Raw genomic sequence first — 70646 nt, 5'->3', positions numbered from 1 at the left:
GCAGAATCCTTCCAAAGATATGCTCAGGTTTTCACTTTGAAGTGTGTGACATCAATCTGAAGAACATTTCCACCCACAGAAAACATCACCAGTCACAAAGATGTGGTGAAGTTGGGGTTTCTAGCTTATGACTTTGCAGTGGCTCACTGTATAGCATGCTAATGGTACATGGTCAGGCACAGAGCTACTGCTGCTGCTGCCAATAATGGGACTCACTGTTACCAGTGATCCCTGCTGCCGTTGCTGCTTGTGGTGCTGTCTGACAAAGACAAGCTTGTGAAGCACTGCTCCCCAGCTCAGAGGAAACAGCCTGTTTAAGGCTTGCTGTTCTAAATGGTTTGATGTTGCAGTGACTTACAGTATTTAAGAACATCACTTGCTTTATGGCTTCTTTCTTTTCTAGATGGCTTTTCAGTCAAGACAGTGAATGGGATGTTCTATAATCCCCTCTGGGGGTCGTGGAGCTGGACAGAAAGCACAAGTATTAACTATGCAATGCATGCTGTGAAGTCTGGGGCTCAGGGACAGTCAAGCTCAACAAATGCGCCATCAGAGATGGAAAGCAAACAGCACTCAGCCACAGCTGGCACTGCGGTATGATGGTCTGAGATGTGTGGTGATGGGCTGTCACCAGGCACAGAAAAGAAGGTTTTACCCAGATGAACATAATAAAACCTTTTGTAACAACAAGCTTGCTGTTTGTGTTAATAATGCTATTTTTGGCCAGATATTTTTGGGCAGTCTCAGAAAAAAAAAAGTGCCTATTCTCAGGAATCTCTTAAGATCAAAATGAGCAAAGCTTTTAAAGAGTATTTTTATAAGAAAGTAGTTTCAAATTGTTGGACAGGAAAATGCAAGTTACTCTTTCTGTAGCTGGGGGGAAGCTCTTACTTGTGATGGCGTTTTCAGATGGCATGTAGACTGAGCTAAAACCCACAGTGATGTACAATAAATAAAATGCCTTAGGTATTTAAGTTACCTAACTCAGTTAAAATACAGGGAACAAGTATTTAAAAAACATAAACACTTATTTCCATATTATGTCCTCTTCCTGAGAGGATAAAAAAAAAGAGCAGCAAACCTTTTCTGTCAGGTCATGCTGTTTTCTACAGTTGACATGAGCTGATTGTGCGGTGGAAGAAGAGTCTCCTAGACCAGACTGCCTCAGCTGTCAGAAGCCTCTTCACCATAAAGGTACTTGCGGCTATTATTTCAACTCTCTTCCTCTGCCCAAATAAAGGAAAGTAAAAGTTGTGGGTAAAATTTTTCTAAGCAACCACAGCTTTATGCTAGAAAAATGATGTTGGCGCTCTGTCCTAGAATTGAAGTGCCATACCTGCTCAACCTTACAGCCCTGGTGTTAGGGGAAGAAAACGTGTTGGTTTACAAGGAAACATAATGTGTGTGTATCCATTGCTCTCTTTCCTTCTCTGTCTTCTTTCAGCTTACATACAGACAGAGAGGTGGCCTTTCTGCGTTTGAAGGGAGGAAACAGAAACTTTAAAAAATGTTTTAATTTTTTCTTTGTTTTCTGTCTGATTACTTGTGCATTTCTCCTGCTGTAGCGGTTTGGTGGCCTAAATTATTGTTCTGCATGTGCATTCTTACTGTTTTGCTGAATCTGCACGCTGCCTTAGGATCCAAGTTTCATGATTGATCTGATGATGCGTGAAAGAATATTTATAATAGAAATACTACTAATTTATAGGTATTAAGACTAAAAAGGATTATCTAGTGTGATCATTTCCATGACAGTAAGTTCTGTTTTATAATATTTGGCTATAGCCTGGCTTTGAAAAGAAGATTCATCTTCATACAGAGAGTTGAGTGATGGAGAAACCACTATGTTGATAAGTCAGTTGTTCCAAAAGCTCATCAGTTAAAGTGGTCTAACCTCAGATCCTAGCCAGTGATGTCTTCTCATCTTCGTTTTTCAGGGTAAGGACCTATCAGCTGTAATTTCAATTGAAGTCAGCCCTTAATTTTCTCTTGGATAAATGGGCTGAGATTATCTCTATAGCTATTACTGCTACAGTGCTGAGACTGTATGAAATTTTGTGGTAAACGTCCTTTCTGAAGCATGACAGCGGAAATGGATGCAGCATTTCAGAAATGGTTTCACTAATGCTGTCTGCAAGAGGAATATATCTTTCTTTCTGCTTGACAACCTTCTTCTGCAGGGGAGTCTCTGCTCCACTAGTCATGCATGCAGCGTGCCACATAATGTTCAGGAGAGGAGTGGCACTGGGACAAAGGTGAAGCCACAGCAGATAACCAGTGGTCTTTGTTTCTAACATTCCCCTAACCAAGTTAACAGCTTCAGCGTAAGTTACTACAACTGTATGGTTGGTTGTTTCAAATATTGCCAGCAGTGAATTGAAAGAAAACAGCTCCTGAGAAGTGCTGAGACCTGCACAGTTTCCTGGGTTAGCCCACTAGAAGTGTCCCCCAAGGGGCACAGTTTCCCACTTCATCTATTTATTTTGAGACTGATCAGGTGAAATAAAACTAACGCAGATAAAACTGGAATAGAACAGCTAATTTTTGTTTGCTTTAAAAGCCTTAGATCCACAAGTTTGTGTGATCAGCTGTTATCCTGGCTTTCTCATCCTTTCCTTTCTTCCCACTTGCTTGTTGCTTGCTTGCAGTTTTTCATTAAACTGTGAGCTGCCTGGGGAAGGAACTGTATGGTTTTTGTTTTGGACTGCTTTTCCTATATCACTTAATACAAAAAGCTTGTTTCTCTGTATCTGGTAAGAGGGATCACGTACCTAATTAACAATGGTGGGCATTGAAGCAACAAGCACATGGAACTAATTGTCTGTGGATACACCTGGTTTTGACAAAAACCTCACCACGGGCACCTGACGTTCTGCTTCTAAGCATGCATAGAAGCCCTGCCAATGTGGGAGAGTTCAGTGAGTGGTGTGGGCAGAGGGGTGGGACTGCTTAAGAAGGTCCTTGTGTACTTAACGGCCTGCCTCCAGATATCTCCATGTGCTCTCTCCTCACTCTCTAGCCCTCAGGTTTATACTCCAGGTGGAGTATCCTATCTGTTACGGCTGTAGTTCATTCCTCTGGTTAAAACAATCTGTTTTAAAGCTAGAATGTAAATGATTGCACTAGAGATAATTTTAGCAAGATAAACAGTGCAAGAATACCCTGCACCTTGGTTTTTAGCTGTTTTGGGATTTTTATTAAAAAATTCTTGTATTATTCATGACTGTGCAACTCTGGCACAGTGTAACTGAGTACTGTGCACTGAGTACACGCTACATGTTAATGCTGCAGAAGGTTTTTTCTTAATCTGTGCATAGGAAACCAATCAAGATTTCACACTTCTCTTAGCCCAGTTCTGTGGAAATTTAATAGGTGCTATTGAAGGGGACAGCATTTAAGTCAAATTTGCAAATCTTTTTGCCTTCGTGTTGAAACTTGTTCGTATGAAGCCACAGCTTTGACGCTTACAGAAATAGTGGTGGTAGGAGATAAAGTCATGTTACAGCATCAGACACACACTTGGGACTAGGGGTGAGGCAAGGAGTGATTCTCACCTTGAAATTGAGAAAGTCATATTTGGGGCTGGTTCTTTTTCAGTCTCTGTGTTTATTTCTGGTTGTAGGCCCCTGGTTCTCCTGTTCCCAGCTATTTGTTTCTGCAACACTGCAATCAGAGCAAGGAGCTGATATGCCCCAAAAAAGTCAAGCAGAGACAATCATGGTGGTCTGGGTGGTCTCAGCTATTCAGCTCTGTTGTGGTTCATCATGTTGTCTCATCTCTCCCCTGTTGCTCCAGACAGTCCCAGTCCTTCACGGAGACTGATGCTTGTCTGAATTGTAAATGTATGTTTTTTTCCTTTGAGGCACCGCTGGTGGTTTTGCTGTTCAAGGAGCTGAATTTTCCCCTTATTGAGGACTAGTGCCAGCCAGGAAGTGAGCAGTGCCAGGAGGGAGCATACAGCCAGGGAGGTGGGGCAGAACAGCCCCTTGGAGAAGGGCAGTAAGCTTTAAGGTTGGCTTAACCTGTGTTTTGAAACAACAGTTTCAGACAATAATTGAAACATTAATTGCACCAAAACCCAATTGGAGTTGTATGAGAGCCTCAGAGGAGATTTGTGTTTAACTTCCTTGTAAAATAAAACCAGAACTTGAATTCCATCATGTCCTGTTACACTGTCTCGTTGCCCATTGTTCCTTGGTGATCCAGTGACATTAAATGGTCATTTTTGAAGGACTTCACAATTTCTTTACATATTTTCCACAAACACCCTATGTCAAGTTCCTAGGAAAAGGAGGGAGAAAGTATTGGGAAAAGAAATATACAGTGGCTATGAGCAGAGATAAGAATAAAGACCATCTCATAGAAAGTTTTTCTGAAAGTATCTTCTCAAGTTCTTTCGTTATGTTGAAATCTTAGCTGTAATTAAAGAAAAAAAAAAACACAGTTTATTTGTTTTCCACACGCTTCCAAGAAACACTTGAACAGTCACATGTAGCCTGGAGGTTCAGAAGTCAGAAGGCTCAGCTTCTGTAATTAGCCAGCCTGCTGAAGCAGACAGGAAGAGAAAAAGTGAGATGGAACATGAATCATCACATATTGCAGTTGCAGAGATTTGAGATACACCCGGGAATATGTGGAAGGGGGACAGTCATTCTCACTGAAAAGCCAGAAACTGTAGAAGGAAGAAGTGTGGTGCCTGGAAGATAGAGTTCTGATCAGATAGATGCAAAATGTGAAGTAAAGTTACAGAGGGCAGTCAGGTTCAAGTGTGCCTTCAAAGAAGAACTGCTGAGGGTTGGGAGAGTGGTTCTGGGTCAGTCTGGAGCCTAGCAGTTCAGGTATTCCCAGCCTCCCACTTGGTTTTGTACATTAGCCTCCTGTGTCTTGTAAATGCCCACACCCTTGCTGAGCTCCTGGGAAGGAAAAGAGCACTCCTCTCATTTCAGACTGAAGGTTGGTCACTTGGTAATCGTGAGTTGCTGCCAGCTCCCTTATTAATTGTGCTCACTAATTGTGTGTTAGTGTGAAGGATCTTTTGCCCTGCCACATACAGATGTATTCCCACTTACTTCTTTCCATTAAATTCCCTTTTATCAGGAGCAATAACCTAGAGCAAAACTTCACTATCTACTCCAAGATGCCCACAGGTATGAACAACTTTTGTCCTGAAACTGTATCTCTGTTGACTTCAGTCAGCATTTATTTAGTAGAATTACTAACATTATCTTGTTAAAGGGAAAATGCAGAAGCCCAAATGCACAATTTCTCTGCCCCATCACTTCATCCTTGAAGTTTGTGAGCTACTGAGGGGTACTGCTTCTCCCTTACTGCCTCTGCTGGGCTTTGCTGAGCCTGCGAGGGAGTAGTACCACGTGGTGTACAATCATCAGGTGTGGTGTACAATCATCCTTCAGTACCTCTAGCGCAGAGTTCGTGGTTTATTTGTTTCTGTGCTGTATCACAATAACTTTTCTGGTTTTCTAGCTTGGGGTGAATTTTGTTGCATTGTTTCCTGCTTCATGGTGGGTAACCAAAAAATTCTTTTTTTTTATGTAGCACACTGTCTTGCCATCTAACCACAGATTTTCCCCTGCCCCTTCTCCAATAGAAAGTAGAAACCTGCTTTTATAATCCTTTCAAAATAATTTGATTCTGCTTAGGCTGAACAGTATTATCCATTTGAATAAAGATGAAGTTATTTTCAGATCATGTTTTTGTGATAAAAAATCAGGCTGTATTTCCCATTTCTTTCAGGTTATAGGAAAAAGATCCTAATCATTTAAAGCTTGTGCTACCAGTAGACTTCATTTGTATTGACACATGTCCCATTTTCTTGAAGCAATATAAAATGTCATGTTTTATTCTAACCAGAAGGGCTGTGATTTCACCTGGGCTGTAAAATCATGTGACCTGTCTTGAGTTACACATGCATTAATTGCACAGCCACCTCTTAATGCATTAGGAATGAAATATATATATTTTGGTCTGCATTTTATTGTGCTTTAATTCACCCATGGAGTTACTCCAGCAATATAATCAATATTCACTTTTTCTAAAATAATCTTTATTTTTTCTTCTTAAAAGGATTGTGAAGACCATTAGTGTTCCATTAATAAATCCAAAACGTCTGTTGCATCCTCTTGAGATGTGTTAACTGGAAAAAAAAACCAACCCTGAAATAACTTGGAGCTTGTACTTCAAATACTGCCTTATACAGTAGCTATAGTATAAAAACTTGCAATAATAGAAGACATAGAAAAATATATGTTTATTTTCCTGAATTAGATAAGCACATACAACCTGAAGTCATACAAAAGTAGAAGTAAACAAAGCATAAAATAAAAGGAGACCTCAGAAGAATATCCACCTCATGAAAGTAACTGCCAAAGTTAGCACATTTTCCCCGAATGCCCTCTCATGAAGCCTAGCTCCAGCACTGAAATTTGGGGTTTAATTCACAGCTTTGCCTTACAGCTGTTAGAGATGTGGCAGCTCAGAGGTGCCAACCAAGTCCTGACAGTATATACTGCAAATATTACTTCTTCTGAGGATGCTGTCAATGGGAGAGCACTTACAAATGGGCAGAGTGGGAACCGCCACAACGGGCTGTGGCAAGCAGCTTGTAGCTGGTTCCCAGCACTCTTCTGCTACCAAGAAAGTTCTACATGAAAGATCTGACTATAAAAGTGTGTAGTATTTGTTATGGCTTTGTTTACCAGAAAGTACAAGGTAAACCTTGGGGAACTGCTGGAATTGTACTTGATGTGGACTTAGATACAGGTAATTTTGTATAGCATGGAGGCAGTTTAGATTCTGGATGGTTTGCATTTCCTACATATTTGTACCTTTGTATGTCATTGAAGTTATCATTAACCCCTTTTCTAAATCCAAACTGAAACACAGAACGACTGTTTTGCTGTTATACCTTAGCTATTTTTATCTGAATAATTAAAAAAGATGTGCACATGAAACTCAAGCTGCCCAGAGAGATCATTAATATTACAACAAAACCAATCCTGCCAGCAGTCAGTGATTGTCTCTCTCAGAAGGATCTTTGAGAGCCTCCTGGTGATGAAAAAGCCTTTTTTCACCCTCTCATAAACTCAGCCCTCCAACAAAACCCTATTAAATTATTCTGCAGACAAGGGCTCAGTATGTTTGGGCTATTTGTGGTGACCTCATAGCAGCCTTCCAATATCTGAAGGAGGCCTATGAGTATGCTGGAGAGGGATTCTTCATCAGGGACTGTAGCAGTAGGACAAGGGGTAACAGGTTTAACTTAACTTAACTTAAATAGGAGAAGTTCAGGTTAGGTATAAATAAGTTCTTTACTGTAAGGGTGATGAGGCACTGGAACAGGTTGCCCAAAGAAGTTGTGAATGCTCCATCCCTGGCAGTTCATGGCCAGGTTGGACAGAGACTTAGCAGACATGGTCTAGTGTGAGGCATCTATGCCTATGGCAGGAGGGGGCTGGAACTAGATGATCTTAAGGTGCTTTCCAACCCTAACTATTCTATAATTCTATTTAAAAGAGAAGGAAAGCATTTCTGTACCACTGTAGGATGCCCTGCAAGCACACAAAGTGAGAGTCCAACCTGAGCAGGGGTATCACTTTGGCTGGGGACAGCTTGTCACTGTGCTGGGCACAGCGAGATGCTTTCACTTCAGGCACAGCAACCTGAAAATGCAACCCATACCGAGTAATGGAGCTCTTAACAGCTCCCTGCTGCCTGAACTCCGCCTGCTTGGAAGAGAGAATGGCAGCAAGTAGGAGCCATAGGTGATACCAGTGTGGGAGACAAGTGGAAGATGGGTGACCCTATTTCTCAAAGCCTCAGGGGAGATTTGGCAAGTGATGCTCTGCTGCTCAAACCCAGTCAGCAACAGTACAGGAAAGCAAAACTTGGTGTGAGGCATTCAGTGTGAGACCTAATTTCAAAAAAGCTTTGTTAGTTCTCAGCCAAAATACAGATGGGACAGCTTCTGCAGTGGGACTCTGCAGAGACCCATTGCAAACAGGGATTCTGACATGTGCCGCCCTCTACACAGGCAGCCCGCCACGCTAACTGCAGGCTTTTTTTAGAGGTGCAGCGAACCCAAAGGCATTACAGGAAAAAAAAACACATTGATGTAATGAAAATCAAGAGTCTTTATACCAACATCTGGTAACACTGATGAGTTTCTTAGTGCCTCCCTGCCCCAGATTAAACTGTAGACCTCAGAAGAAAAATTTGGCTTGCTATGCAAGAAAGTAAGCTTAGCTTTATCTTAAAGAAATCCACTTATTTTGTTCTGTTGTCCTCTCTTCCTTTAGGTAGCCACACTAGAACATATTACAGGTAAAAGTGTGCTTTAACATATTAGGTCTTGTTTTGCTCTCTGTGATAATATATCTGAGGGATGACTGTGCCAGACTGTGCCACACTCAGTGTCTGAAGCCAAACAGGCATGAGGGTGCATCAGTGTTAGCTCTTATTTTCCCCACCCGAAAAAGAAAATTGATAATTTAGCAAAGATGCAGAGCTGGATTCCCACACTCCCTGAGCAAGACAGCAAGGTGGCTGATGTCCAGCGGGCATCACCTGTGAGCTTCAAGGCAACAGTGGGAATACCAGACCATATCTCAAGAACCTGTGATGCACAGGAGCAGAAAGTGATACCCCCTGCCAAAGTACTGCAGCTTGGCTTCCTCAGCACTACTTCTGGCTAATAAGCCTCTCTAATACAAGTCACTGGCTACAGGCAACAGTGCTGCCTTGTGAGGCTGTGCACCTTCCCTGGAGGAATGGGTATTGCCACAGCCAGGGAAAAGGCAGGCTGAGGACACGCTCTTTGCTGTCTTGCCTGTAGAGCATCTCAGCTACCCGACTACCAGGCCAAATGGACTGAATACCTGCTGGCAGGAGTCTTAGAAAGGCTGTCAGAGCACCACTAACAAGTCAAGTGTGTAGGACAGGTATGAGGGTACAGAACCTGTGTTTTGTACCATGTTCTTTATTTGCTGTTGTTCCACTGTGGCTACAAAGATGTGGTATTGGGACCTACACCTTTTAAATGGCTAAGTCTGGTCAATGCTATGCAGATCATAACCAACCTCTTAACATCTAGTTTATGAGCAGCACAGCAAAGCTGCGGGGTGTCTGTGGGGATCTGTATCTGACATACCATGAGGCACATGGGTTCTAAGCTGAGGCTTCCTGTGCTGTGTCCTACAAGACATTGCTGTGCATTGGACAGCTGCAGCCTCCAGGAAACACTGCACCCAGAACAGGAGTAACATATCACAAGGTTCTTCTGGACCCACTGGACTCCTACTGGAGTACTGCTGTAATAATCCCGGGGCAACCGGTTTGCCTTACTGTCTCCTTGCACCTGTAAAGCATCTCAATGCCAGCAAAAGCACAAGTACGACTACCAAAACACAGCATAAGCTTTCAGAGCATAAATTGCACTAATGCTTCCTCCAAAGTACCAGGCTTGCCTGCCTTGCCAAGGGCAGCACCAGAGGAGAATGATTTACTCCCTCTTTACCTCTCTCCTCTCCCTCACAGGTTTTCCCCACTTGTGCTGGCCACTGACCCAAAACAGGTTTTAGGAGAGCTCATTTGCCTCTGAAAGAAAAGCAGTGGCAGCAGCTGGGATGTGGATACCCAGGACCTTTCCCTGCCCTCACAGAAGCTTTGATCCCATCTGTCACTGGATCCCTCTTATCAGTAACACAGCAAGCAATTCCCTTGCAGCAGCAAAAGCTGAGACCAGTCAGCAGACTGTGACTGGCCAGATTTATTAGGCTGTCTGCCACTTGAAACAAATCTTCAGCCTGAGATTTACAGGTGCTGTAGCAGAGAAAACCCACTTTTCTTCCTTGTGTCTTCATTGCCCTTTTGTAAGAATTTAACAAAACCTCATGCTGCAAATCATCAGCTGTGGCATAAAAAAGCTGCTGCTCCCACATTCCACTCTTACTTCACTACCTGTGCATCATCTATAGTGTGAAATGCCCAAAAGTTGTGAATAAGGTGCTCAGCCAGCATCTCACTAAGGAGGGCAAAGGAGCGCAACAGATGTGGAGGGGGCAACCTGCATCTGCAAGGAGATGTGCTGAGTCCCTGAAACTGCTCTGATCCCATTGATTCCCAAGAGCGGGGCGTCAGCGCAGGGTCAAACACATGCTATATATCAAACATGAGGCTCTTGTGCTGTAGCCTGTGATTGCTGAACACCCGTAAAGAACAAGTTAAAAGTGAGGAATATAATCGGAATTTTGCAAGGAGCTATTGCAGGACAATGCCAGAGCACAGCAGTGTTCCTGATGGGTGCAGGCAGGAGGCAGAGACACTTGCTCTCAACGATGTTGCACAGCAAAACTAAGTGCAAAACTGGCCACTGCTGGCACTTGGAGAAGCTGGCATATGGCTTTGAACTCAGCTCATCTTCCTCCTTTGTCTAATCTTTCCTATACCCTGAGGTAAAGCCCTACAAATCTGATCTACAAAGCCCTGGTCATAGACCGCATCTATCTCCTACTGGAGACTGAAGGTTGCTCCATTTGTACGAAAAATCAGGTCACTTCTATTGACTCTGGTGGCTTAATAAAACATGTAAATTGCAGGAACTCTCTGGAAGAGCTGTGTACACACCACAGCATCTGATGAAGGACTAAACATTTGGGCAGCCATATTAATCATAAAACAAATGGCACCATCTGCATTTTAGGGTCACTGTGATGTGCAGAGCTGTGGATATTGGGCAGAATATAATGTGAGTCCTGGTCATGCCATCACGGAGCACACAAGGCTTCTCCTGCAGCGGGGAGGTGGCAGCCCAGGATGCGCTGGGACCTTCAGTGCCAGTAAGATCCCGCTACCCTGTGGGCTGAGGGATGTGAAGTCACTTTGCTTCCCTTTGTGCGTGTAAAGGCGTTCTCCCCTGTCACCGAGCACCAGAGGAACAAAAAACTACTGCGGGGTGTCTCTTAAGAGACCCGTGCGGTAGCAGCCAGACACCGCGGTGTGATGGGTAGGTGGGTGGCTGATGGCCGCCCCAGATACGGGGTAACATACGAGGCCCCTGCTCAGATCACGGCTATTTCAGCAGGACGGGCTTTCACACAACACCCCACTCGCGGAGAGCGGTCAGCAGTCCCGCACGCATTTTAGCCCTGCCTTTCGGGGCAGCGGCTGCCTACCCCTACTATCACACTCCAGCCCTGGGCCGGCGGGGGAACCTCCGCAAGGGCAGGACAAACCCAACCCTCCCCTCCTGCCGCCTTGCGCAGCCGCGCAGGGAAGGCTGAGGGAGCCGCCGGAGCCGCCCACCGCGGCGGGGCCGGGCGGGGCCGGGCCGGGCCGGGCTGGGCTGGGCCGGGCCGAACCGAGCAGGGCAGGGCAGGGCAGGGCAGGGCAGGTGCGGGGCTGAGTGCTCGGCGGGGGATGCAGTGCTCGGGCGCAGCATGCTGTGGGGGGTGGGCTTGGCGGCGCCCCGCTCCTGCGTGGCGGACCTGAGCCGCAACCGCAGCCTGTCGCTGGGGTGGTGTGCGGGGCCCGAGGAGCCGCCGCCCGCCTTCTATGGGGGCGAGATCGTCGCCTTCCCGCTGGCGGGCGGGGGCGCGGGCGGCACCATGGCGGCGTTGGGCCCCGACTCCTGGTGGAAGAAGACGTTGTACCTGACGGGCGGCGCGCTGCTGGCCGCCGCCGCGTACGTGATCCACGAGCTGCTGGCCATACGGTGAGGATGCGGCGGGGGCCGCGGCGGCAGGGCCTGCACTGGGCACTGGCGCTGCCCGCGGCGGAGTGGGGCTGAGGCGGCTCTTACCTGAGGGAGAGAGGGCCTCGGGGCCTGGCCGGCTGGTACCTCCGCTCCTCCGGGGTTTTGCCATTTACCCCTTTTTGTAACCCGGTTTTCCCCCATTTGCCGTCCGCAGTAGCGCAGAAGGCAGAAGGGGCCGCGGTCGCCTCCACAGGTGGCCCAGGGCGGCCGAGGGGCTGGCAGCCCCTGTGCTGGTGCTGTGCCGGGCACTGCTTGCGCTCACTGGTGCTGGATGAGCAGAGCCCCAGAGCGGACTGGGCTCCAGATCGGAGCATCACCTCACTGCTGCAGGCCGTGGTGTGTGAGCTGCCTCTATCAGGGCTTTTCCTGTGTGTGTTCAGTGAGCTGATGGATCACACACCGGTTTGGGTTTGGTTATTTATTTATTTGTTTTTAATTCTGCTTTGTTTCTGACAGGAAGGAGGAAGAGCTGGATTCGAAAGATGCTATCATACTGCACCAGTTTTCAAGGCCTACCAATGGTGTTCCAAGTTTATCTCCATTCTGTCTGAAAATGGAAACTTACTTGAGGATGGCTGATCTGCCCTACCAGGTACATTGGCCTGTTTTCCTTTTTAATTTCCTATATTGCAGCTATAATTGTGTGAAATGGCAAATAGGCATCCTGTCTCCCTCCTTCTCCCCCCACCCCCGAGTCTGTCTCACCCAGGAAGATGTAAACATGCACCTACAACTAGGTGGGTACACTCCATGTCTTCAATTCAATTTGGTATGTAACCTTTGAAGATGTGGCTTGAAATGAGATTGATCTGGAACAGCTCTAGATTTAACTGGCAAGGCTACATGAATGTTGGAAGTTAACTTGACTGGAAATGCTGAAGTGGGAATGTAGTCTGGAGTTTATAGGATACTAAATAACACCCCAAACCTAAAGCATAATGGTCTTTGAATTTGACCATGCTGTAGAGATCAAGATTTGATAGCTGCAGCTTCTTCCTTTTCTGAAGGGTTTCTCTTTAGAGCTCTTCTGGGAAGACGTGCATGCCTTTTGCTTCACCTCCCATCACTGGTGCTTCCTCCCAGTGAAGGGAGACAGGATGGCTTTTAGAGGTTGTGAACACTGCTCCTTAACTGTGGTTGGGTGCATACCGTGCCATTTTCCCACAGGGCAGGGGATGAAGCTTGAACTAGTCTGATGAATGAAAGCCATGAGAACAGGAATAGTATCAGGGTTGAGCTGCAATGCCATGAGTCTGGCGTGTGCCTTGATGTGGTGTCGGCAAGCTATATAGCATACAGGCTCTTTGAAACATGGGGCCAGTTTCTTGCCTGCTTGTGTAAAGCATTGAGTGCATTCCAGGTAATGGAACAATGGTGATAAATATAATGAGGATCTTGAGCAGAAGAAAGCTCCTCACTTATGTAAATTTGTCATCCTTCTTTGTCTCAAAGAGGCTGAGCTGTGGGTAAGTTGCATGCTCACCCCAGTTGGGTTCAAGTCACTTATTACTGCAGCATGCCAAGGTGCTAAGAGGAATGTTTTGTTTATGTCCAGTATTTTATAGAGGAAAACCAACCATATTACAACTTTTTTTTTTTCCTACACATTTGTGGTTGATATTTATTTGGCTTCATATGCAATTCAACTCGTTTGTATTGGAAGTGAATGAAAATCCCTAATTAGTACATTTTAAAAGCCTGAGTTTAATGTTCATTATCTTAGGATTTAATGGTACTTGAATCAGATTCTTCAGAGCAATAAAGAGGAAGATTTCCATCTGTGGGATGCATTTTTTACATTCAGGTGTACAGAACCTGCAAGGTACTGAAGTTTAAACATGTCATTGGAGCAGGAGGACTTAGTACCCATTGTTTCTCCACCCAGTGTAATTTGGGTAGAAAATGCGCATTTGAAAGAAAAACTGTTTTGGCCAGATCTGTTTTCTTTCTAATGGCAGTTGATGTGGTTGGGATGTTTGTGTTCATTAAAGTTGCTTTGGTGGAAAGTGGTTAAAGAAAGCTGCAGTATAAGAGATGGTTGTGGCAGGGTATGGTCACTTGTAAAAGACAGCACAGCACATTTGTGCGGTTCAGGATGGAGCCATTCAGACAGCTCACCCTGGATAGAAGTGAGTCGTTCAGCATTTTGGATGGAGACCGATTTCCAGAGGGTTATCCTCCCCTCTTTATTTTTTCTATACTGAAGGTCAGCATTGTTTTTTGGGGTTGCATCTGTTTCTATCCCTGCTTGCTAGCTGTGACCACATTAAGCTGATGTAGGTCAGCAGGACCACCAAAAGCAACAGTCTTACGTCTAGCAGCTCCCAGTTGTCCTTCCCTGCATGTGCTTCTTTGTGCCTGATCAGACTGGGCCATAGCTGGCCTAGCTGGAGCCATGAAGGTTTAGTTTATTTGGTTTTAATCCACCTTGGTTGCCCACATTCTCTGTGTGCCACGCTGGAGGAGCAGGAATGGGTCCTGTGCGTGCTGGTAACACCAGGTTGCTGATTTTATCTGTGCTGTTTTATAGAGGCTTGAGGTGTTTGTGGGATTGCCAACCCTATGCATGGTTTTAGAGTTAAGTTTGGAGCTAAGCTTACAAGCTGAGGATGCAGCTTTTTTCTCCCCAGAAGAGGCAAGGTTCTATTTCTCCCCTTGTGTTAGGAGTACAGTGCTGTGTTTTGCTCTGGGTAGAGGAAGGTGTGGATGCTGCTGTGGGATTAAGTGGTAGGGGAGCAAGCAGGTACATCCATTCTCAGCTGGAGTTATGAGTTTTCCTGTACTTGGACTACATGGAGACTTGATTCATGTGCTTGTGGCTGCATTACCTGTAGAACACTGGAGGTAACAGAGGCACTTGATGGCTTCTCCAGCAGGGAGTATGGCTGGATGCAGGAGGAAATACCTCACTTCTCTGTGTGCCGATGGGGGCTGTGGTAGAGAAGCGATGGCACTCCAGGTGGTGGTGGGTGCCGGGGCTCACCTCTGGAGATTTGCTATGGTCATCACCTTCCCAGGAAGAGGCTGCTTTGAAATGAAAAGGCAGCAGTGTGGTCAGACTGCTTTTACTCTTTCAATTCGTTATGTTTATTATAGTGCATCAGACTGTCGAATAATATGCTGTGTTACACAGCAAGGCTTTAATGGCATGTGAGAAATGCAACTGGGTGGCACATTCCTACCTTGCTCTCACCTGAATTTCTCCCAGCAGATGTGCTCTTGTAATGTGTTTGTATTCTTGAAGCTGCCTTTCTGGGTACGAGTTCCCCACCAAAAATAATTAGGGCAGCCCCACCCTGGCTGGGCTGTCATAGTACCTGGCTGTTCTTTCAAAACCTTTGATGCTTTACTTGATAAAGCTTGCTTTGAAAGAGCCCATTCTCCATTATTGTGGAGATCCTTTGGTGTTTCTTGATTCCCTCCTGAATGTGAAACGGTGAGGGTTTAATGTAATCTGATAAATAATTAGCACAGGCTGCAAAGATGGTAGGCTACTTGGGAAGAGACATCAGTAAAAGTAAAAGCATAAGCAGCAGTAACTGAAAATGTGGAGCCTAATTTCTTCTGGATAGTACTATAAAATTACCCCAGAAGTTCCCTGTGCCATTCTGTTTATAAATTTCTCTATAAATGAGGTTCTGGGGGACTCTTCTTATTATTGCTCTGTAGGCTGCAGTTCAATTAAATGTACTATGAGGTGTGAGGGGATATTTTGTTGGGTTGTTTTTAAAATAAAAGAAATGATAATAACATAGCTTTTTCCCGATTTGCAGCTGGAACAATTTGTAAGTGGAACATTTGGTGGCAATTAGTAGCAGCCGTAAGGATACTGAGGTTTCAAGCTTAAAAATACCCATCTGAGAACAGTGGATACAAGAACAGTATAACAGATTTATCAAGAGACTAAGGTTTTCTCAGGTTGTGTTTCCTAAGAAACATCTCTAAGATGTTTCCTATTTTGTTTGATAAACTGTATGTAATGAAACATGCAAATCCTGAAAAGACTTTTAAAGTTTAGGCAAACCAATTTTGCTATGAAAACCTTAGCTCTCATTTGTGTTTTTGAGAGTGTAATATTAATGCAGTACTAGCAAGTTTTTATGCAATGTGTTTTTATTTATTATATATACATGTGTTTGAAGAAATATGCAGCTGAATAAGAAGAACTTGCTTTTTTTCTGGATTGCAAATGATATGGACTACAGTAATTGCAGTACGTAATAAACACATCTTCAAGTCTAGCATCTTCTACGAAACACCAGTGTTTGTGCACAAGAAGAGAGATCTCATACCGGAAGGGCTTAACCAAAGGTTAAGCCAGAAATGGTCAGTGCCATATAGACACACTGTGTAGTTCCAGAAAAGGTTTGTGGTTATATAGGAAATTCATAATGAAAAATTATGGAAACCTGGGTGTTGAAAGAGCCTTCTTGATGAAGTAAAGGTCTGGAAGGTGGAAGGATGTGGCAGTGCTTTCCTTTTGGTTTCAGATGTTCAGCAGTTTTAGAGTTTCTCCCATGGACCAGAGTAATAACGCCCATTCACCCACACATGCAAGCAAAGGGACTTGGCTGCTTTATTCATCCATGCAAGGATGCAGTAGGTGAGACATTATGTAATCAGGTGTCCCTAACATGCTATTTGTTTGTGCTGGAATCTCGGAAGAGGCCACAACCAGAAGACATTGCTTTCCCAGCAGCATTACCTGTTTTGTGTTTTTATCCACAAGGGAAGGGCCTCCAGGAATGACTGCGTGTTCGTAGTGCATTGCACATCTGTGTTTGAACAACAGCCAGAATGTGGTGCTCTTAGACTGAGCTGGAGGAGCATTCTGGTGTATGCTCCTTGCTGCAAGAGGACCTTAATCCGTCTTTAGTGGATTCAGGAAGGGTAGATACTTGGGACCTAAACAAGTTAGTCCAGAACTGCTAACCCAAAACCTCTGGCAATCTGGAAATGCTTAAGGTGAGTGCCAGAGATAGTGCAGGGTCTTTATTGTGAGCCCTTATGGCTCAGCTTTCTGAGGTAGGTTTTTTTCATTCACTAAATAATAGGACTCAAGGACAGGAATCACAGGAAGAGAAAAAAGCTCTGCCTTGTGTCTTTGCTTTCAGGAGTAGGACACAATTGAAGTTAAATGTCTGCTCACGTTTTGACAGCCAGCAATTCCACTCCTGTTCATTGCATGAGGCATAAAGTTTCTGTTTCACCTTCTTCAACTGTAAACTGGGGGAAGATAGATGACTACTTCTGTGTGAGTGCTATCCTGAGCAGACACACCAGTGTTTAGCTATGTACTAGTGCTGTACTGGTGTTGGGCTGTTAGAGACCCAATTGTAACAATTGTGTCTGTAAGCGTATGGGATTTCTAAGTTACAAAGTGGCAGAAGGGAGAGGGGAAGTTAAAGGCAGATTTCCTTCCTGCTCAGTGGGAGAATGATATGCCTTTCATTATACACTGGTGATTGTGTTCATTTCATCCTCGGGAGTAGTGCAGCTGTCCAAGATAGGCAATGAGTTAATCTTTATAAAGTCCATTTAACATTAAAAGTGCTGCTCTCTGCAAAAGCCAAATGTAGTTGAGTCCTGTGATTAAAAACTTGTTGAGAATAATGGATCCAGCCTTCTGAGAGATCTGAGCACCTCCAACTCTTAAATAACCTGGGTACTGAAATAATACTTTGTCACTTGGCATCTAATATAATAGTGTATAACACCTCACTGGGCCTGGAGACAGTTTTATCTCAGTTATCCTATAGACAGTCAGAGCAAGAGCTCTGATTTAAACAGCTTCTATTAGTGTAGAGTATTAATTTAAAATGAAACAAAACAAAAGAAAAGTTTGTTGGATAATGTTGCCTTTAAAAACACAGAAAAATATTTAAAAGCTTTACTCACATTGAAACATAACCCGATGGTCCTTTTTTGTCTGTGCGTCTGTTTGTTTACTTGCTTTTCTTTTTCCTTAGAACTATTTTGATGGAAAACTTTCCCCTCAAGGGAAAATGCCTTGGATTGAATACAATCACACTCAAGTATCTGGCACTGAGTTCATTATTGATTTTTTGGAAGAGAAACTTGGAGTGAATTTGAATAAACACCTCGGTCCACATGAAAGAGCTGTTTCCAGAGCCGTGACAAAAATGGTGGAGGAGCACTTGTACTGGTGAGTTTGCATGGCAAAGCTGGCTGCATTCTTGTGCTGTCAAATCTGCCCCTATGCTTGTGCCTGGGTGTGAATGCTTATTTTCTCTTGCAGAAAGCTTGGCAATAATTGAGTACCCAATTATTAATTTTACAACTCTCTTCACCCTGGAAAGCTGCAGCTTCTTTCTATGTACACTAATATGAGCCAGGGGTAATTCCTCTGAAAAGCTGTCATGCTGTGTAAGCAAGGTAAGGAGTTGGGCCCTTCATCTGCAGCTTTGCAGAAGGGAGCAGCAGTGGGCTGTTCATCTGTCTTGATTCATGTGACTTCCATACAGAAACAGCTTTGTTAATAAGGAGCAAAAACTCATTACATTTGTGGTTTGGGGGTGCAGGGGAACAAATTGGTGTTCATAGTGAATCTGGAATACTGTGTTTTTACAGTTACTGATTTCAGTTATCTGTGCGTGTGATTAGAATATGGATTATTGTCCTTCCTTTAACACGGGATACTCCTGTTAATGTGTTGTTGACAATGCTGTCAGTTGATAGGACACAGTCACAGTATTCTGGGAAGCTAAAGTACATGTGTGAATGGAAAACATGAATATAACCTTGCTGGTACTTTATGCATTTTACTGGCACTTTTGAAAAGAATACCTGTGATTTCCTCCCCACCTTAAATTTAACTCCTTTTTAAAAGCCTTTTCCAGTCTGGATTCATAGAAGTAGCAAGTAGACATGGCATCTTGGATGCTGCATTGGCTGCCTCAACAAGCATGAGGCTTTTTCTTTTTCTATTCCCCCCCTCCCCCCCCATGTGTTTTAGCCTGCATTTAAGTCCTGGCTATGCTAAGTCTTGCATTTATGTTGCACTTTTTTTTTTTTCTTCAAAACAACACATAATTTAAATTGAATGCATTTACCTGCTTTTTCTTTCACCTTGTGATGGAAGATTAGCAGCAACATGTGTACATACAGTTCTTAAAAATAATTTTTAGTGTTTCCTGGGAAAAATTTTAGCATTCAGTTGGCAGATTAAAATTATATGGTTTAGAAATATAATCTCTGCCTTTCAAGAAGTGTGAACTTTACCAGTTATACCCATCTGTTAGTGCCATAGCCTCAAAAATGTCTCAGGTAGCATGCAAATGTAACATTTTTTTGTTCATTTTCCCCCCCTTAATTGTTCCAGCTGCCAAAGGGAAGAGGCCTTTTAATCCCCTAATGCTCCATCTCCTTGCCTTAGCATTGTTGTTTGTTGTTTTGGTTTTTTTTTTTTTGTCCGTAGACTTAACTGTTTAAAACGTATCATGACTGATGACAAATTTATACTGCTGCTGTCAGTTACAAACCACACTTTGCTCTGTGAAGCTGTTATCTGTCCATCCAGGCTCCCTCCGAGTTGATTTGGACACTGCTGGGCATGATGTAGGGGAACATGGGAGGCAGGTATTCCAAATTCAGGCACTGACCCAGGGTGGTGGCTAGGCCAAGTAAGACTAGAGATATGCATACCTGGCTTATATGCCTGTTGTCTTTCCTGCAGCTGAGTTTCCTTAAGGCATGCATTTTTGCTGCAGCATAGTGAAACATCCAACTGTAAGTCTTATTGTATGTCCCTGCTGTGTGGCTGTGCCAGAAGCTTGCTATGTTGGTGAGGTTATACCATGCTGGTTCTCTGTACAAGGCAAAATCTGAGCTATGAGGCATCACAGCTGTAGCACTGTAATTCCTGGGTAACAACTTTGACTATCTTGTAGATACACCAAAATAAGATCAGACTTTAGCTGTGAAGGACCCCTTTAGCATTGTATCTGTGGTTGCAGAATCCCTTCACACTGGTTCTTGAACCTGCCCAATTTATCACCAGAAGCTTAGGCTTTGCTCATGGTGTCCTCAAGTCCCATTGTGAGGAATTTAAAACAGTGATCACCTTTCTGCAGATGAGGTTTATAAAATCAAGCCTCCAAAGCAGTGATATAAAACTTGATTCATAGTGTCTCACTGCCAGCAGCATGCAAAGTAGCCTCATCATGAATAAGTAATACTATAGGACATTTATCGAACAGAGCAGCAAAGTACATCTTGTGGTGTGCTGTCTTCGGATGGAGGTAATTCTGGTAGGTGCTTAGCATTTCCTCCTGAAACATTTTGCTTTTGCTGAGATAATTGCTCATCTTTACCAATTAGTGCCTCTTACAGGTGGAAATTGCTGCTCTGGCTGGAGCTGAGAGCAGTGCAGAGCTGTTGTGAACCTCAGCCTCTAGACACCCTGTCTCTGCCCTAGGCTACCTAGCAGGGGTCAGACAGAAAGACAGCATTTGAGTGAGTGTATCTATTTTCATTCTTGGATTAGAGTCTATCTCCAAGAGGCTCAAGACTAATTTGGAGCTGGTGCCGGAGCTCCTGTTTCTGGGGAATGCTATAACTATTAGGCTTTTGCTACATTTATATTGGCAAAAGACTATAAGACTGATAACCTAAATGGGTGTTGGGCTAAGTCAGCAGGGAAGAGATGGGAGCAGACCAATTCTGTTGTGCTGACTGCAGGTCCAGGCTCTGATGCAGACCTCTGTCAACTGCTCACTTACCCTGGGTTGCCTCCATTGTCTGCAGCAGCTGTGTGCCCTCAGAAACCAATGTGACATCCACGGCCACCTTTAAGATGTGTTAAGTTTTTGGTGTATCTGCAGCACATTTGTGGGATTGGACCTCAGCGGTAAGATAGGTTGAGGACATCTGTTTCTCATGTCCTTCTGGTGCTGGCACACTGGGCTCGGTGGCACTGCCAGCTTTCAAGCCCAGCAGCTGCTGGTGCCTGGAGGGCTGCCAGTCACTGTGAAATGCTTTCTCGTGCTTTAATCTCAGGTGATGGATCTCAGGTTAGTGACACTGATGTGCTTAGTAAGAACCTAAAGCCTTGAATATGCAGCTTAACCACACTAATCCCTTAGACTGTATTTGACAATACAGTTAAACCAGCCATAGTGATTTATAAGTGCGTGTATGTATACATGTGCACACATATGTATTTAACTCATTTTTTGCCTTGTCTTTCAAGAAGATGGTGTAAACATATGTGGTGAATGCTTGAAGTACAGGAAAAGTGTGGTATGAGAATACAAATAAATCTGACTTTGGTATTCGGACTTACCACATATTAAACATAAAATATGTTTATAGTATAAATGTTTAAATACATCAAGCCAATTGTAAGAGTGATGTTTCTCCTATTAATGATGAGGCTTGAACGTCCCACATGGCTTAAAAAACAATTGCTGTGGGAAGCTGCACAGTAGGTGGGGTTTCTACAGTTGACTGTGGAATTAATTTGTTACAATCCTTTTGTATATCAAGAAATTCCAGTCAGATAGGAAAAATAACCCCCAGTTCACATCCTTGTGAACAACTCCCCCTTTTCTTGATGTTCAGACAGTTTGGGGATAATCAAGCAAGCTGCTACTGATGAGTCACTTTCTCCATCTCCTCTCCTGATTTATGTATTGAGGCCAAAGCTGCTGTTACATTTAGTCTTCAGATTTGCTTTACCTCCATGGCATTGCTCTTTAAAGCATTTTTGGTTTATTTATACACTTAATATTTGTACAGATGTGCTGGCACAAATGGGACTGTTAATGCTTCCCAAAATGCTCAGTTCAGGACAATATTTAAAGTAATCATGTCTTCCTATAAATACTAGCTGTAGCTTAAAATGTGTAGTTATGCTGAAGTAGGTTATGTAGACTACCTGATTTCTGGCATTTCCTTAACCTATTGTAGTGTTGATAGTACTCTAGTAATGTAGTCTGAGCAGAGGCGTGATGGGTGGGAGCATGTTTTGGTAGGAAGCAGATTAATGAGCCTTTGAATAGAATTCTTTCAACAAAGTGCTTGTAAAGCCAGTTTTAAAAGTGCTTGTAACTGTTGAATCTGAGCTTACTATTTTCTTTCCTTTTGCCTGCTCAGAACTATACAATTTTAGAAGTAAACTCTGTGGTTGTCTATTTATCGGCCTTCATTGCTCATATAAATTTGAGATTTGGGACATGTGGCAACTTGACTAATTCAAGATGACAAGCAGATATATAAGTCTGTGCTTGACAGTTTAGCCTAAACAGGATTACCTAGATCCTGTGCAGCTCTGATCTTTCTGTACTGGTGTCCTGATCATTAAAAGCTTGATCTCTTCTCTGCCTCTTCCAGACACAAAGACCTTTTCCCCCAAAGCAAGCAAGTGCTAGGGAAATGTGTTTTTACTTTAATGCATAGGCTAATTAGCTTTGTGGGAAACCTTGTTAATCTTGTCTCATGAAATTAAAAGCATCCTGGACATGGTTGGTCATTCTTGGTGCAGTACCAGCTTGCTGGTGTGGTTGGAGTGAGCAATACTGATGACAAGCCCACAGGGCTACGTTAATCGTGGTTGACTGGAGTGATGCTTTAAAAAGTGCTGAAGCAGAGTCTCCTCTTTTCTTTTTCTGTTTTGTTTTGCTGTCTTGCTGTCCCTTTCATGGCCAGGCCTGTTATCCTAAAGAAACTAAGTTGTGTTGCAGAGTTGGAGGTGAAACTGGTCAGGTCCAGGCTGGGGAAGGAGGGTCTGTGCAGCAAGATACAGCAGTGCTCTCAGAGAGGAAGTTTTTCTTAGTTTATTCAAGCAATAAATAGTAATTTACAGATATAGATAGTATTTGTAGTTATTTCCCGGTGTTCCAATCAAGACCAGAGTCTTCTTGCCCTATTCAGGGCTCTACCTGCCCAAGGGACTTTGTTCTGTCTCAGGCTCATGAGTCATGACGACCGAAATGTTCTGCTCTATGGAGCACCCTAAAGCTTTCAGTCCAGTCTCCTCTTCATCCTTCTTAAATCCTGTTTTACCTTTGGTCATGGAACAAGGCAATCTCACACCATGTTTTCTAGACAAAGGTTATATATTTCGGGAGTTTCAGTATCTATTTATTCCTGTGCTTGCTTGCTTCACATTCCCATTTTGTGCTGGTGCCTCTCACTAACTCTGCCTTTGTTTCAAACTCTGCTGTGATGCAACCAGCCCAGTGACTTGAGTTTATTTACCCACTGTGAAAAACAAGGATTGTGCAGGACACCAGCAGTTGGAAGAGTGGTACTGAAGTGTGTGAAGTGTCAGTGGTATGCTTTTGTCATTAATACAGCAAAAGAGGTTGTGGAGAAAACCTCTGTTGAGGATAAAGCCACCAGTAACGTAGCAGGGGCATCTTGTTCTTCAGTATTCATGCATTTGCAGCAAAACCTGCACATGCCTCACTGTTACTGACTTTAATGCAATCAGTTTGAGCAGAGGGCATTGTCCTGCAGTGGACAATCTTTAATAGAATTAAAATGCCTTTCACCCACTCTGTCAGGAGCATTCTAAATTTGAGCTGTAAGTAGATTTGCTGTTATGCCAAATACTCTCCTTTTACTTCTTGTTATTGGTAATCCAAGTAAAGAATCTGAGGAAACTTAAAGGTTAGATCATTTTCCTATTGTAAACATAGTTGTTCCCTGATGGTAGTGCTGAATTCAGCTTCATGATATACAGGAGTTTGATTTAGAAAAGAAATTCACAGGAGTTCTCCAGGGGATACTACTACTATTTTTTGTTTGTTTTTAAATTGAATGAAATAATCCATGTCAGCATTAAGGAGATTATGTGCAATTGGAAGTCATATTCCAAACTAAAAAAAATGGAGCTCTAATCATACTGGAAATGGAAACATTTGATTATTAATTTTGTGTTTAATATAATTGCATGTGTGAACTTGCAACTTTTGATATTTCAACTTTTTGGTCCAGTTTCACTATTTTTATTACGTCTCCATGAGCCTGTTTTTATGTGACCTCAAATATGTAAATCCACATTTATATTTTTCAGTTTGGAAGCTAATACAAACACAATAGAATATGGGTATCAACTTGCAATATTTCTGAGACTCTGTTGGCTTCATATGTCTACTTTGAGATGTTTCTAGTCCTTTTTCCAACATTCCTTGAATTTGATCACAGAATTTATGTGGTGCCTTTGGTTTCTTTGTAATGTCAGAAGATGCTAGATATTCAGAAAGTTAATGTTGTTTTTTCACAAGTTTCTTGAGTAGTGACAACAACAAATCAAATTTTTGTTTGCCTACAATATTAGTAAAGAACAAAAAAAATCACTTGGGAAACAAAAATTTCACCTGCAAAGACAAGTTGTTTTTTTTTCTTTCAAAAGAATATATTTGCCATTCAGTACAGCTGAAATGCAGCCTAAAATACAGGAGTCCTTTAGAAATACCTTGCTGATGAAATTGGCATTTTGAAAAGAAGGAAAAATAGAGGACAAACCCTGTGATGGCTACAATATTTACGTTAGGGCACAGTTGCTTGGCCAAGTTTCAGCAGTATAGAAGATGAGGAGTATATGTTTGTAGGAAAGACTGGTTTCTTTGCGGGCTGTCTTGTTATTTTTCCCAGGTCTACACAGTCAGTCATCTATAGCTAATAAATCCTTTTGGCACTGCATTTTGTTATGTGAACTTTTATTTTATATTTCAATGTGAACCTCATTTTCTCTTGAAGTGAGTCATGATTTACTGAGGGAATAAGCACTGGGCGGTCTGTGCAAATATCACAAAGTCAAGTTTTCTCTGCTGTCACTCTTGACTTGCATCAGGGTCTACTCTTCACTGGAAACCACCTCTCCATCAGGGCAGTGAGCACTCAGCATTAGGAAGTTCAGCATTAGTTTGCTGCCTACCCTTTGTGTGAGCCTTTGCAGGGGCTTGAATGGGCTGTTTGGGTATTACACCACTGTAACTTATTTTGGTATCCTTCTAGGACTTTAACTTATTGCCAGTGGGTGGAAAATCTTCATGAGACGCAGAAGATGGTTTCGCTTTTTGGCCCCTTCAGTGACTTGCTGAAATGGATCCTGTGCCATCTGACCAAAGGGATTGTGAAGCGGGAGATGTTTGGCCATGGCATTGGCCGCTTCTCAGAGGAGGAGATGTACACGCTGATGGAGAAGGACATGCGGACTCTAGCAAGTCTCCTGGGTAACGTACAGCGAGTTACACGTGTTCTCTGTGTTTTCACCCCACTATCTGCAGGGTGGAATCAACTGGCAGCTTGATTGTGTGCACCATCTCTTTTTGTCAATAGGCAGAGTCTACACTGCTTTGTCATTCAGTGTCACCCTCACTGGCAGGGACAAGCGTTTCTTTCCCTGCTGTTTGCCGCTAAAGTTGTGTGTTTAGAGGAGTAAGTGGCACCAGGTACGCATATCTAGAGGAGCAGAACGTGGCTTGTGATTTTAGAAGAGCTTTTTTCTGTGTGAATTTAGGAAAGCATAGTGTTTAGTTCTGCAAATGAAACTTGCTTATATTTTGGGGGGGGCTCATTTTTCTTCAAGAGTCATGGTTGTTTGACAAGATTGTTAGGAGGCTGCCATTTGAAACTTGCAGATGTTGTTTTGATAAGCTGGACTTTGTATTTGGTTGCTATTAGCAGCTTTATTCAAAGCTGCTAGTAGAAGATGGGACTGTGTTGTTAAAATAGGTGGTTTTAAGCTTCTTAATTGCCATGGGTGGATCCCATGGAGTTAGCCTTAAAGTTGTCCACAGTTAGAACAGCATGGACCTCGTTTCTGTTGCATAGCTTAGGCTGAAATCTGCACTGTAGGTGTCTACACTGTGCTTCTCCCCTTGCAGTGTGCTGAGAGCTAACCATCTTGTGCTTTTGTGTAAAATTTGCATTTTGAGGAGTTGGTTTGGAGCAGGTTGTTTCTTCCCTTGAGCTTGTGCCTCTCTGGCACAAAGAACCAAGAGAGATGGTACACGTGTGGCTGATTTGTTCCCTTTTGTGGTTGCTTTAAAGAGGTGGCTGAGTGGAGGGCAGGAGGGATGCCTCCCGTACCCTGTGCTTAAAATAGGTGGAGTGGATGAAGGGAGCAAGGTGAGGGAGAGCCCAACAGAAGGCAGAAACTACATGCTTGCTCAGAAAGGAGGGGAAGAGAAATACTTCTAGAATTCCAAGGTGTTTTGGAAAGGAGAACCTAGATGGCACTGTGTAGAGTTTTCCATGAGATTTTATGAAACAGACCTGCCAAGTGGATGGGTTAGGAGCAAAGTGGAAAAAAAGACACGTGATGCATCAGCACAATGGGCAAGGGGAGGAATTGTTGACAGCTCTTCTGCCAGCACTTTCTCATGCTGTATTTTGTTTGTTAACAAAAAAAATTATCTACTTTAGTGCCTTCTCAAAGAAAACCTGGTTTGGAGTTTGAGGTCCCTTTTCTGTCTGGGGGGAGGAAGGGCAGCAGCAGCTCAATTTAGAAGAGGTCTGGGCACATCTACTGCAGAGCTGTGGCCAGATCAACGTGCCCTCAACCTTTGGACTTCTGCTGCCATAGCTTCAAAGTCAGCACTGTATGGTTCCTTGTATGTCACAAAGACGAATGGGGTTGGAATGGAAGCTGAAGCGAGTTCAATTTATGATTTGGGACCTTAGCAGAGCCCCCCTAGTTCTGACTAGACAATGCTGGCAGGCTTAATAGAGCATCAGTGAATGTATCTGTGTTAAAGTAATCTTTGTCTGCCTAGAGCAGATATAGCCTTCAAAAGAAAAGTGAAACGTGTTCCTGAGTACCTGTAGAAGCCTCTAGGTTTGCTTATTTGAAATCTGCATCCTTCTGTCTCTGGAGTCTATATGGACACTCAGATTCATAAAGTTTGGAGTTCAAAGGGAGCATTAAATCATCTAGATAGATCTCTGAATTGGACTGTTTTGTTGCTGTCCTGAGGACTGTGTCTTTTTTGTCTGGAGTATATCTTTCATTCATTTTTGATTACAAGATTTTGGCAGGGGGAGGTGCCACCATTTTCATTAGTAATTGGTGACAGATGTTGGTCACCATCAAAATCTGCTCAATATCTGACCTATTCAAATTGGAGTTTGTCCAATTCCAGCCTGCAGGCAGATGCTCCTCCTGGTTTCTTCTCCTTCCCTGGGAAGCCTGGGTCATCTCCTTGTGAAAATAAATGCTGTAACTGCTCTCTCCTGGTTTTGGTGGGAAAAATCACTGGAAATCCTCAAGGATAAGGTGTTTTCTTCACTATATATATATATCTTTTTAAATGGTCTGCATATGTTATCAGCAGAGGTTTTGTATTTACTTCCAGATTATTGATGAGAAGGTTGTGCTTTGTATGCTTCAAAAAGCCTTGATGGGAATCTGCTGCGTACCTGTTATTTTACTACATTAACATCTGAGTATTGTGCATTTTTTTTTCATCTTCCCTTCTGAAATGGATGTCAGGTTAGTTAGTGTGCAGTTATGTGAATCATTGTATTAGCCCTTTTGATTATTCCTGCATTTGTCTACTGTTCTATAATTGTCTTGATTTTTTTCATTAACATCAGCATGCTCAGGTTTTCTCCAGCCAGCTGTTTAAGGTTGAAGATAATAACTGTGATCTTCAGGTACTATCCTGGAAAATGGGAGCAGGAGGTGGAATGAGGACTTCTAGCCTGTCTGGAGACTCCCCTGTTTCACAGGGGAAGGGAGAGGGCAGTCTCCGTTCTGAGCCTGTTGCCTCCACAAGAATCTTCGTAAGATTCCCTTCCCCATACACGTGCTGATGTATTTTCCCAGAAGAGGAAGCAGTTTCTCATGGGAACAAAAATAATTTTTAAATTCCAAGAGTTGCTTTCAGAGAATGATAACATGGCAGCTGCTAAGTCTTGTGGCACTCATTTTGACATTTCCAGTCACATCTTGAGTGCTGTTTATTCTTTCTTTTTAATTTCTGAGAATCATTTTTCCTTCTCTCATATACCTACTTCCCTAACAGACTCCTCCCGATCTCACATAAATGTGAAAATTGGAACTAATCCTCATGTGGTGGATTAGCCTGCCCCCTTAATACCATCTTGCTCTCTGTTGTGCAGTCTGTAACCCACAGATGTAATTTCCTTGTGCTGTAGTAGTTTCTTGCTGCCTGGTAGAAGTGTAAGGAAGCTGGGGGAAGCAGGCATATGAACTAGCAATGTATAAAGATATACATTTGGGTAATTATTCATTAAGATGCAAGTCAGTGAGCAGTGCCCATAGATCTGTTGGTGCTCTCTCAGCAGTCTGCCTGCCTCAGGCTTTAGGGTAAATGGGGATTTTGAGCAAGGAGTTGCAGGGCAGTAGCTGCTGGAACCAGCTTTTTAAAAGCATTTGATGTTTTGTGGAGGGCAGGGGTGCTCAGAGCTGAAACACAGAGGTGGGACCAAGCTGAAGGTGAGCCTCTAATGTAAGTTGAAATGCCCTGTGATGGCCTGTGCAGGCTGTACATGCTGCTGTGGAAGGGTGTAGGCACAAGGTGCCCTGTGCCTTACATATCTCTCTCTTGATTCTTGACCCAATGCTGAATTAGCTGCTTTTGAATCCTCTGGTGCGTGCATTCAAAAAGAGCAGAGCCGTGTGCTTTCAAATCCCCCTGGGCTGTACAAATTTGCCCAGGTGTGATGGGGTGATTACACTTCCATTAGACTGGCCGCGGAATGCAGAGAGGTGTTTGCAATGGTAAGCACTATGGCAGCCTTGATGTGACAGGTTGTGTGTAATCTGAGAGATGCCTGCTCTGTCAGAAAGTCTTCTGGATAAAAGTTGCCCTGGAAGTTCTGGGTACAGGTTGCAACTGGTAGAAGGAAATGGGCATGGAGGCCATGTTATGTGGTGCAGATTGACCTGCCAGATTTACAGTTTTACGGAACCCCAGCTTTATTTCTTCCTCTTCCTCTTTGTTTCCACACACCTGAAGGTGTGGAGTGTTGTGCTTGGGGAACCACTCTCTTTGTAGAAGGGTGGGATGGTTCAGCCCTCACCCACGCTCTGTCTCAGTTGTACCAAGATGGAAATGGCAGTATTCCTTCCCAGTGCAACATCTCTATGGATTGAGTCTCAGACCTGGTTGTATGGTGCTAAATCCTGGCGTTGGCACGTAAGTGTGGTTTGGAGACCATTTTTAGAGCTGTGTTTGAGATCGATGAATGCTGGGTGTCGCATAAATACTGAAAATGCATGTTTACCCCATACATAGTTTTTCAGCAGTAGATTGATACAACTGTGGAAGAGCTGGGGAGAGCCAACTTCGTGTTTAAATTACACCTGATAGGCTAGAGGAGGTTATTGTTACTGGTTAATCCTGAGCACTGCTTTTTTACACCTGCTGTACAGGGAGATGACAGCAGTCTTTGTACTGTACTCTGGAATTTGATGCATTTTACTGCTGGACAGTTTTTCTAAGCTCATGCAATAACCCTAACATTTAATAACCAGCTGAATTATGGGCAGAGGAAGAATGTCCTGGGGATATGGGATAACTGGATTTGGAGAATTGAATTACTCACCACATTTTATGGAGTTTATAGCACTTTAGGACAAGGCAGGAACAGTGCAACCATTTAACCTGACCTCTGCAATACTGCATGTTTCACCTGTGTTCCCTGTTCACACATTTATCCATCTGTTTGTGCTGAGGTGGCCACTTAGAGCCATCATGGCATTGGGGTGCCCAGAGGGGTAAGCAGAATAGCAGTGTGGAGCAGACATGTCCCTCCTCTGGACTAGGCTGCTGTTTCATGTGCCTGGCTGCGTGTCTGATGTGCCTCTGTTCCCTGCCAGGTAGAGCCAGCATTTGCAGGTAGGGACACTGCACTGGTGATCTGTGAGAGGAGCTGTTCACTCCTACTTGGTTTTGCCCTCTTCCTGGAGGGTTAGGGTTTTCTGAGCAGTTGCGGCCAGTCTGGCTGGTGCATTGTTTGCAGCCTGAACAAATGGTGGCAGAGGAAAGCTTTGTGCATGACATTCTGTTCTCCTGTGATCAGCTGGGTAATCTGAAATGGGGTCTGCATGCACATGAAGTACTGGGTGACCAGCTTCTTTCAGTGCAGTCATGATTTCAAATGATGTTTGAGTGATTTTGGGTTTGCACCAAAAAGAATCATGCTTTCAGGCACCTGCTGTCTACAGGGAAGGCTTTAAATGCAGCAGAACTAGTGCAGTGTGTATGCTCTGCCAGCTGTGATGAATGGAGAAAGTTACTTGGCCAGCAGTTGCTCTATAATTGGTCTAGTTAGAGAATTGAGCACAGGGGAAGCTGCAGTAATGGATTTCACCCACTGAACCCCAGCAAACAGTTTTTGAACTGTATTCAACATGGAATCCCTGTCCTTGAAAGAGTGAACCTTTCAGCTAAATGATTTCAATTTAAAAAAAATGCTAAGGATATAAGCAAGGATTTTAAAAAATTTATTTATTGTTAATTGAGAAGTGACATTCGGTTGAGAAATGTTTTCTGTTGTATTTACAGGTGACAAGAAGTACATTATGGGACCAAAGATTTCCACTGTTGATGCCACTGTCTTTGGGCATCTGGCACAGGCAATGTGGACACTACCAGGGACTCGACCAGAGAGACTAATCAAAGGTAAGAAAGCTGAAGTGATCTCTGATGAAGAAATTCTTGGTGGCATTCGCAGTCTTTAAACTTGGAGCACTTCGTATGAACATTTGAGGAATGTAGCAATGTTTCAGCTGCATCGCAGACTGTTGTGGCTTTCATGTAGCATTTGTATCCCATAATGTTGTTTTCTTTCCAAGTTCTTGTTTTTCTTCTCTTTTATTTTCTACACAGTAATTGTTTCTGTCCCAGTCTTTGATTTTTTCCCTGTTTAACATTCAGCAAAACCTGAATGTCTCTAAGGAATGAATGCTGGGTAAAGTATGAGAAGACAGAAGCATGGCCATGAGCCAAATTCTGCTCAACTGAGTAGTTTCATTGATTATAAGACTGCAGGTGTCATGGAAATTACAGCCTTTGCTGTTACTGGAGGTGCTGGGCAAGGAGAAAGTGCAGCCTTGCTTTGGAGTCACTGTCATTTTCTGTGAATTGGAAAGCAACATGCCCTTCCCCTCCACACTTCTGTTTTTCTTCTTTTTTTTTTTTTTTAATCTTGTGTGCGGTTACAGGCATGTGAAAGTGTGTTTGCATCCCTTTTCAGAATCAAACCACACAGTGTGAAAAATGGGAAGAGCTAAGGAGGAAAAAGATGTGAAACAGGTGTAAAAGAATGAATTTGACCCGTAGATCTACTCTGTGCAAGAGTGCTACTGAAGTAACAGTCAGGAGGCATAGACTAGTTTGAAGTTTTTTGTGATTTCTTCTCTAAGCATAGTTGTGTATTGTCGTGGTTTAACCCGAGCCAGACAGCTGGTGCACTCACTCCCCTCCCTTCTTGCCCTCCCCCTACTCTCAAAGGGACGGAGAGGAGAATCAGAAAGAATGCAACTCCCATGGGTTGAGATAAGAACAGTTTAGTAACTAAGGTATAACACAAATCACTACTGCTACCACCAATAATAGTAATGATAAAGGAAATAACAAGGGAAGAGAATACAACACCCCATCACCAGCCAACCGACAACTCGGTCCCCCAGACTGACCAAGCACCGACCCATACCTCCTCCAACCCTGCAGTCCCCTCTGCCCTTCCAGGTAACTCCCAGTTCCCCCCTGGGCATGACGTGCTGTGGTATGGAATACCCCTTTGGTCAGTTTGGGTCAGGTGTCCTGTCTCTGCTTCCTCCTGTCTTCCCCTCCTCCCTGGCAGAGCATGAGGCTCACAAAGTCCTTGGACAAACCAAAACATCATTTTTTTCAGCTCTGTTCCCAGCCCGAAAGTCAAAACACAGCACTGCACCAGCTACCAAGAAGGAGAAAAATGCTACTGCTAAACCCAGGACATTATATAAACATAAGGCATGAATTTATCTTGCAGACAACGCTGCCATCTGGTGGTGAAAACCCCAAATTCACTGTATTTTAATAAGCGTATTGTGTATGTATAGGATCATATTCTGTGTTTAGAAACCGGGTTTCTGAAGAAATAAGCAAGAATTTTACTTAGTGTCAGTATCTTGTCCTGATTTATTTCAGTAGAGGTTGAATTTGGGATAGTAGTTTTGCTACAGGCATTTATGTTCATTCCGGTGTAACCTTTCTTGTTTCATGTAGGTTAATAATACGTGTTTTGAGTTACAAACAGAGGATTGATGGGATCTTGGAACTTGAAACCTCCTTGGAAAGAATCTGCACAATTTATTTCCATACAGTGCTAACCTGTTTCTGGATTAACAGATGAGTTAGAGCATTGTTGGTTGTATGTATTTACTGGAGCTTGTTGTGCTGTGTTGCAGGTGAACTGATCAACCTTGCTATGTATTGTGAAAGAATAAGGAGGAAATTTTGGCCAGAATGGCACCATGATGATGATAACACTCTGTATGAATCTGAGGAAAGCAGTGAAGCAAGCAAGACGTACTCCCCTTTGCAGGACTTCAGTTTTTATTCAAGGACAGAAACCTTTGATGAGGAAGGGAATAGTATTTCTCAAACCCCTGACACGGATTACACTGGACACTCCCTCTTTGATTCGGATGTGGACATGGATGAGTACAGAGATTATGAACAGCACAAGTGATGTGTACAGGCATATCCCATTTTACAGATAAGCTGTTTCTTGGGATCAGTCTGATTTATTTTCTCCTCCAGGTCAGGAAGAAGTTTATACCACTTCAGAAGAGACCATTGTGCTTGTCTCAGCTGTCACATGCTACCTGGACTATTTCAACCTTATTTCATTTTGTGTAACTATTCAGGTGGAACCAAGGTAAAGCGTTATTTAAAACAAACACAGGCAAACTGGGGGTCCAGAGGGCAACAGGACCTTTCAATGACCTGCATTTTTGTTTGTGTTCAAAACCAGATCCTGCAGCCAGGTGGGACAGACCTCTGGGAAGTGGAGCATTTGTCAGAGCTAGTTTGTGTTGATACATTCTCTTTACAGGAATGCACTGAGGACAAAAATGGAAGAAGCATGACTGGCACATCTTTCTCCCAAGGAAGGAAAAGATTGATGCTGTGTTGAAAAGTACCTTTGGGTGTGGGTTGACGGCTGGCTGAACGTGAAGAGCATCTTGGCTAGTATCAGAAGTAGCGTAGCCAGCAGCACTAGGGAAGTGATTGTCCTCTTGTACAAGGTGCTGGTGACAAATCCTGTGTTCAGTTTTGGGGCCCTCACTACAAGAAAGACACTGAGGTGCTGGAGAGTCTCATTCCTGCCTAAAGAACAGCAATGAAGCTGGTGAAGGGCCTGGAGCACAAGTCTTATGAGGAACAGTTGAGGGAAATTGGGGTTGTTTAGTTTGGAGAAAAGGAGGCTTGGGAGAGACCTTGCTGCTCTCTACGATGGAGGTTGTAGTGAGGAGGATGTCAGTGTCTTCTCCCAAGTAACAAGGGACAGGAGGAAAGATCCTCAAGTTGTGCCAGGGGAGGTTTAGATTGGATAGGAAAAAATGTCTTCACTGAAAGCATTGTCAAGCATTGGAACAGGCTTCCCAGAAGTGATGGAGTCACCATCCTTGGAGGTATTTAGAAGACATGTAGATGTGGCACTAAGGGACATGGTTTAGTGGTGGACTTGGTAGTGCTAGGTAAACAGTTGGACTTGACAGTCTTAAAGGTCTTTTCAAGCCTAAAGAATTCTGTGATTCTATGATTTGGCAGAGTTCTGGGAGGATTTTATTTGATAGCTACTTACACTCTGGGTTCATATGTTATTACAGTGTCTGCAGGAAAGAGCTGCTCCCAGTTCTTTTGGAGACAGTCAAGGAGGACAAGAGAAAAACATTGCTATAGAAAGAAGCTTTTAGTGTTTCTTGTTCTTTGAAAAATATTGAAATTGCTACTTTAGAATATGTTTGTTCAGGAGGGAAATGTCAGTTTTATTCTGTAATCTCCCAAACACTCATCTGGAATGTGTGTTGGCTGAATTTCTTCTGTGTTTTCAATTTATTATTATGTTTTTACTTCCTGCCTGTGGCTTTTGCCTGCTATTGTTAGGCAAGGCTAAAGAATTGGGTTTTGTTACTAAATGTCTGGTGTATCTCAGCAGTGAGTGCTTTGTGCTTTTTACCAACAGGCACATCAAAGCCATGGAGCTTGCAAAACGATTTGGGGTATTTCTAGGCGTGGAATGCTGTGTAAATGCAGGATGTTGGCCCAGGCAGTTGAATGCTTTAGAGCTGTTAGGAAGGTGCTTCAGGGGTGCTGGGCACTGTGCTGGCTTACAGTGCACAGTCCCTAAAGCTGATGCATAGGAGGCAGTTGAGACAGGACAGCTACATCAGCACTGCTGCCTGTAGAGATTTCCAGGTGCTTAAAGAGTGACCAGAATTGATCTTAATGCGCCTTTGTTAGCACATGCGTGAATCTGGAACCCCAAATCCAGAATGATTGCACAGGTGCCGAAATGCTTTGTGTTCGTGTCTCCCTAAATGCAGGTTAAGGGTGAGAATGAAGCCATTTGATTTACTCACCACTTTGGAGGCGAAGCATTGATGTCAGGGTTGCTTGGCCGTGACTAGTTGATGTTAGGTAAAGGTAAAGCATACAGAACATAGAGAGCTGTGGTATTTGTAAACATGCATATACAGTTGGGTGTTGGCCTGCAGATATTGATGGAGGTCTGTTTAGAAATACTTTAATTATGACTTTCGCAGTTATTTCTAGTTAGATTAATCAGGATCCCACAGCAAAATTGTTACAATGCGTTGTTTGTGCCATACATTCTGGGAGCAGACAGGGCAGACAACTTCTTTAGGATGTTAATTATTGGTAGTCCTAATAGTCTGGAGGTTGATGTGATTCCAGCTTTAAAAATATACCTCTCTTTTTTATATCATGAAATGTCTTCTGCAGAGGAAAGCACTTGTTCTCGGGAAACACTGAGCTAGCTGTGGCTCTGAAAGCAGAGACACACAGGTCTGCAGTGAGTTCCTGGGACTGTTCATGCATAGGAACCACTGCTTCAAGAGCTGAGGTTTGGTGTGGTCTGAGATGGGTCTGAATTTGTACCATTTCCTCAGCTCCTCAGTCATCATGTTCCATTGTTGTGGGCAAGTATCATGTGCAAATTGAACCAAAACTGAGAAGGAGGAAGATATCATCCAGTTACTTGGGAATCTTCTCAGGAAACCAAGCAACAAGAGTAGGGCACAAGCATGTCTTGGGCTTGAAAGCACAGAGGTGATGGCCTGAAATGCCTGTGAAACTTCAGAGGCAAGTTAGGGCAGATTCTATCTGGAAAAACATAGGTATTGGTGTTCTAGGTAAGACATCCATGTGAAAAAGCTTCTCTTTAGAAACATTTGTGTGTTGGAAAGTCAGATGGAGATGTTCTCAGTCATTTACCAATGTGTGTTTGAAGGCTGTGCTTTCTCCATCTTAGCTTGCAGCAGGTGAGTCCCACCTGTGAGTCCCAGTTATAAGACCAGCCTGAGTTCAGCTGAGAGTATCACCTTTATAATTTCGGTGGGCTGACAGATCTGTCCATGGCAGTGGCCTTGCAACATCCCAAATGCAGGTTAACCACAAGTCAGTGATATCGTTTCCCCTCCTGTCTGCACACAGCCAGGTCTGGATTTTTTATGGCCCCAAGCAGTGGCAGGTGCAGAGATAAGAGACACAATGCAATCTGCAGCTGGTGTCATGCTCAGAGCTGCTGGCATGGCAGGGAGAGCCGGTGCTGCTGCACCACTGCATGGGGACCTGCGCGGAGGATGTAGGTCCTTCCCTGGGCTGTGGTCACGTTCACACCTGGCATTGCTGTTGTTTTGAATAACTGGTGTGTCTCAGTGGAGGCTGAACCTACCCTGACCAACCAGGCTTTGCCTCTGGAGAGGGTGAGGAAGAGAGGATTGGAAGGGGTTGCAGAAGGGAAGCAACTTTTTGCTGTAGCTGTGTTCTTCAGATTGTTGATTAGTGAAATGACTATTTTGCAGCTTGTCACATGTGTTCCCTTTGTGAAGGACTGCCCAGGTTACTTTAGAGAAGTTAGCTTTCCTCCTCATGACAGCTACTCTTGATAAAGTCATGGGTTTTGAGCTTAGCTGTGTTTCCAACTGGAGGTGAAATAAGGAAGTGGCACCTCTGTAGGAATTTATAGGTGTAGTATTTTGTCCAGGTTTGGTGGGAAATCCTTAGGTTTGTGTATCCCTTCTGGAAACAAAATTTAACTGTTGGATTTCTTTAAAAGGATCTAATGAAAGCTTTTTTCCTTCAGAAACTGGTCTTGCTAAAGGGTTCCAGGGGAAAAAATGGACGTTAAAAATATATATACACAAACAACTTCTTTAACCTCTCTGAAAAATTGTTCATTATGGTTTGCATTGGGAAAGTGAAGATGAGTTTTCGAACAAGTCCATTGTAGGGATGCTGGAGGTCCTGTCCATGCTGCTGATGGAGGTCAGGGACATCAGGTATCTCTCCAGCCATGAAACTTGGGACACAGCAGGATGCCAACTGCCTGGCAGGTGAGCTGGGATGGCTGCTCAAGCTGGAGGGTGATGGATGCCACGATGTCGTGTCTGAGGTGACTCAGACCATATAAGGTGTTTCTTTGGCTGGGATTCTTGCTCCTGCAGCCAGTCACTCAGTGTGGGACAATGTAACAGGGGTCCCTGAGCCCCTCCTCATGAGAGTCGGAGGTTCGTGAGGTCTCTGAGAGCATTACAGCTGCTGGTGACAAACCTGGTTGTGGTCCCAGCCACAGCCGTTTGCTGATTTTGTGGAGATGGTGGTATGTAGTCCTGTCAGGAGGAGAGGAAAGCCAGCTTGGCCTCCTCAGTGCTGTCTGGCCCCTCCCAGAATAGGGCAGGGGGCCTTTGGGATGGTCAGGGGAGGAGGAGAGGGTGGGGTGCAGGGAGACTGAACCTGTGTCCTGGCTAATGCCACTGTTCCAGTGACTGGACAGGGTGCCCTACCCTGCTCACAGACTGGAGCATGAGCTCTCATCCTGGTGAGGAGACAGTGCCATTCCTTCCAGTTACTTTACCTTAAATACCACCAAAGGCCAAGTACTGCCTTTGTTTCTCTATCGCTGCTTTAATAGAATGGGTAATTGTCCTGCTGCTTGTTTGGCAAAAGGGAGTTTAAATCAAGGCCTGCATTTTCAGTAGAGCTAGATTTGAAGTAGTCTTGTTTTTTTCATGTGAATTGCAGTGTTTGACTGGGTAACACTTTGTCATGTCAGAAGGGATTTGTTTACCCTTGCTGGCCTTGTTGGCTCTGTCAGCAGAGCTCACTGTTACCAAGGGGGTGAAACAGACAGTGGGATGTATAGGTCCTACAGAAATCCTTCAAATGTGGTGCTTGATTTAAAAGCCAAAGCGAACCTGATGTTTCATATCTGAAGGACTGTTTCCATCCAATTATAACACTGAAAGTCACACATTTTGATCTTTAAAACCTTGGCAATGTCCCTCCAGATCTATATTCTCTTTGAAAAATTACTGCCTGAAATATTTCTGCAGCAACAGTTCAGGCACGAATTTCCTTTTGTCAATGATGTCTGCTCAAGTAATCATGACAGTTTCATACTGTTTTCATTGAAAGGGCTGTATCTGTCAGATACTAAGCCTTACAAAATATTGCCTGCTGGAAAAGTGTGTTATGTGCAGATTTATGCAGGGCAGCTCACCAAGTGAAATTTCTGTGGCAGGGGATGAATTCAAGTGGGTCTTGTCCTTAGATGTTTGAATAAGAATTTGAATCTGTTTTCTGACAAGTAGCCATTTAGCCTAACCCTCCCCATCCCCAAGCACTGCAAAATTATTTATTAGGCATGTGATAGAAGTAAAGCAGATTGTGCTCTCTAAAAGCAGAATTATACTGGGTGGTCCAGTAGCTGGCATGTGGAAATGGATATACATAGCGTAGGTGTGCGTCATGCCCATACGTGTCAGAGGCTGTAATCTGGAGGATCACCCAAGGAATCCTGTTTAATCCCATGGACCAAGAGGACTAGAGGTACCTTTGACTGACTGCTGTGTTTTCCAGCATTTCATTAGTGCTACGAGTATTCATGTACACTGTGCTATGCTTTGAGTATTTGTTAGGGCTAGGTAGCAGCGCAGGGACTCGTTCAGTAGCTGTGGCTCCAGTAAGGCTGTCAGAATACTGTCATCCTGTGCCTGCACCGCAGAGTTGTCTGTGTCCTGGTGATGAAGGGCAAAGAGCCATTTGGTTTTGACCCTTTCCAGAGCATTGCAGCAAGCACAGCTTTGAACTTCTGGTCACCATGGGCTGTTGTGTTCCAACTGTGGCCCCTTGTTGAGGGAAGGTGTTCCCCTGTACCGCATGCATTGCTGGCAGGAGCAGGGGTTTGATATTCAGGTCGGTGACCCTAATCTTTATAGCTCTGCCTTAGTGGATGAAAGTGTTGCAGCATCAGTCAGCTCTGTCTCTGTGGTTTTGGGCAATTCTCTCTTTGATGGCCATCGGGGAGGACTTCTTTTGCAATCCTTCCCTATGGAGGTACCCTAATGTGAAGTACTTGTTGGCAGAGGTTTCTGATGCTCCCTGGGCTTCTTGGAAAAGAAATGGAATGTCTTTGTACAGCACAGGAATTTCAGTTGATGAAAACATTGAGCGTGTCACTACATGCTAAAATGAGAGTACCATGTCCTGGTTGCCCCACTTCCAGATTCTTAAGGCAAGAGTAGATCGTTATGGGCATTGTTTGACTTGTGCATAAAAAGGGTTGTGGGATTTTGTCTAATGATTTCCACATTCAGCTCAACAAACTAAAGCTGAAACGAAGCATATGCTTCCAAAAGGCATTCAACTTCTGCAGAACAAATAAAATCCTTGTCCCCTTTGAAGCTGCTGACAAAAGTGCCATTTGCTTCAGCAGGGCCAGAGTTTCCAACCAAGTTTCCAAGTGACCCAGAATTTACCACTTCTCTTATTCCTCTAATTATCACCACCTAAAAATTTGCCTTACCTGGGGCAGTAAGGCAAACAAGATGTGACTGTTGGGATTTTTTTAAGCTCTCTAACCAACAACAACAAGAAGACAGTGCTGTTTTAAGCATCACAGGTTGTGCTGATATTCTTGCTAGGCACTATGTTTGTGTGTGTTCTTCCCTCACTTCTTAGTTTGTTCTTATGACAAAGGTCTCCTTGAATGCACAGGGTTTTATTTTTCAGGATACTTGAAGAATACAAGTCCCAAAGTTTTAATCATTGGGGTGTGCAATTCAGCAAGAAATAAAATATATGTGGATGGGTATGGGGGGAGGGATATATCCAGCTAGCTGCAGTGTACAAGGTTCAACTAACAAAAAGAAGCAACACATTGCTAAATGAGGACTCTAATGCTGTAGCTACACTATGTTGTTTGTCTATGAACTTACATGAGACGTACATTATTTTAGCACTGTTATTACTACTAGTTTATAAAGCCATATTTAAAATTGTACACTTACTTGTAACATAACTGTGCATTGTGTTGATCCATATATGTATATATATGAAAATCTGTATATTTTGTCTTTAATGCTGTATGTCATTGGTGTGTAAATTATAACTAATGGATCTAAAAATACCTTTCTGGCTTATGTCCTTATTCTGACAGTGGGCTGTGGTTTCTGTAGAGCTGTGAACTAACAGTGTTCTCTTTCAGTATGACAATAGGGAGTACATAAACTGTCAATGCGGAAGTCACGGACAACGCAGGAACGATCAATGAGATCAGCGAATGCCAATTTATTGCAAGGTTTTAACTCCTTATATACCATTTCTTACTGGCACTTACAGTGATTTGGCATATTATGATTGGATGCATGTCTTGAAGACCCTTAGTGACTAACATGTAATTGGTTAAGCACAGGTGTGAGAACTTGACCTCAAAAGCTTGCCAACAGTCCACAGTTCTCATAACTCAGTGAATTACAGTTTCTTCTTATCTTGCTTGCTTAAGCTTCCTCGGGCCTCTCATGGCCTTGCTGTATCTTTCAGGATTATTCAGAGTTTATGTACCAATTATCCATTCTCCTGTGAGAACACTGTCTCCACAATAAACTTCAGTGGCCAGTGAGTTAAACCCTCAACTCAGCAACCCTGAACTGGTAACCACCAGTAGTTGGATGGGGTCATTCTGTCACTGCTCATCTCACCCCTTGACTCTGCAGGAAGGATTTCAGGGGCCAGGACAAGAGGAAGGGCTGCACTTAAACTTGGGTATGAGGAGGGGTCCCTGCTCCCCTCTTGTCTCGTGGTTACTGCTACCAACAAGAAAACAAGTAATCCTGAGAAGGGAGCTTCTTAAAGCTTATGCATCCTGATGGTCTGTGTCCAAAGCACTGTGTTAGTTTCATCAAACAGTTAACATTCTGGACACTCCTCAGTAAGTGTAAGTCCTTAGCTAGAGTTAGCATGCTGCACAAAATGCAGTGTGGGGACTGTGTGGCAGGAGATGTGACCTTGCTGGAAGAAATATGGGGCAACAGCGTGGAGGTGATAGAGCAAGACTGTACACAGGTGCCTTCATACCTCGCAGAGGCTTGGACATCAAATACCACTTTGTAAGTGATGTCAGTGTTGTGGGTGCAGTTCAGCTACCTGAAAAAAAACAGAAGACAAGTCAGGCTCAACTCTGTAGCACCAACCCGAATAGATTTTTAGCTCCTTTTCATTGGGTCACAGCTTTATGGCTGGTGAGGTTGGTGTTTATAGACTTTTCCTCCATGAAGACTAGAAATGTCAATGTCTCTAAACAAGACAGAGGTCAGAAACATGTACCTATGTTGAAATACAGGACTTGAAATGTTAAACAGTGCAAGCCTAGAAGAGCTGGCAGCCAAAGCTGAGAGCCCTGCCAAGGTAAGGGGTTTCTCCATTGCAGGGAACTTCTGTCTTTGTGAAATAGTCACAGACTTTGTTTATCCACCAGTCCCAAAAACTTAAGGCATGTGAGAAATACTCTGGAAGTTACACAGTAGTTCTGGGCCACGTGGGCACCGGGCATGAGTTTGGTCAATCACAGTAACTGGGGCTAAGCCTGATCCTCCCTTCAGAAGGATCATCTGCTGAAAAGGTGAGGGTGCCCACGCTTGTTCCATGTGAGGAAATGGAGGAAGGCAGTCCAAGAGTGCCCCAGGACAGCACCCTTAAGGAAACTGCGCAAAAATGGTGTCTGAAATGCAGTTTAGCCATCGGTCAGGTCCTGGGTGGAAATACTGTGCCTGCTCATTGTAGGAGGGGTTGGTTGCTGGTATGGTAGGGTCCAAGTGACCTGATCAGCATTAGTCCTTGAGTACAATGTTCTTCACAGGCTCAGACTGCCTACCATGAGGTTTACAATCCCAGAAATGTAGTGATGCGACAAGACTGAGAAGAGAAATTCTGTTGTTTCAGTATATGGCTCTGGACTTGGCCATTCACATTTGATTTCATATGAAGACTTCTCTAGCCATCTCTAGGTGTCTGTGCTGTTGTAAATCCATGAAGATCTGCTCCAGGTGGTCTGTGCAGCCTCAGGGCTCCTCAACAGAGCCAAAGTATCTGCCCTGGGTGAGCCTTCCTGCTCCCACTGTGCTGGCTGTATGGCCCAGAGCTCTGTGGGTGACAGTGGAAGCTGAACATACAGCTCAGGAGCATGTCCTATAGTCAGACATCAGAATTAACACCTCTTAATCCCAGGCTGAATCCCACCTTAGAAGGGCTCTGTCTTTTCCTGGGAGCCCAGCCATCACCTCTGTTTTCATACATCTTCTGTGAAATGACGTACCATTTCAGACAGGAGAAGCAGTTCAAGGAGCCTTCAGGTTTTAACACTGAGCGCTCCGTGGTTAGGAAATATCAGAGCCCATGCAGTTTTAATGCCACCTCTTTCTGCCTAAGTATCAAGCTGCAGATTTCATTTCTGTCACTCTTTTGCTATTTTTTTGTATTTTTAATTTCGGACCTCTGGTGCAGGGGGTAGAGATTGGTGAGTTAATGATGAGCTGCTGGTGATCTCATTTGAAGTGTGACCCCCAAGCCTTATTTGCTGCACAGGGTTCCAGCCCTACAGTGGAAACTGGTGATTGATTTCCCCAAGCTTCTCTGTGGCAGTCATTACCATGGTTTCTGGGAACTTCAAAAATACTAACGAGTTTATTTTCACAACATCCCTATTGACATGCAGTAATAGACAAGACTAGAAAGATGGAGTTGTCAAGCACATTGAAACTAAGTGCAAGAAAGTGGAATATGGCATAGGATTGCCAGTGGATGGGCTCAATGACAGGAAAGACATAAACAAATGATGGGCATCAAAGATACTTTTAGCAGATGCACTTGATGTGGGGTAGAGGGTTTTAGAGAAAAGCTGATTACTCTAGGATGGAAGTTGAGGGTCTAAACCAGAGCCTTGTTTGTCAGAACAGGAAGAAAATTGTTTAAAGGAGCAACGTGATACAGAAATAGCAAGATTTGGAGACAGGAGGCATGGGCTGTCAGCAGTCAGAGGCCTTTTTTTCTGTCCTTCACAGCAAAATCTGCAACAGCTGTGGCTGTGCTGCCCTTACAGGCAGTAGTGAAAGGACCGGAATTTTCTCTGTCCAAGCACAAAGGCTTTGAGGTTGGGCCATGCTTTGCCATGTGTTTGGGAGCCACCTGAAGCACAGTTATTGTCTAATAAGAAGCTTTGGTTTATTGACTATGTGTATGCATAGAGAAATTGCCATGATTTCACAAACAGCAACTCACTGTGGCGAAGAAAACCAGAATCATTCAGTGTACAAATTGCTACTGTGGTATGCTAACTGTGGCTCTGGTCAGGGTGGCTTCTTGCCACCCCTTTTAACCTGTGAATGCAGCATCACAGAAATAGCCAGCGGAGCAGGGAAAAGTGATTGCAGGGAATGGGATCTGAGATGCCTGGAGCTGGAGCAGCATGCTTACTGTCACCTGGGGATACAGGAAACATTCCCCCCACCCCAGCCTTTCTCTGCACCCAGCCCAGTTTTTGGTCCTGCTGCTGAAGGTCGTCGGTGATTTATTGCCACAAAGTGATTCAGAAGGGAAAAATGTGAAGGTTTGTGATGAAGAAAGCATCACCACGAAAGCAGCTGGCTCCCAGATGTGTGCATCTTGAAAAAGCAGGGTGTGAAGTTTGTGCCTTTTTCCTCCCGAGCTGATGTGCAGCCTGTGCTTTTCCTCTTACAGCTCCAGAAAACTTCCCTGTAATATTTCAGCTGTAAGGTACTGTCACGCATTTTAAAGGCAGGACTGTAGCTATTCTGCCTTCTCATGCTTAGTGCTATCTGAACAGTAAATATTCTCCCAGCTGTCATCTGAAAGCCAATGCTAGCCCTGCTATTCTCATTAAAATAATTCAAAAGATTACATTTACTTTTATGTACATGTTCTAACAGATGTGAGTTGGGAAGTGCCTGGGTTTCAGTGTAGCTCAGCTACGAAATCTTGCAGAATACTAATAGGTTGTGAAAGTTTGAGGATGATATGAAGAATTTCTGGCTGCTATAACTATTGTTAGTTTTCGGCTGTGAAGCCAAAAGCAAACCTTAACCAAAGAGGGGAAAAAAGTAACTAAATCTGATACACCGTTTATATAGCTATGATAAATCTGGAACCCCCTTGGAGAACCAGAATGAATAGCAGTCTTTTTAAAGCCTGCATAATGAAGTGGTTCACAGTATCAAATCCCTTAGATAAGTTGTTAAAGAAGTCTTCAGTCTTTTATTGGAAGCCATGAAAATATTAGTGCTCTTAAAATGAGCCTAAAAATATAACGAACAAGAATGAATGGTGTGATTGCTAACTAATCTCTCCATGGTTTTGCAGCTGGCTAACAAGATAGAATTCAAATACTTGGTAATGATTTGCCTTGTCTATCATTATATATTTGTGTTAAAAGACTGTGTAATAGATTTTTTTGGAAACATGCATCGCCTGAGCCAGACAGCATCAGGCAAATGTTGGAAAGGACCATGTATGTGACACATGCTGGCAAATAGCTGTGGCTGGTGTGGAAAAGAGCAAACATTTAAACAAACGGGGTAAACCTGAAGCTGTTGATAGGAGGAGAATACAGAAGATGAGCAATCATGTTGCACATGCAAACCTAATGGTTGTTGTGTGGTTTTGGAGTCCTACCTAGTATAATTTAAAACTTCCTAAGGAAGAAGAGAGGTGAGATCGAGGGGAGGGTGTCTCCATCATTGTTAACACTCCGATACCTGACAGTAGTGATCAGGTGGCTACAGCAGGCAGGTTTCTGTTCACAAAGTCTGTATGAAACAGCTTGCTTTATGGCAGTGGTGGTTCAGTCTGTCTCGAAGTAGCCAGTGCTGGCAAAGTGAACAGGTAGATTTTGTGTTAAACTTTCACCCGTCTAAAACCATGCTCCCAGGTTTGGCGGCATCTTGAAGACTTCAGAATGGCTTCTTTCAGATTATCTTAAAACTGAGTGGTTTTCCATGCTAAGAAGGTGAGAGACTTCTGGATTTGTTGTTTGAAGTTTTGTTTTAGCACAAGGAGTAAACATTAATAGATTCTGTGACAACTTCTACTTGCACAAATGGAAGTGCACACTTGTGTCATTGGTTTGTAAGTCAGGAAGAGGTTCATTCATCATCTAAATCAAACAGTTTCTCAGCTCTACAGACAGTCATGTATTCTGTTGTCTTCTGGTGGCTGAGATTGGAAGAGAGAGAAGAAACTGGGGTGAGGAAGGCAATGATAAATAAAATGCTATTCAGGTAAACATCTTTATAAAGTCATAAAATCATCCATGATTTAATCTTGTGGATACCGAAACATGGCTGGAATGACTCAGAGGAGTCACAGGTCATTTATTTTGGTTTGAGTACATTGCTGTACCTCAGGGATGCTGCTCTCCAGGGTGCATTTCCCGTACACAGCACGCCACTCAACAAGGCAAAGCACGTTGGAGCAGGATGAGCTGTGCTGCAGGATTTCTGCTTACAGATTTTGTTAAACTTTGCTGTTTCCACCCAGACTCAGGGCAGAAGGGTGATGCTTCGGAGTAAAAGTGTTTTCAGGGAAATGAGTCTGAGGCAGCCCTGACCTGAGCAGCAGCCCCACACCGTGCCCTTATCCAGTTCCCTGCTGCTGGGAAGCACCAAGGTCTGTTATTAATTGCACATCCCCAAACTTCTGTGCCAGAGTTAAGATGACAACTCAGGTGTCAATCACCCTGATTCTGATCTGGTCTAACAATGCCCTGAATAAGGCAAGGCCCAACAAAGTCCCTGTTTAACTGGTTTCTCATTCTCCCTCTGTGTGTAATCTCTGTCAAACAGAAGTGCAGTTTTTAACTGTAATCTAAGCCTACTTGCTTCTGTATTGGAGATGAGGGTAGCTCATGTCATCAGGCCACTGCAAACGTAAGCAAACAAGGCTTTGTTAGGTAAGTAAATATTTCTTTCTCTTTGACATGTGAATGGAATGCAATAGATATGAGTGGTTGACTGACACCAGAGATGTCAGGCCCCTAGATGCCCTGCTCCTGGCCTAGTTTAGTCAGCATTTTATTCCACGCATTCAAAGTATCGCTGGTTTCTCTTTATCCAGAACTCTAAGTGAGATAGTGATGTTTGTAATTTAAAGTGCTGATCCTTCCCCTCCTTCAGCCTCCTCATCCTAAGGAAGGTATAGTCAGCCAGTTTAACATTCAAACCAGGGTAAACATGCCATGAGCTTTCAGCTACACAATCACACCATCTAACACAGATACACCGTGTTTCTAAAACGCCTAATGCTCCCTACTTGGTGCTTCGTCTCTTAGCAGCCATATATGAGGAAGTGGAAATAAACCACCCACTTTGCATTCAGCAAAACATCTTTGTGGAGGACTGAAGTTGAGCTTCTGTGTTATTTGCCTTCCGTTTGCTTCTGCAGTTCAAGCTCCTCTTGGTTGTTCTGACAAGTCTCCAGCAGAGCCGGCTGCTCCCGCACGCAGTGATGTGCACCCTCCTGTTCGTACAGTCTGCCATCTCACTAGGAGAGGATCCAGCAATGAATGAGTCTACCATAAATATTCCTGGTTTCTTTCCTGGGGGAAATAGAAAGAGACTCTGAAGAGATCTTCTGGAAGAAGCTGCAAAAAAAAATGCTGACATCTTTCTTTAAGAGGTTGCCCATGTGGCACTGTTGTTGATTTTAGTTATGTATTGTTACTAGAAGAGAGATATAAGATGTCCCATCCAATCTTGCCATATTTATATTTATACATCAGGGAAACGTACATAATTCTGTTGTTTGTGCCCCTTTCTTCTCCTTTTGCAGAATCCTTGCTGATGAACGATTCCTGTCAGCTGCAGGAAAGGTCCCTGATGCATCCTGAATCATTCTTCTGCAGACACCTATGCTTGCCTTGATGGATACTTGGTGGTAGTGCAGTCCTGCCGGCACACATGGATGACTCCTGGATCCCCCTGTGGTGACAAATCTGCCTCCTTAGTTTCTCTTGTTTCCAGTTCCTGACAACTTATTCTTCCCTGTGTGGTGTCTGGATGCAGCTGTTCAAGCATATTTGCTTTCTGGAGATGCTATGCTGTGCTGAAACAAATGCCTCCAGGCTTCACTGTGTGTCACCAACTAAGCCATCTTTTCTGTGTCCTGGTAGAGAGGAAACCAGGGCCCTTCCTCCTCCTCCATGTTGGCTGTTTACTGAGGCACCCTTTTTAAATAGGAATACATGAGCATTCTTCAAAATCCCCTCTCCATCCCCTTGCTTAGGGGGTTCTTGACAACCGCACATTGGCCATAGCAGGTTTGGGCTGCATGGGACATCCCTCCACTGGATTCCTTTGCCATTGCATGGGGCAGCTGCCTGCCAACCTGCTCAATGGCAAGAACATCCCCAGCAGAGAGCTGGCCCTCAGTTATTACACTGCACTGACATTGCCCCTGAAGCACCCTGTCCTTCAGATGACCTTCAGCACTCTGCAGTGACAGCACCTCTTCCCACTATTTTCCCAGTGTTTCCCAGTATTGCAAACACTACGCAGTGCGGCAGTGCTGGCAGCGTGGCAGTAATTTAGCAATCTGTAGGTAACTGATTGACAAAAATGGGAAATGGCTCCTGCAAACTGCAGAAATTCTGAAAGCATTTAGTCAATTTTTGGTTGAGGGTTGTTGAGCATCTCTTCAACCTCAGTTGCATGCGCGTTGACAACAAATACACCACACGCCAAAAATGCTGCTGGAGCAAAAGCCACAAAATAACGATTCCAACGTACTCAGCAATCCCAAGCCTTCCCCTTTGGCAATGGCACGGGAAAATGAGTAAGAGTTTGTAATCCTCTCTGTGCCTGATACAGGAATTTTTCAGGGACTTTTGCTTTATATTAAAGAAGAATACAGGGTTAATGTCAGAGAATAACACCAGTATAGCAAGAGCTTTTACTGATTTTGTCACAAGAATGCACTGTCATATTCCTCTAAAAATTGTAGGGAACTGTGAATACATTATATTTTCCCATGTTTTTTAAAATGTACACATAAAATATTGTCTAGTTTTTTTTTAAATTATTATTAATATTCTGCCCTTATTTTAGTTGAAAACGATCTTTCAGCCAACAGCCAAGCATTAAGTGCTGGGGAAAGACAACCTAAAGACAATCCACTAACCTGACAAATGTATTTGCATGGACTTGAAGATGAGGCCCTCCTCTGCTGCCAAGTGCTTTGGAGGTGCTTTACAGGCAGCCACAGGAGGGCAGTGGATGACTTGGATATGCGGTTTCTCTCCAGTTTTTATCTGTTTTTTAATCGTTTCGTTTCCCTTCCACCGAGCTCCTATCTTGTCAAGAAATAAAAATTTGACGCTGATGCGAGGAAGGGGATTTGATTTTCATTTCCCTCTGCGGGTTTGGCACATTTTCTTCATATTCTTGTTAGTTCAGCTTATCATCAGTGTGTGGAGAGCTTGCGGATACGATCCCCGGTACTGCACACAGGCCAAGAGGGGAGCGGTGGAAACGTATTTGTACAACTTCTCTGTTTACACAACTTTCAAGGTCAGGACTTCCTTCCACGAGAAAAATACCAGAGAGCCAACAAACAGTTTAATGGCTATCTGTGGTGCTCGCAAGTTGTCCTAGGTGCGCGCTGAATTCTTCCTTCTCCATAGAAAGATCTGACCCACGTTCCGTACAGGTTTCTGCCAACAAGCAGTTTAATTACAAAATTAGAGCTCAAGACCCTCCTGGGGTTTGCTAATGGGCTGGTGTATCTCTTTGCCTTAGCTTTTTGCTAAGCAAGCAAAGGGCAAAAGTTGTAATTATAATCAGAATTAAGCATTTTTGGTTAAAAACAAATGAGCACAGGTCTCCTTGTGATCAGTGTTAGTGGCCAGAGGGTCTCTGTGGTGGACGAGACAACTAAAAATGTCAGGACTAGCTCTTCAGACTGACCCTGCATCCTGATCAAAGGTAGAGAAGTTGGCAAACACTCAGGATCAGAGGAAATCCAGCCTAACAGCAAGCAGAAACAGCCGCATACCGGCTGGACAAGCGCTCCATAGAGACTGAATGCGAGTTTTACAGTTCACAGCAGAAGTGATGTTTGAAACATTTGGAAGCAAGTTAGGGAGAACAAAGGCTGTTTCTGTGGCACAGTGAGTGCGGGGAGGAGAGGAGAGCATCCGCAGCCTGCCAAGGCGGTATGAAATATATGCTTGTGTCTCAATATGCCAGAAGCTTCTGGGCTTTATTCCCAGAACTCCCACTGGCGTGTATGACCTTGTGCTAGTCACCCACGCTTGCCGTGCCTCAGTTTCCCTAGCACAAAGTGGGGACAAAAGTACCTCCGGATGGCTGTCAAGGAGCTGATTTCATAACATTCTGATGCTGGGGAGAGGGTGTCTATTTGTATTTGAGTATCACTTCAAGCATTTTAGAGCTTGTTGACATTCGCAGTAGAGTAGCCAGACTTTGTGTTGAGGCACTGCAGAAAAAGAAGGTCGCAGCAGGGGCAGAACTCACATTTCCCCAAGTACAAGCTCCATCAGCTAATTATAGAAGAACATCCCCTAGCAGCTGACAAGGTAGGAGCTTTGTGATTTGTGCTGATGTAGTTTTGACTCCATGTAACAGACAGGGTATAGATTCGCTAGCCAGATGTGTACCGGTAGGCTATTGACCCATCATTTCAGCTGCCAGGTTGGCTGGTCACCAGTGCCCATGCTGACAGAGGAGGACACTCAGATGGCACTAGAAAAGCAAGAGGAGCCTGACCCTTAACCGTGAAGGGCAGATGAGAAACCACAGGGTGACTGATGAAAATCTCTATTTGGCCAGCCTGATGCTTGCTGGGTCAGGCTCCACATGCCCACTGTGAATGGATTGGACTCACTGTGTGGGTACATATGTGATTTATCTCTCACTGCTTTTACACATATTTACAAATCTGGCTTATTTTGTGTGGGACTTTCAGATCCGCCTTGGGTTGCAACATATTCCTTTCAGCTGAAGTCTTGGATTACAGTACAGCCAAAATTGCATCTAAACTTCAAGAAGAAGGATTTCTCTATACTTGTGTTGTTTTCACTATTCCCCTTTACCAAACTGAGCCTCCAGGTTTGTACCTGATGTGGTATGTGTGCAGAAACCCACGCACAGCCCACCACTAAGTGATTTTGGGGGAGGCAGGGGGAGCATTTCTGTTATTAGAATCTTGTTCCCTTTTCTGGTTGGTTTCCTCAACAGTCAGGGCAGTAAGTTTGTTGGCAGAGCCATCTCTCAATAAAGTAGGTTCTAAATAACTTTCATAACACAACAGGGAGGAATTCAGAAACCATATCTGAAGAGGTGCTTGTTTGTGTTACCTCCTCCAACAGCAAATGCAGCATGGGGGTGTTAAATGTTTCAACTGTTTTAAATATTGGATATTGCATACTGCCAGCTGGTTCCTTGTGACCTACCTACCAATAAGTAGACATTTCCTTTTCTATATACTTTAAATATCTGGAGTTTTCTTTAGCATTTCAGCAACTGGTTCTAAAAACTTAGCTCTGGCTCTGAGGTTTCGGCAGTCTACTTGGCCTTCAAGTTCTCTGTTTAGAAAGTAGGAACAATAATCACTTTTTCCTCTTCTGGGGAAAAGTACACTGGAAACTGTGAGTTTCCCATGTCCTGAGTTAAAGGAGACATGTGAATGTCTATGGTAGATATATTTTCCTTTGTTTTTTTTTGTTTGTTTTGTATTGAGTGCTGTTATCTTGGGAGGAATGTATAAGGACATAGAGAAATGGTGCTGTGTAGGAGGATGGAAACCTGCTGCAGTACATAAAGGTCCCACCCAGAACATACCTACAGACTTGCCATTGAAAGAATACTATGTTTCTCCTGTAAGGAGCAGGTTTTACCATATGGAATGGGAACTATTGTGTCAAATGAAGGCAGAGAGAAGTAGCACATAGAAATGACAAGTTTCCAGAGCAGGATGTTAATTTTGACTTGTAGTCCTAATCCATAATAACTTTCAAGCCTTTTCAATTTGAGTATTACCAGTAAATCATTCAATTACCCACCAGATCTTCCTAACTGATTTAGGACAGGCACTTGGATTGTGAGAGATGATCCTTCCAATTCCTCCTCTAATTCAAACCTGATCCAGTGTTTTCCACTGGACTGCTGTGTGGTTTGTAGCGCTGTTTCCGCATAGCTTCTGCTGAAGCTCTTCTGCTTTGCATAAAGGCTCTGTAGGTCCATAAACATGTTCAAGGCAGTGGTGTGCTCTCCACAGTCCCTAAACCAATAGCTGTGGGTTCAGGAGGGGGACAAAAAAACTGGATTGCAGGTTCCTGTTCAACCTCATCTGCCCTCCCAAAACAGGACCTCCCACTGCCATCTTTGAGAGACAATGAGGGCAAAGAGGGACCACTGGGGATTTAGGGCAGTGCTCCGAACAGTGGAGGATTTCAGTTCAGCTCTCTGCTCTCGCAGAAGCACAGCCATCCCCAACTCCACCAGTGCCTTCAGCACTGGGGCACAAAGTCGTCCCCATCACAACTCACCCCTTCATGGGAGATAGTTCTTGACAATGACTTCTGCCAGGTGATCTCATCTACCAAAAATGACCCCAACTGCAGTCTTAAGCTCCCTGAAATGCTGAAAAAATGTTGACCTGGGTCAACCTGAAGGAACATTTTGGTTCTGAGAACTGTTTCTATTGCCTGGAGAGCTGAAAGCCAAGCGCTTCTAGGCTAAACAATGGAAGAGGATGGTGGAAGAGGAGAGAGGGGCATGAGGTTACCAAGATCAGCTACTCTGCACTAAAAGTTTTGAGACAAGTCTGGTTTGGTTGTTGCTGTTTTTAAAGTCACTAAATAAGCAAGAAATATTAATGACATCAGTAAACCCTCCTGGACACATGCCTGGTCATTAACTTTTCTTAGTTTCCTAAGCAAAGGCTTCACATTGTGTTGATGTTTTTTTGAGCAAATATGACTAGCAAATAATCCTCTTAAGGAAGTGCAAGTGGCTGGAGGCAATGCTTGGGGCTAAAAAACATGTAGCAGACTCAAATCAAAACAACTGCTACCCTCCGTGCTACCCTGCTGCTGGGCCACCCTCAGAATACTGATACAAGGAGGTCTGGTTAGCCAGGCTCTGGCTCACAAAACGTAAGGTTTTGACCCCTTTTGGATGAAAAAAGCTATGTTTGATCAGTGAACGCTGTCATCTCTTATAAAAGTTGATGATCTTTGTTTGAATGTGTTGCATCTCTTATAAAAATGATAAATCAGGTAGCAGATAATTACAGTATCAAATTGACCTGCTGCATGCTGGTGGAATTCTGATATGTTTGACCAAACTTATTCAGTGCTTTTACCTGCCCCAGTTCAACTTCCAACAAAGATGGTGCTAGATGGTTTCTGGTGAGCCATAAAAGTTTTTTTGAGGTGTTCCCAAACTTAATTGCTCTACATAGCCCCAATTTTAATGGACCAAATTTATAAGGCCAAATAATGCTATGTGCCTTGCAATCTCTTTGTCTTTGCATCGGAACAGGGTTCTGAGGACTGTCCTTTTGCAGAAATAGGCCCTACTATCATGACTTCCTGAACAGTCACAGATCCATCTCAAGAGTCTGATGGTAAGCTTTGCAGGTGAAAGCTGCAGAAGAAGAGTAGAAGGGATAAGCTTTTCTGTTATCTTGGGTTGATATTTGTTGCCCAGTCCATTTCCAGTGAAGATTGCAATTAACCTTGTTTTTAAATAGTTTTGTTTGTGCTCCCTGGTACTCGAGTGATGCTGTTTGCTGGACACAGGTCAGAACTCCAAGCAAAGTTCTTTTCTGGTCCTGGGGGTTCTCTGAAATTTTCAGTTAGATATTTGGATAGCCTCAGGCTCCTCTGGGTTGTTTGGACCTTCACCGGCTGCTTCATTTCTTCTCTTTCGTAACATTGCCTTTAATTCTAAATCAGAAAACATCCTCATTCTCTAGACCTTCTGTTCCTTCTCTGTCAGACTGATTTCTTACTGTGTAGCCAGTGCTGGGCCTTCTTCACAGCATCCCTGAATTTTGGTTCAAAAGAACCAAACCTTGGTGGGCTCCATGTTTATAGAGCCTGAAAAAGCTGTCTCACCTTTACCTTTTTCCTCTTTGTTTATTGTGGTGGGTTGATCCTGGTTGGATGACGGGTGCCCACCAAAGCTACTCTATGACTCTCACTGTCTCAATCCTCTCTCTATCTCCAATTGCTCCTGCACAGTAACTTTTTCCCCTTCTTAACTATGTTACTCCAGAGTTGTTACCACCATCACTGATGGGCTTGGCCTTGGACAGCAATGGGTCTGTCTTGGAGCTGGCTGGCATTGACTCTATCAGACACAGTGGAAGTTTCTACCAGCTTCTCACAGAAGCCACCCCTGCAGCTCCCACTGCTACCTAAACCTTGCCACACAAATCCAGCACGCTTATCAAAGTGTGTTACGCTTACTAAAATGCTGTCCATGCCTCAGGCAGATGGACTCCTGTGGTCCCTTCTTAAGGCTGTCCAGCCTGAGTCACTCAGGCGAACACACAGCCTGTACAGGTACAATGGAGTGCATAGAGATTGACCCCAAGCACAGTGGCTATTGCAAAAATGCTGACTGTCCAACAAAATAGGCATCACGGGTGCTTATTCACCTTGCCTAACTGTAGCTTAAGTTGGGAATGAGGTTGCTCCTACAGAACCTGAGGAGGAAATGGTTCCTCCAAAGAGCAGAAACCCACTAGAGATATGACACTGCAGCATGCTTAGAAAAAGTATTGTGTAGTCTATTTGACTGGTGCAAGTCCATTAAATTCAGCTGTCAAATCAGCTGATGGGATACCTCGCATACTTATAGTTAGCCTCATGCTCTGGGAAGCATTAGATCTAGTATACAAGTGTGGGACTGTCACTGAGGGGTGAGTAGCTGTATTGATATAGGTGATTGGCAGAAAAGGTTGGGTGCTACCACAGCAAACTGTAGCAGAAAACAGCAATTCCTGTACCTAGTATCTTGAGTACTGAAAGCAAGATAAAACCCAGCAGTAATGTAATTAAGGACTGTATTGTAAAACATAAGCACAAGACATCTTTAGGGTCACATTCATTTTGTCATTTCCTGACTCCTGAACACTTACATTACTTTCTCATTTAGTAATACAATGATTATTTAGATGGCATGATCTTAGGTGCTTAGATGCTGGTGGATGTCTTCTGCTGTCTTTCTACGCTTTTGGCACTGACTAAGGGTAATGGTAACATTTTAGAAAGTGTTTTCTGGGCTAGGCAGTGTGGTGGCACTGGAGAAGATGTTCTATAAGACCTAGACTACGTACCTCTTACCCAGCCGATTCTGACTGTGGGCCTGATGGTATATGCAGGGGAAAGGGAGATGCTGGTGCACAGCCTTGTGCTGGTGCTGGCTGGTGAAGTCTGGTGCAAGAGAAACCCAGTGGCAACAACAGATGGGGTTGCGTTGTATTTTTAAGGTAGGAGTGAATTTCTTCATTTTGTTTTCTGTTTTTTTTTTTTTTCTCATTTGCTGTTATCACTGGAATATACATTGCAGCAGGTCTATATGGCATTTCCACCAGAGCAGAATTTGAGCTGGACTTTTCAGACCATATATGTCCAGTGATAAAGCTGGTGGCACTGGCCATGAGAATTATGAGCTTATTTCCCTGGTCTGAACACAGAGAGATAAACCAGTCCCTATATATTATGAGGCAATTATATGAGCTAATGATCAAGTTTTCCTACTCAAATTGTAATAGCTATGCTTTTTACTGCCAGCCAGAAAAAATCTGACACACACTCTGGCCAGGCCAATAATGATTGCCAGTTCCCGTTATACCTTTAAAAGTTGAATAATATATGTAGCACTTGCAATGTTTTAGTGGCACTTAACGTAGTCAAACAGCTGAGCAAGCAGTATTGCATTTCACACTCATTTCTGTCAAGCAGGTCTTCACAGCTGCCATCCCCACCAGTGTTCCTGCAATGAAATTAAGGTCTGAGGAGACAGGGGTGAGTTCTTAGCTCAAGCACATCCCTGCAGTAATGCAGCTCTTTATTTTTCATACTGGAGTGAGATTGCATCTGTCTGCACCCAGTCATGTAAGTGTGCCTCTCATGGCTGCTCATGTTTCCCTTTTTCCTCTTCATTATGGGTTTAATGGGGTAATGGGGAAAATATTGTGGGCTTGGGATTTATTTTTTCTTCTGTCTGCATGCAATTTTGATTCTGTGCAGTGAGTGCAGGTATAAGAGCTATTAGCCTGAGTCTTCCTGTGGCTTACAGCAGAAGGCAGGACTATGTATATGCTGGAGTCTTGCTAGCTAAAAAGGCAGGTGCCCAAACTCACCTCTGGAGAAGCCACTGCTGGGGTTTGGACCACTGCCATGCCAGCTGCTGCAGGCTCCTGCTGTGCTCAGTAGCTCTTTGGGTCCATCGCACATTGACCACCCAGGGTCTCTGTGTGGTGGGGTCGTAATCTTTTCCTTCTCTCTTCTGGAAAGGGAAGATGGCATTAAGCAAAAGGAGGACTGAGTGAAGTACACCCAATCTAACTCAGCTGTTTTTAAGTTAGACATCTAAACAAAGCTAGTTTCCTCATGGCTCTTGGATGTCTACACTGGAACTAGATCATGAAGGCTCATTTTGGAGCCTGATGTATAGAATAGGTATCTCCAGAGAGTATTTCATATCCTCAGACAGACACCTACAACAGCTGGCAACGAATCACCTCTAGAGACTTCTGTACGTCATAATTCAGAAAACAACTGGGATAGCCTAAGAGCTCAGTGGAAGTAGATGATCAATATGCAGCTATAGGCGAAAGGATTGAAAGGTTGGCTGTGCAAAGAATGAGGCTGAATACTGAACATGCTACAGTCCTATCTGACATGTTATGAAGACACAAACCGTAAAATATGACATCATCCAGAATTCTGGTCAAAGTTCTACTTCTTTTGTCTCAAAAAAAAGCATGAAGCAGAAGCTCCCTTCCTGCTAGCAGAGGTGATTGTAAAAAGAGCTGCTTCCATCTGAGTTGTAGTTGAAATGACTAAGACTGCTTAGTTTGGAAAGAAGATAAAGAGGTGGGAACATATTGGTGAGTTATATAATACTTAAAATGGACCAAGTAAATAGATTGCATATTCTTTCTGGCAGTGCCAGATGAAACAATTTTCTAAGCTAGAAACTGTTATTACCACTCAAAATCCTAAGAAATTCTTTTTAACACAATGCAAAATAAACTTGTGAAGCTCATGGTGGCTAGATACATTGCTCCAAGTGGTTAGCAGGATTAAAAGCAAATTAGACATTTACTCTTAGGTCGATTACAGATAACTAAGAAGTCTACAGTCACATTAGATAGGATGTGAAATGCAAAAGGAATATAAACCTTTTTGCCACAGTGAATACAGAAGCCATTCAAGAGGCAGGGGTTAAGCAGACACTTCCTCAAAGAGCAGGTTTCTCCTAAGCATCTGCATGAAGATTTTTTTCTTCAAGCCCACTGTCACTGGGCATTACCAAACTTTGGTTACTTGGCTGTTCTATTTTTATGGTGCAGGTTAGGGGAAAGCTGATCAAAACTGGTGAATGTGGCAACTGTACAGCATTCAGGACCAAAACAAATGCAACGGTTGTATGACAGTTTGTAAACCTGGTCAGAAACTAACTTTTTTAGGGGAAGAAGAAGATGAGTTTGATGAGCTGGACAGCCAAGAAACTCTAAGACATGGAAAGAAAAGTGCAGGAAACACGATGCTGAAAAGAAGAAAGCAAAGCAGGAAGAGAACTAATTTTCTGGGCAAAGTGTGAGCTGGAGGAGGTGTAGAGCTGGGACTGAAGAGCTTTCCTCTTGATTCCTGCCCTGCTCAGGAAACAGGGCATTGTATACATGCCTGTAAATAAATGTATTCAAAGAGATAGCTGGCAGCATCATCAATTTTAACTACTCCTAATTGCCAGAGTATAGGCTAATTGATCTGGAGAAAGAACTAACTTCTGGTGTGCTCTGCTCTGCTCTGTCCTATGCTCTCTGATCTACCACAGTAACTCTAACCAGTGTTGTCTATACAAAGCTTTTCCTGAGCTACTTAAAACAACACCTTTTTTATTTATCTATTTTTTGATTATTTTTATTTTTAATTTTGCATTATTCCCAGGGCAGGACCTGCAGAGGCCTCTGCGCTAGGGTCTTCCAGGTTTTTTTAAAGGTACCTTGCTGATAGTGCTAAAGATGACAAGGATGGTGAAACGTGCTCTGCATATGGATCAGGGGAGAATTAGAAATGGTTCATCACTCCTGTGAGAGTTCATTCGTCTGCCACAGACTGGCCCATGAGAATATTTCTGGAGAGATGAACTTTATCTAATAATAAAAAGTCCGCTGACCTGCTTTTATGTCGCAATTCCTGTAGCATGAATAATTGCACCCTCTTGTATAATTGGCAACATTAAGAGTGCTAAGTGAAATAATTAGGAAAGAATCAGGTTTCATGAGTGCACCGTGTTCTTACTTTGAGGATTTTATCCGTACCTCTTCCCCTCTGCCGAAGAGTCACCGCTCGGTTGTGCTTCTGCTGGGAGACGTGGGCAAACATCTGCCTCGGCAGCTCCTGCCAGCCTGACTCTGGCAGGGTGTCAGCAGAGCCCCCAGGATAACGCATGGCATCTTCAGCGTATCTGGCCTTCAGCGGTCCAGCAAATGTGCGCAAGATGCGAATCCACAGCACAGAGTTTTGCACCAGGTGCCTCTCGTGCCTGGAACTGGGGTTTTCCATGGCTGGAGGTAGCAGTGCACCAAATCATTCAGTAACTGCAAGGTCCCTGTTCCACAGATTAATGGAGATTGATCCTCCCCTCCCAGATCTCTTACAAAAATGACAGTAACACATTTACAGGAGAGCAGCCACTCAAAGCTGCTTGAATGTAAGGACGTAGCTTTGTGGTGGGTCACGTGGAGTTGGTGGGAGCATGCCATCTTTGCTGGGTCAGCCTGGAACTAAAAGAGAAGAAGAGAAAAATCCCTGACCATCTGGCAGGATGCAGCTGGCACCTGGGGTAGTTTAAGATCTTTTTGCTGGTTGCAGGGCAAGGGAGAGCTTGTCACAGAGCAGTGCGCACAGTCCCCAGGGAAGAACTCCAGCTTCAACTGGACTGATCCATGCTGATAACATGTTTGACAACAGCCCTCTGCCTTAATAAAAAGGAAGAAAAAAGAAAGAGAAGAAACCCAACAGAAATACAGGAAATATGAACTGCTGAGATGTAACTTGGAATTAGGTAAGTGTGAAATGTTGTATGATGCTTCTTAGGTCACATGTTGGGATGGAAATTGCATATTGAACCATATGATGGATGCAGTCATGTGCAGTGGATCATGATGTGTCCTGAAATATGCTGGGTCACAGAGCAGGGGAGCAAGACCCCTCAGGAGACACACTCCTCACACCCTGCACTGGTGCTGCATCTCCACAGCAGCCATGTGTGCGTGGCAGTGAGGGAACTCACGCAGACCAGGGGCCAATTAGCACAATCCAATCACAGTCTTGGGAGACACATGGGGAGCAAAAGGAAGAGCTGGGGGATTTCTGGAGAAATACCAGAACCAGTAGCAAAACCAACCCCTTGTGAACACAGGAGATAAGGAGATGTGAAGATGACTGTCTCAGGATCCTGCATTGCCAGGGTTTTCTGATACCTGCTGCTCTACAACTGACCTCTGTCTGACACTGTTTGGGAGAGGCCAGGGGAATGAATGATAGCAGTCAGTTGTCCTTGAGTCCAGTTCTGGTCCACCTTCTCTAGCATATTGTCCCTGTGACTTTTCTTTTGTGTGTGTCTCCAAAAACACATGTATACCTTTTACACATAGCACCCATTCCTCCTTACGCCCCTTCCCTGATTCACTAGATAAGCCTCACAGCCCCATTTCTCATCACAGCCCCCATGTTATACTGGAGTTACTTCCTCCACTCATTCAACCTTAAATGTTGACAAGCACCAGTTGTTCTGGTGGTGTTACTTACCCTTTGCCAGGCTTAGCCTGGGACTTGCTTCCACAGGCTTTGTGAAAAAGGTGTGAAGACAGAATGGGGAGTAAGAACAGACAAACAAATATGGAAAAATGGGTCTGAAAAGGGACTAACTGCGGGTCTTTGCAGACTGTTAAGCTGCAGTTATCACTAGTCCATACCCCTCTTCAGAGCCTTAACTGGGAAAATACTGCAAACCAGGTCCCAGAGGCTCTTTGTTGTGCCAACTATTGCTGCAACCCTGTCTAAATACAAATGCCTTTTTCCCTTATAATCATTAATTTCCATAAATCAGTATAACTAATAATAAAGACTAAGGTGGAGTGGGGAGGCAGGGGGGAATTCTATCCAGCTAAAATATAAGGGGAGGGGTTATTAATAAAAAGAGGGGTGTTCCAAGGCATGAAGTCATCAGGCTGCCTACCTGAAATGGAGGAAATAAACACTACTACAGATGATTTATAGGGAGATTCCTAAATGCGCTCAGCTGAAGCTGTTTCAGAAAGAGAGTAGATTCAGTCTCTTAAGCTAGGCTTTAAGCTGTATTCTCCCTGTCTTAACACTCTTTTATTTTGGCAATTATAACATCCGTGTTTATCTGCACTTCTCAAACTTCATGTAATCTGAAGAGTTTGCAGTATCACGTAGTATGGCTGACTCAGACGCTAGAAACAGTTTATGTAGTGAGATTATGTAGAGAGATATTTAGCATTTCTGTCACATTCTTTTCAAAATGTCACATAAACAAATAATTTCTCTATTATTATTGTTTCTAGCAGCAGCATTTGATGTGCTCTACATCTTCTTTGATTTTGCTATTCTTACATGGAATAGAAAGACCAGAACAGTGAGAGCTACATTATGCTAAATGATGTCTTACCACTTATTTAAACCAGTCTTCTGCTTTTCATGCAGTAATGATATAGAGTGTTTGTTATTTCTAGAAGTAGCAGACAATTTTGATTAATACACAGTGAGTTCATAATCAATGACTTTTGATTCTGTTTTATTTATGATAAACTAGTGTGTAACAACTCATCATTAAAAACTCAAAGCATTCTGGACATTGAAAACATCATAACTTTGCCAATTTGGAGCATGTGGCTGGGTCTACCTTGTCTTACAATGTAATGTATGCAATTTCTGCAGAGCCTGCTCTGACCGTGCAGAGAAACTCACTGTGGTTGGTGCTGTTACATAGGCTGGAAGAGTTGAGCTCAATGGTGTGCAAAGGACTCATAAAGTAGGATTGCAGAATGAAAAAGCTGGTGCTTGGTGGCTGGGCCAAGTCAAAACCTTTCCTTCCAACCTGTTTTCTTCAAGTGGGAAATTCGATGGCTAAATAGTAATTTTCCTTGAAATTGTTGCTCATAAAATGAAAACTATAAACTGCTTCCCTTTAGGCATACATATGAAAAAAATGGTTTCCAGATTCTCAGCAAAATTTCAGAGTTCAGGAGCAAAAGCTCCCCATGCGTCTGTCCCTCCTGACTCCTGGAATAGCTCCACAGTAGGACAGGCAGGACAGCTTAGGAAAGGTCATGTTTTGCAGACACCCTCCTTCATCTGGATGTTATGATGCGAAATCTGACAAGTTGTGCTTCCATACGACTTTTTTTGCCATGTCACATGTATGGCTCGGTCAAATGCTGCCTGCTTAAGTTATTAGCATTGTAAACTCTTATTATGTTCGGCATGCACTTCATATGTCATTGGCCTCCAGCTGTTGGTGCTAGCACAGGAGAAGATGACTTGACCCTAGATGGAGAGGAGGAGCATTATGGGGGACCTTTGGAGTGAGACAGCCTGGGAAGCTGTCCAAGGGCATGCATGTGTAAAGAGCAGCTGTGAAAGGTAGGAGCTGCACACAGAGCCATGCCCTATCACTCAGACTAGCAATTTCCTTATCATTTCACACTTTTCTACAGTATCAGCCGAGACCGCAGTTGACGTGGTAGTATAAGCTAGCCATTAATGCATTAGCTGCTGTGTGATACCGGCACTTTCTGAACAAAACCAGACAGCGTGGTGGGTGAAGAGCTAACAGCCCGGCAAGCGTGCCTTATGTTGCTAACTCAAGGGAGGGATACAGTTCACTTTAGAAACATAGTACTGAGAACAGACCTTTTCTCCAAAGGGAATGGAGTTTGGCCACCTCAGTGGCAGCAGAATGGCCAGGACTTTTTATTGTCTAGGAGATGTTCCTTTTACTCATCTGGAAGTCATTAAAGAGTATGGAAAAGGAAATTTTAATGGAGGGAGTCTACATGGAAATACCAGGAAAACGCAGCTCCAAAGGCTACCTTTACAGGGAGAAAAAAAGTGCATCCCAGGAGGGAGGAGGTAATGAAATAAGAAGTTGGGAGCAGCAGAAGAGCCAGGAGATGCCAAATGCCTTTGGCAAAGGCATAGTAAATGCATGTAACATAGTAACAGAGGGAAAAAAGGGCAGGGGAAGGAAAGCAGGTGGGACAATAGTAAGGCCCTTGCACTTCAAGTTTTCGCTGAACACTGAGCTGGAGAAGTTGTTCTTTTCTGTTGTGTTTAACGCAGTTGCACAACTTGCAGGAGCAGAATGACTGCTGGAGATCTCCCAGGAGTGGGCTTCTTTGCAGTAGGGGGTGGCCCTCTGTATAGACTTGAGCTGCTTGGTGAGGTACTTTGGGGGATTTTCAGGAGCACAGCCCAGAGTCTACAGGAAACAAAAGGGAAGAGCATTTCTACTGTTAGTAAGGCACCAAGACTTTGCAGCTATGGAAACTATGGCAGCTGGGGAAAGAGGTAGGTCTTGTGTTCTTCCTAACTCTAAATCAGACCCATAGGTGACATGCTAAGGACGCTTTAGCACCAGCTTCTTTTCCATCTCTTTCAGTTTGGCAGACAGTATGTTTCAGAGTGTTTTTATAGCTTGGGTAGTAACAGCATACTCATGCTGTAGCAACCAGGAGGCAAAAAGTGGCTATTGTGGGGAATCTTCAAGACCATTCCTTTCCAAAGAAAACATTTTCAGGGTGGGAGAACAGAAAACCAGTCAACGCATGCTGTGTGTTACATAAATTTAGGTGAAAGGCTTGCACCTGAAAGACTCAGATAACGTTTCTTACATTGTGCATATATACATATGTACAGATGCCCAGTTATTTATATGCATATGCATTTATGACTCTCACATGTGTACATTCTTAAGCACATAGAGTTCCTTTATACTATTTATAAGAAAAAAACATAATCACACTGACAGTATTTTATAAATGAAACCTATTAAAACCAGAGATGGATGAAGATCTGAAATGCCCATATGCCAGAATGACTTGGGATTGCAGTCACTGCCTGCAATCCACTTTGGACTTTGCTTTCTGGGGAAGAGGCTGTTCCCAGGCTCCATAAGGGGCTGAAGGAGGACTGCAGTGCTCTCAGGCCCTGAGGGGTAGGGGGAACGACAAGGCAATATCTGGGTTTGGGCCCCCTTTTTGTTTCTAATTGTGTGAACTGAGGTTTGAACCCAGCTGAGCACCACTGCATTTCAGGTTACACAATGCAGTAGAATGGGATGTGATTGAAAAGGCTACAGATAAAATCGAATGCGAGGAAAGGATGAGAACTTGTCCTTTCTTCTAGCTATGACTATTTTGTTGTGTCTGTTATCCAACCCTGTAATTAGGACGGCATTCAGAAAATGCGAACAAAGTTGGTATTCTTTTCATAACCCCCAAATCTTTGCATTGCTGCATGAAACTTTTGGCTTCAGCTTTTCCCTGTTCATTAACCATGCCAAAATTTTTAATCTAACACCACTGTTAAAGAGTGGCAGGCTTCCAGGGAAATATATCAGCCAGGCTTATTAATTTCATGCCAAGTGCTGGAGGCGTGAATGTAGAGAACGCTGTTTGAGTTTGGATAATAGGAATCAGGCAGCTTAAAGGCAAGGGATAAAGATCAGGAGCCCTGTGTCTCAAGAGGAGGAGCAGGTGCAGGCTGCAAGCAAGGCCTTCAGGCCCAAAGGGGCAGCCAATGCTTAAAACAATCTGCAGTGCCTTCCTTTTTTTTTTTTCCTCTCTTTTTTTTTTATTTTATTTTTTTAATTTGGCATGTGCCTCTCACAGCTTAACAGACCGCTGCTCCACAAAGAGTGGTAAACAGAGAAAGGGAAATTAAAAAGGGAAGTCCCATGACAGACAAAAACAAATTAGGGCAAACAAATTACACAGAGTCAACAAATAAACAAGGGAACATCTGTGAATATATTTCTTGGATTTTCTGATTCTGAAAACAACCTGAGAAGCAGTGGAGGGATGTATGAAATTTAATCAGGGATCCAAGCCTCTCCTCCTCTCCCCCGGCCCCCTCTTCCCTGGGAAGGTTCAGTTGCAGCAGGGGATACTTACAGCATCCCTGGGGACCCTGCTGGCCGGGCACATGTCATAGCCTCCCCCATCCCTAACACAGTCCTGGTCCTGCTCCCGTGCTGCTGTTCCCACCACCAGCTACACTGGGTCCCCTGGGAGTGCCAGCAGTGGCCAAGGCATCCCTCACCAGTGGTGGGACAGGAGAAGGCTGCAGCAACTTCAGCGCTCAGTGGGCTTCCCTTTCCCTGCTATTTCTCTTGACACTAAGGCTGGATCTGCATTGCACTGGGTAGGCAATATTTTGTTCTCCAGCTTTTTGATACATCACTTGTTATATCCATATATATATATACACTTACATATATATTTCTATACATAAATATATATGAATATGTGTATATATATGGATATACAAATACATCTAAATATAAATGTAATTATATATACAGTACATACACCTGTGCTTTTATATAAAGATATCTAGACATTAATGGATACAGAGATATAGACACAGATCCTAAACATTTTGGGCTTTCGCTTTCAGATTTTTTGCTGGAATGCCTCAGGATCTGAGAGCACATAATTATAAACCTGAACTCAGGTAGAAATTCTGAGACAAGCTCTTCAGAATTAACCTGGTGAATCAATAAAAAGCACCCCCAAACAGCTTTTTTCACCTTTCATGCAAACACTATCAGAAAAAGACATTTACTTACCATTGGTTGTTGGGTGTATAAAACAGAAAATGGAAGAAGTTAGAAAACCAGTGTTTTGTTTTGTCTCCTAGGAATTTATGTGTGGCTGTTGTTGGATTTGGTTTACCTTCAGGAAAGTTCACAGGAAGGGTCTGAAATCAGAGAAATCCACGCAAGGGGCACTCATCTGAGAGTCCACCTGAAAGTGCAAAACAAATATTTAATTTCTTTCCAGCCCTACACGTGGCTCTGTATAAATTTGTTTCCCTCTCTTATATCCATTACACTAGAAGATGCTTTCAAAGGAAATTATTATGTGGACAAGCACTCAGAAGAGACGTATCAATAATGTTTCTATGCAGTCCTTAATTTACCCCCTGCATAACAAGCTTTAGTCATAGTGTGGCATAATATTCTTTCCGAGGAGCTGTGGCCTTATTCTGTACATGGAAGGGGCAATACTTGCTTAACAGGCAACTATTCAGCACTTTGGTTTTGCCTTATTTTGTGCGTGGCCTCTGCAAACTATTCAAACTCAGCTTGGCAGGCAAAAGTTGTTAAGTTTCTTGAGGTCTTGCTGTATTGTCCATCTCTGTGTTTCTGCAGTGCTTCAGAAACCTTGCTTTGTTTGTTTTCATGGCTCTCCAGTGAAGGTAGTGACGGTGACTCTGCTGTTGCTGTCTTACAGATGAGGAGTGGAGGCAAGGAGGAGCTGCAGGTAGACTTCTTTCAGGTGGTCAGTTTGAAATGTGTGGGACCTGGACTTTCTTTTCCCCAAATGCTTGTATTTATATTTAAGCATACATCTATAAATGTAATGCACAGTTACTGTTGGCACATCTTTTCTTGTGAATCTCTCCCAGCACTCTGCTAATTTCTCATCCTGAGCTCCTTGCTCTGTTTGTCCCAGCTTTTTTTCGTTTTCCCATCTCGGTCTTGGCACAGTGTGGTGTGGCTGTTGCTCTAGCCTGATTTTCCTCCCTAAGTATTCATCCTGCTTGATTCCCTGACACCATTCACTCTCTCCATAGTTTTTGATAGATGCAGCTTTTCTCCTTTGCCCTTGAAGTATTGTGCAGGGACAGCACAGAAAGCATAGGGAAAACAAGTCTTCTCCTGCTATAGACCCCAATTACAATAATGAAAGCCCCGGCGTAGTCCCATGCATCATCATGTCCTATATATAGGAAATTCAACCAAAGGCAGCAGTCACTTCAGATGAGTAAGATATAGCTTTGTGCATTGACAGGTGGATGGGCATCTCCTAATGGCCGGTTTCATTTCTGATGTAACTAACACCAATTAAAGACGTCCAGCTAAGTAACAACAAGTAACCTCAGTGAAAATGAAGTTCTGTTTCTGGTAGACTTAGGGATGGATCTATAATTATATTAACTGATGAACAATCCTGAGGGCATCTGAAGGCACCCAAAGCTGTCCTGACTAAAACAGTAAAAAATAAATAAACTGAAGACTAGCCAAAAACTGAAGCAGAAAGGAAAGGGCATGGATAGAGGAGAGCTCCTGCCTTACAGACTGGTGCTGGAACTTTTCCCCATAGATTTGGATGCTTAGCTGCTCAACTTTCAAGAGCAATTTTGAAATGCAAAATCTGGGAGAGAAGTTAGAATTCAGCTTACTCTGAGTAAAACGCACTTATCTGAAAGGAAAATCACATTTTTTAAATGCACTTTCTGCCTCACAGCTTTCATGTGGCTTGGTATGCAGATCAAACTGAGTAGGTGCTGGATAAACATGATCAGTAAAGGTTCATATCAGACCGATGCACACCAGACTGGTGGCTTCCAGCGCTATCCAGGCTGGTTACACCATGCAGAGAGAGGAAAGGAGATGAGGCAGTGAACACTGTCACTTTCTTTCTCTGTGATCAGGCTGGCTTGGACAGGTGCTGTAACAGGAATGCTGAAAAAGTTGAAGAAACTTTTCTTCTCTAAGACTTCCTAAGGAAGGGAGCTGGAGGAGACAGAGAATTCTAAGGGAGTCTGTGCATACCAGCATGCTCCAGGCACTTAAGTTCTGCACAGTCCTGAACACAAGAATGAGAAGTTTCATTAGTAAAAATAAAAGAGCATTCCAGAAACTTAGGGTAGACTTTCAACTGAAAGTTTTAAATGGCAAGGTTTTGTATTAACAACATTAGATATTAAAAAGCTTGGCTAGGCTCCCTTTATTCTTCTTGTCAATCTTCCATCTGATTGCAGATAAACATAGCCTGAACATGAATTTTGCTGGTTGGCCTACCCAAGTCTTAAGTGAAGGTCAGGACTGAAGGGTAAATTTGTCTTTGAGAGTTTTGTACTTTGTCCAAATGGCATCTGTTCTTGAGATCATCATAAAATCCTGCTCTATCCTGGGGAGCATGGTGAGATGTTTAATGCCATCATGCAATTGCAAAGTTCTTTCTGTCCTACCGACACAAGGCATGTTCTAAGTGCCTGGTGCATACTGGGACATTGATTAATGCAAGCTGATTGGGGGCTCATCCTCATGAATGGACTTTGGGAAACATGTGCTGGGCAATCCTTTGGTATAGAGAGCACATATCTGGTCTTTGCCAAGAAGGCTCTTCATCAAATGTTGAAGGCATGTTTTGCAGTTTCCATTTACTTGCAGTTACTGGAAGCAACTATAATGCTCATCTGTATCTCCTTACATAGTTACAACTATTTCTTCTTCAAAATAGGTCTTGTCTCATTCATCCATATATTTGTGGTCCACTGGCTATGGTTTTCTTTACCTAGACTTCATCAACATAGAATGTAAATCCTCTCTCCTGTCTGCTATAGGAAACATGTTTTTATGCAAAGGCTGCTAAAAGTCTCATTTAGACGAACTGGCATTGCATCCCTTGGTATGAGAGAATTCAGTGTTTAATACCTGTTTTATGCTACTTCATTTGCAGCACCAGGCTGTGTATTTACCTTTAAAATTCAGATCTGAGTCCTGCTTATGTTTTTCTGCGGCCACAGGGTTCACCTGAGGCATTTTTGCTAACTGATTTCAAAAACTGTATGTTTTTGGCTTCCAAAGAAAAGGATTAATTACACTAAGGCCACATTAAAGCATGTTGCCTAGCTTCTAAGACTGAAAAATTTGACCACGACCAGCTAACATGAAGCTTCAAATATTGAAATTTAAATGCTTTAATGTTGACTTCATGACACTGGTTTCATTATCTTTCCCTTCCCTCCCCCACCAAAAGTATTTGAGCTCATTTTGTTCAAATTTCTCTTAACTTCTGGGCAATTTCAGGAGCTTCAAAAGCTAAATAACACCTGTTACAAGCAAGTCCCATATTCCCTAGGGATGATATTAACTTGAGTCATCTGTGGTTTTGCAAGTCTATCAGGCACTGCAGTGCCAGTTGCAATGGAGGGAAGTGGAGGTATTGCCTACTTGAAGCGAGCATAAAACCTCCAGTGGTATTAAGGGAGATGGCAAAAAGTCACGAGTCTTTCTCTCCAGATACCTATGAAAACTGTCATGCTAGCACATGGCAGTGTACCAGAAGACGGAAAAGTAACTTCAAACGTCAGGCAGCTCCAAAATCTGCCTTTCCAGTGCATAGCTGTTGAAATGAATGCCACCTGCACCAGCCTGTGTCTCCTCATGGTCATACCTCAGCTGTACACGTGGCATTACCTAACTCTACAGTTTCTCTCATCTTTTCAGGACATCAGTGGCAGGCACCTGTGGGAGGGAATGGAGGGGTAGCAACAGAGATCCTGGGCATAAAGCCTCCGGGAAGGCGGTAATTCCCATTGCAAGAGAGGGACTCAGCCTTGGGATGGAGCCAGATGGCTGTCAGGGTCCAGTGAATAGTTTTGTGTTGCAGATAGTGGCTTGTGAGAACTTGAGTTTGGCTCACTGGACATAGAGACAGCTGCAGCTCTGCATAGAGCTGTCATGATGCATTTTAAGAAAACTTCAGACTGAGGAGATGTTTCACAGTAGATCATGACTTATTCTGCCTCTTTCTTCATCTCACTGCTGGTGCGGGATATGTTTGATGTCCATTTGCAAAAATTCCTGCTTGATGTTTATCATTCCATCCAATCTGTGAGTTTCAGTAACTGCCACATATATCTATATGTACTACACATGTAGGTACGTAGGCATGTATATCAGGTCATGTACGTATACAGCAATTGCAATGGACTTGTTACCTTGCAATTATTTGAGCTGTGGAGGCTCACAAGCTCAGGTTACTGTACAGCCAAAGGTTCCCCACACTTCCTTACCTCTCTGTCTCACAAGGCTACTTGAGGAGTTAGGATTTACTTAGTGAGGAAATGGATTAGATTTGTCTCTTAGCTACTCATGCTGCCAGCAAACACCACTTCAAAGGCTGATTGCTAAAGTGAATCACCAAGGGATGTAAGGAATTGGTGTTCTCTGTACAGCTTGGTGTATCCTTAGCAACACTAGTGCTGGTTTACAGGACTGCAGGACTTACCTGAAAAGCAGGGGGGCTGGTGATGCCATCTCTCCTCCTGCATTGCTACAGATCACCTAGCTTTCTGCCTGTTTGCAATGTAACACTTGGTATTTTAGATACCTTGAGAGCATTGTAGAGCAGATAGGTCTTTACTGTCATTCAAAAATCCTGCTACTGACAAATGGTCAATCCAAACCCATGACTGAAAACCTTGAAGGCACAGGGTCAACAAGAGGAGACTGTTACTTCCCACACCTCTGGTCAACTCACAGGTTGGAATTTCCCTAACACGTCCACTGTTCAATTAAACAGGAGGCCAAACCCTCTGCAAGATCCACAAAGAGCAAAAACCTACTTCCTTTAAAAGAACTCCTTTTATGAGCTGCTTTCAGAAAAACTGGAAAGCATCTTGACAATTCATTAAAGAAGAAAACATTGCATTAGAAAGTGTCCTCAATGGCAGTCCACCAGATTCCTAAGTGTTAAAAAAATAACTGTGACAAAAGATTATTCTTAAATTAAATGGGTGAGAAAAGTGATCGTATAAGATGAAATGACACATAACTGGGGCTAATAAGGCCTGAATCACTCTGGTTTGATTCATTAAGCCCCTGAACTGAGTGACGGTGTGCTTTTTTACATACCCAGTGTTAAATTTCAGTATGGAGCATGGTTTTTTTAAGAAAGGTGTCTTACTTAGAAATTGACACACAAATCTCCATTGGTGGGCAGATGTTTTTGCGAATCAGGTATTGAGTTAAATATCAGACTTTGGTGAAACTTAAGCCATATGGACACAGACATTTTCTTTGACTCATAGTTTGATTAGTTTAAGAAGAAAGATTAAAGCAAGGATGAATGGCTGTGTTAATGAAAGCTGATAGGCCTTGGAATGGGCTCAGTTACATTGTTGGTCTCAGCGTCTCAAAAATGTAGCGTCATTATCCAGGCTTAGGAATTATAACTGAGAAAAAGTTTCTTTGTGTACACAAATTTGTTCCCAAACTCTCTTCATTGGATGACACTAAAGACTTCAATACCACTGTACAAGGTAGTATGAAACAGGCAGTTGGAGAAAACAAACAAACCTCCTCTGAATGAACTGCAATATTCTCTTCCTCCTTCAGCCCATTCTCACCCCATAACGTGTGGACTAGTTTTAAGATTTTGTCAGAAGTGACATAAGTAAGGACTCGTGGGCTCCAGGTAGTTTCCTTCTGCCTGCAAGCATCTTAACTTGAAGCTATTTCCTTGGTGTCTCTGACTGTATCAATGGGACTGCAGGCCCAGGTGAATCTCAGCGACCATCTTGTGTGACCTCTTTAAAGACACAAGCCCGGCTCCCCTCAGATCTATATTCCCAGGCAGTTCCTACCATCTTTAGAAACCTGTCCAGTCCTGAAATGACTGAATGTGGGATCCACAAAACTTCATCCCATGATTCTTCGAGGTGTCAGTAATGCTCCTTTTAAAAAATCTGTTTCTAATTTTTCCCTAGCTTTGTCTTCTAATTCCCGGATGTCTTTTTCTGCTGAATAAGAAGCCAAGCAGCCTCAGAGATGTCTTCCTCATGAAGGTGCCTGTGTACAACAGCCAACCATGTCTAAAGTCTTTTTGGCCTAAATACTATAGCTAAGTTTGTGGAGTCTTTTACTGTGAAACAAATTTTCTGAGTATTTGCTACAACTTGAGGCTTTTCCCCTCGTTTCCAGCTTCCACTTGCTCAGAGCCTTGGCATTTACCACCTTCCTGCCTCTGCAGCTCCATCAGGTTGTGCTTTCAGGGCACTGGAAAGCTCGAGAGAGGTGAACAGCTGAGATCTACCGATCTAACTATACCTGATTTTCTTCCAAGAGCAGCTCAGCAACAGAGTAATGAGAGACAAAAATCAGGCTATACTATGTATCTTACCCGCTCCATAGGTGTTCTGGTGTTGAGGCTGAAACGGAGCCTGCCAAACCAGCCAGGCCTGGTTTGCAACAGAGGTAGTTTGAAAGCTCAAGCTTAAGTAAAAAGGGGGACAAGCACCTAGAGGTATTTCAGGTGTCTCATTAAGTTACTCCTCTGACAGCTTCTTTAGATGCATCACTACTCCGGGGTTTAACACCCAAGTGGAATCCTGCCACGTGTGGAGGTTTTATTTTGTATTTTATTACTTCTTCCTGCAAGGGTTATGCAGTGTAAGTGCCATTAAAACATCAAAGAGTCTCATCTTCCTTTTGAGTATCTCCCTTTCTGTTTCTTCTGTTCTTGTTGCTTCAAGGATTGCTACAGTTAAAAAAATAAAGTCTGGATCTCTTTCTGTTGAAGGAGTCTGTAAATTCCAGGTCGGCATTTCTCAATCTGCATTTGTCATCCTTCAAGTTAATCTTCAGTGCTGCAAAACAACTTTAAATGTTGTTTAAAGCCCTCCATTGAACTCAACGTGACTAACACAGCATTCTTGTAGTCTTTCACTTCAGTCTGACCAGGGATTGTTATTATCTCAGAAGGCCAAAAAAAAGGGGGAAAACTGTAACTTTGTTTCTACACAGAAAAATATAACGAAAATCCTTAAATGGCATGCCTTGGAAAGGTTTTCAACCCTCCAAAATTGTAAGTGATTAAAAAAAATCTTTAAAAAATTGTATGCTAAGCAAACAAAAGTTGCAAGGAGTGAGATGAAAGAGGGCAAATTCACAAATTTCCCTGTCTTCCATTCCTCTGCAGAGATTAAACAGAAAACCCTTTAGCAACCAAGTTACATTTTCACTTTAAAAAATCTTCAGCAAAAT

General features: G+C 43.4%; 2 protein-coding genes across 3 annotated transcripts in view; both read left to right on the top strand.

The window, feature by feature from the left end:
- The window catches only part of COQ3 (coenzyme Q3, methyltransferase), a 6896-nt gene extending 6206 nt beyond the window's left edge, over positions 1 to 690 (top strand). For both annotated transcript variants that reach the window (XM_061369868.1, XM_061369869.1), the window contains one exon: positions 404 to 690. In XM_061369868.1, the coding sequence (XP_061225852.1) occupies positions 404 to 600 (197 nt within the window). In that variant the 3' untranslated portion in view covers positions 601 to 690. The remainder of the gene's footprint in view (positions 1 to 403) is intronic.
- A 10708-nt stretch (positions 691 to 11398) lies between these two features.
- Positions 11399 to 33213, top strand: FAXC (failed axon connections homolog, metaxin like GST domain containing). The gene is made up of 6 exons (XM_061369867.1): positions 11399 to 11728; positions 12227 to 12362; positions 17740 to 17936; positions 24755 to 24972; positions 30277 to 30393; positions 32163 to 33213. The coding sequence occupies exons 1-6, from the start codon at positions 11454 to 11456 to the stop codon at positions 32444 to 32446; spliced, it is 1227 nt and encodes a 408-aa protein (XP_061225851.1). The 5' UTR covers positions 11399 to 11453; the 3' UTR covers positions 32447 to 33213.
- The last annotated feature ends 37433 nt before the right edge of the window (positions 33214 to 70646 follow it).

This window comes from Neopsephotus bourkii, unplaced genomic scaffold (assembly GCF_033783945.1).
Source record: "Neopsephotus bourkii isolate Nb327-2 ecotype Australia unplaced genomic scaffold, CSIRO-AGI_Nbou_v1 NB_1511, whole genome shotgun sequence".
NCBI classification, from domain to species: domain Eukaryota; kingdom Metazoa; phylum Chordata; class Aves; order Psittaciformes; family Psittacidae; genus Neopsephotus; species Neopsephotus bourkii.
The sequence above is the reverse complement of the archived record's forward strand: the minus strand, read 5'-3'. Positions and strand labels throughout refer to the sequence as shown.

Bases quoted from the DNA above. Each gene is read 5' to 3' on its own strand.
- FAXC (XM_061369867.1), top strand. From the start codon at position 11,454: ATGCTGTGGGGGGTGGGCTTGGCGGCGCCCCGCTCCTGCGTGGCGGAC. The intron at 12,363-17,739 runs GTACATTGGCCT...CTTTTTCCTTAG, and splicing joins TGGCTGATCTGCCCTACCAG to AACTATTTTGATGGAAAACT. The intron at 17,937-24,754 runs GTGAGTTTGCAT...GTATCCTTCTAG, and splicing joins GTGGAGGAGCACTTGTACTG to GACTTTAACTTATTGCCAGT.